The 72,089-nt window shown below is 35.6% G+C and overlaps 1 protein-coding gene and 1 long non-coding RNA gene across 2 annotated transcripts; both read right to left on the bottom strand.

Moving 5' to 3' along the window:
- Positions 1-18,716: 18,716 nt before the first annotated feature.
- Positions 18,717-19,553, bottom strand: LOC143629122 (protein METABOLIC NETWORK MODULATOR 1-like). The gene is made up of 2 exons (XM_077098478.1): positions 18,885-19,553; positions 18,717-18,788 (listed from the first exon to the last, which is right to left on the bottom strand). Exons 1-2 carry the CDS (start codon positions 19,551-19,553, stop codon positions 18,717-18,719), a joined length of 741 nt encoding a protein of 246 aa, XP_076954593.1.
- A 16,284-nt stretch (positions 19,554-35,837) lies between these two features.
- Positions 35,838-40,491, bottom strand: LOC143629133 (uncharacterized). Its single transcript, XR_013152878.1, has 3 exons — positions 39,255-40,491; positions 36,140-36,220; positions 35,838-35,998 (listed from the first exon to the last, which is right to left on the bottom strand). It is a non-coding gene; the product is annotated as an uncharacterized LOC143629133 (long non-coding RNA).
- Positions 40,492-72,089: the final 31,598 nt, after the last annotated feature.

The following is a 72,089-nucleotide window of genomic DNA, read 5'->3' as shown; positions in this document are numbered from 1 at the left end:
TCAGCAAGTTTTCAGTTCGTTTCAGCACGTAACAACTCGTTTTTACAGCAGACATCATGTTAAACAGCTCGTTTCATCGATTTTTCAGTCTGTTTCAACACTTAACAGCTCGTTTCAGCACGTTTTGACCAATTTTGCAGCAATTCAGCAATAAAAATCAACAGTTCAGCTCGTTTTTACCCGTTTCAGCAGGTTACATAACCAATACTTCAAAACGTTTTGTGTTTTTAATCCAGAAAACAAGTATAGGCAAACATTTATTGTTTTCAAAACTAGTATGCAAGTATGTCCGTGTTTTCAATCCAAAACCTGGTGTCACGTGTAACAGAGTTATCTCAAAACCAAATGAATGCATTTGACTCGTTAGTTGTTACCTAGTACAAGTGTTTTAAGTTATGAGAGTATGTTCAACAACACATGACTCTAAGACCCATGTATGAACTCACACACAAACACAAACTTGACCCGATGAATCGTTGGTGATAATAAGTAATGTCAACAGTACCGAAAGTTTTAACATGTATCCACACATCATATCATGGCAAAGCAACCAAATATTCATCATACAACTTAACTTATGATCATTCAGTTCACGAGACAGATTCTGGCATGTACAAACTGATTTTATTCACAAAGAAAAGATTAAGGATAAATTCTACAAAATTTACCACAGTATGATATATAAATCAGGTTTCTCAAACAATTTTTATTATAATTTTCTCAAGCATAGAAAACTCACAATAATTCAACCATTACAGATAGGTATTAACAGTTCAGCAAATTGCGCAACAAAAACTAGTTTAATGGTTCTATCAACTTGTTAAACCAAATTGTGTAAGACCAATTGGTTTATCTTTTAAACTCATAATACTAAGTTCCAGAAGTGGAACCAACTCGTTTGGGTTTGTCATTAGGGAGTTATGGTGTCCGAAAAATGGACCAGAATATAACTCCCCAAATCAGCTTTGACATATGTTTTTGTAAAATCATAAAAGGTATTCAATACTCATCCAAAAATTACAAAATTTACCTTTCTGGAAACTAGACTCAGAATACTATATCCTAAAATCAAAAATCGATCAATAATCATCATTTAATAGCGAGTTACAGACCAATCAATAAATGAGAATGAATCTGTCAGCCAACTGTTCTCAACAAAACTCAAACCCTAACATGTTTATGACATCACTAGGGTTTTAATTAATCATGTTAAAAACCCCGTTAGAAAATATAAATCCAACAATGATAAAAAGTAAAGATTCAAAAATGTCACTTTCAACTTGTATCAAGATTGTTTAAATTAGAACGAATACTAATCGATTGAATCCAAGACCTAATAGCTTACATTCAAACCCCCGAACACCCAAATTTCTCATAATTAAAGTATAAATCACCTACCTAACCAAGATGAGCTTCAATCGATGTTAATGAGTGATGAAAGTATTAGCAGCAGGTGATGGATTAGGGTTCAGATTGGTTACTGAAGGGTGGATGTCTGGTTGGTCACACAAAAGAATTAAAATGTGGCTATTAATTATCAATAGTCACACTTTTGTTTTAATGTAACTGTTAGCTTTTAGCCATACATAAAAATTTATAAGTCGCTATAAAATAATGCTTTATGGTCACATAAACCCCTTAAGTGTGACCACATGTATAAGCTTTTAACCACATATGAAACAATTAAAGTGTGGCCATTAACTACTAACGGTCACACGTTTTGTTTGCTGTCACCGTTAACTTTTAGCCACATATAAAACTTATAAATGGCTAACAAACAATACTCTATGGTCACATATACGCGTAAGTGTGGCCATATGTATTAGTTTTTAACCACATCGTTATCAAACTACTGTGAGCGTAGATCATATTTGGCCATGGTTTACTAAGTGTGGCAAGTAAAAGTCACATTTTTATGAAATTGTGGCTAACGGTTTCGAACAACTGTGTTTTTTGTCACGAAAAAGTGTGGCTAAATGTTTCAGCATGTGTGATTTTTTGCCATAAAAATCTAATTTGTGTGGCTAAAGGTTCTAACAGGTGTGTTTTTTGTCACACGAATTGAAAAAGTGTGGCTAAATGTTCCAGCAGGTGTGACTTTTTTCCACAAAAATCTAATTTATGTGGCTAAAGGTTCTAACAGGTGTGTTTTTTGTCACACGAATTGAAAAAGTGTGGCTAAATGTTCCAGCAGGTGTGATTTTTTGCCACAAAAATCTAATTTATGTGGCTAAAGGTTCTAACAGGTGTGTTTTTAGTCACACCAATAACAAATGTGTAGCGAAAGCGACCTTTAGCCACACATTTAGACCGAGGTGTGGCAAACCGCCCAAAGCATGTGTGGCTAAAAGCCAATATTCAAGTAGTGAAGATTGATGTTATGAATTTGAATAAAAATATTGGTTAGTGATTTTAACGTAAGTATATACACATATTTGAATAAATAGAAATAAAACTTACTTATAGAATACTAGGATTGAACATACACTATGATTGAGAAAAATTATAGAAGCTTCGTGCTGATAACGTATTGTAAAACAAGCCTAATAGCTAAATAATAAGTGATAGACTTGTAAGGAGAAAGGGAGAGATTTCATTAATAAGATATAATACAATGAGATACAATATGATATTTTATAAGGATGAGAAAACTTAGAGAATAAACCAAACCTATTTTTGATGTTGATAACCATAATTATAATTATTCTTAATAGTTCGGTCATTATACATTATTAAGATGCTTGGTATGATCATTTGTCGACAGGAGGTAATTAATTTTTTTTGTACACGTGTCCATTGTCCAATTTGTCATGTTTCAAATTTTAATATTTTAACTCTTGGTTATCGTCTCACTAGATTGGCCCGAGTATTCCAAACAAATGATATCCAAATAATACAATACAATTTAAAGCAATACACCATGCTTTATGTTTAAATATTTCTTTGTTTATTACTTGTAGAAAATTCGTGACGACGAAAAGATCACTAAAGGTGGAAAATAGTTTGCAGGTTAAAGGTTCTGCACCAACGCTTTTTACCACCAGGTATATATTTATACCTCACTTCACATCTAAAACTTACATACAAATACATTTAATGCATAAGAGAAATATTCCAATGAAACGTCTATTTGTAAAATATAATTTTTTTTTCTATTTTTAACTAAAACAAGTCAAATGGATCAAATGAGAAAATTTTTTATGCAAATTAAACCGAGTGTAATCAACATTTACTTACTTCTAGAAGGCCATTGAAAGTTGAATGGTTATTGTTTTAAGTAGTTCACAAAGTTACTAAAGTTAACTGCATAATAAATTAACCGTTAAACCTTCTATCGCGGTTTATTAGACTTCGCTTATTTAATGTTCTGTTTTTGAACTAATGCATTTTATAGAATATATATGTATCTTTCATTTCATATCTAGACTATTTGATGGTTAATATAATGTTTTCTGAATCTGGGTACAACTTTTTTAATACATTAAGTTGATTTTTTTAATCTTTTTTGAGAGGCAATTTGTTAACTTGGGTTATTTAATCCTCTATTTTTAGTTGTCTTTTTTATTATACTGATTTAAATTTGATTTTTGTAAGATACATGATGTCAACTTAGTAGTGTAACTGAGAGACAAAATGGTTATTGTTAATTTGCAGGATAAAGTTAATGCATAGTTGGTTACTGTCTTTTATAAGATGTAGTTAGAATGCATCGCAGCTGATGAGCGTGTCAGGCTGAAGGCTTCTAAGGTTATTGGGTTAGAATAGATGAATCTGCAAGTGTGTGTTTGCTCTACTAATTCAGTGTGTGTGCCTAGAACTATGACTTGGATGTTATTGTTTTACAATTGGTTAATGTCATCAATAAGTTACAACTGATGTTTGTTATTGTTCACAAATTTAGTGTGTTACTAGAGTGGTCATATTTAGCCTCAAATACACTTATTAGACATCTTCTTATACCGCATTATTATAATGTTATTATGTTTTAGATTATTGATTATACACGAAGATGGGCATTTAATCGGACAAATATTTGTGTTCATGTTAGTTCGTTTAAAACATCAACATATTCGTGTACATTTATGTTCGTTCATTTAAAATCTGACAACGAATGCATACGAACATAACTGAACAAAGGTAAACGAACATAAATGAACATATATGAACAATCGTAAACGAACCCAAAAACAAACGAATATGAATGAACACACTTAAATGAACACACACGAACATATATAAAACATTATGTAGACAATTCATTCAATGTTTCAATCTAAAATGAACCACGTAAACGAACATAAAAAAACATAAATTGATCAAAATAGGTTTAACTATATAAATTTTTGAATGAATACGATAAACTTCCTTAAAATAAATTAAATTAAAATCCAAAAATGTATATATATTCAAAGTATTAGAAACGACAAATGTATAAAAAAAACCCCTACATGAGAAATAATATATTCACAGTAATTAAAAGAAATATATATATGAAAGTAACCGCGTAATACGCATGGATAAAACTAGAATATATATATATATATAGGGTGGGGTTAAAATAAGAAGTGGAGTGTGTCTAAAAAGTGTAAGAAGTAATCTGGTGCGTTAGATCTGTTGATATGATGGTGGATATGGAAAGTGTGTTTATTGTGCGGTGTGTTTTATTTTGGTGGTGGTGTGTTTATTATGCGGTGTGTTTTATTAGATCTAATGAAGAAAACACACTTTCTACACATTTTAGGAAAAATCTACTTATTTTAACCTTGCTATATATATATATATATATATATATATATATATATAGGGAGAGGATCATGAGAGAACTCCATTTTAGGGAGAGAACTATAGAACTAATAATGAAGTATTTTTAATTTAATTAAAAAAAATTTTTAAAAATTTTTTTCTTTCATCCTTCTTATTTGTTGTTATTCTTCACCATAAAAAAATATAAAAATGAAAAAAAAATAAAAAAAATTAACGTTGTAATGCATATATGCAATACGTCGACTTTTTTTATATTGCATATGTGCAATAGTGTACATTTTGATATTTGAAATAGTGTTGAATAGCATATATATAGTTGTTTGTATTGTATATTTGCAATAGTGTTATATTATATACAAAAATTAAAAAAAATCGATATAGTGCATATATGCATTAGTGTTGTATTACATATATGCAATAATGTGTTTTGCATACAATTATTTATGTAGTATTTGCATATATTCAATAGTGTGTATTAGATAATGTATTTGTGTTGTATTATATGCAATAAAACACTATTTTATATAAAAAATACACATTAATGCACATACGCATTACATTGACGAACTTTTTTTTATTTTTTTATTTTTTAGGAACAATATCATCTTATTAGAAGGAGGAAAGAAAAAAAAAATCACAAAATATTTTTTTTAAAAATAGTTAAAAATAAATCTTTACTAGTTCTCTAGTTCTCTCTTTAAAAGGAGTTCTCTCTAGATCCCACCCCTATATATATATATATATATATATATATATATATATATATATATATAGGGGTAGTATTATTTGAGAACTCCAAAAAAGTTAACAACTTTTAGAAACTCATTAGAACCAAACATTTTTTTAATTTTTTTCATATATTAACATTATTTTAGACTAGTTTTACCACACTACGTGAATATCGACCTTCGGCCACACATGTGGTCTGGGCGATTTGCCACACTTGAGCTTAAATGTGTGGCTAAAAGGTCTTTGACCATGTTGGAAAACCTTCCAGAATGTTTTGGCCACACATATTATTCTTCACGTGACCATTGTATACCTAGTCAGGTACTTTTCGCCACACTTTGAACTAAACTGTGACAAAAACTAGCCACTTTATAAAAACGTGTGGCGAAATGTGACCTACAGTCATAGTTTGTTTGATCTTTAATACATGTGACCAAAAACACATGCATTAGCCACAAACTGTGACATTTAACTAGCCACATGTTTTAAAAGTGTGGCCAAATTTGACAAACGGCTACTGAATTGATAAGAGAGGTGTCTAAAAGGTAAAAGATATAGCCACTTATATTACGTTGTGTGACCTAATGTCACATTTTCTAGCCACATTTTTAATAAAGTGGCGAAAAATGATGAACAACCATTGTTTTTATTAGTTATGTGGCTAAGACGCTTAAAATATATGGCCATTTACACGAAGTTGTGTGACCAAAGAGTAGTTTACTTTTATTTTTCATAAATTTTTTATTGTCACGGAAACACATACTATGTGTGGCTATAAGTTATAAATTGTCACACTTAAAGGATGTTTTTGTGTGTCCAAATGTAATTAATGGCCACTTATAAGAGGTTGTGTGACCAAAGAGTATCTTAGTTTTGCTTTTTATAAGTTTTTTTATTGTCACGGAGACACTTATTATGTGTGGCTATAAGTTATAAATTGTCACACTTAAAGGATGTTTTAGTGTGTCCAAATGTTATTAATGGCCTCGTATTCCAGGTTGTGTGACTAAAGAGTATCTTAGTTTTGTTTTTTTTATAAGTTTTTTATTGTCACGGATATAGTTATTATGCGTTGCTATAAGTTATAAATTGTCACACTTAAAGGTTGTTTTAGTGTGTCCAAATATAATTAATGGCCACTTATTTGAGGTTGTGTGACCAAAGAATATCTTAGTTTTATTTTTTGTAAGTTTTTTATTGTTACGGATACACTTATTATGTGTGGCTATAAGTTATAAATGGCAACACAATAATATTCTTAAGCGTGTCCAATCGTCATTAATGGCCACACGTTGATTTGACGACTGGCGACGTCATCATTGCCTTTACAGTTTCTTGTGCCGCTAAATTCAAATTGTCAGGGAGATGTACCGGCGGTTTCCGATGGTGATAAATACCAGTCACAGTCACAGTCACAATCACAATCACAATCACTATCACAATCACAATCCACCTTTCTTCCGATTATAATTTCCGATAATGGATCCAGCTAAATGGCTAGAACGTGCACCGGTGCTCAAGTCACCAACTACTACAACAACCCCACATTTTTCACGATACGGTTCCACTTTTATTCCGGCGCCTTCCGGAGGAACCAAAGGGGGAGCTATATTGACAATGTCGACCCTCAAACCTTCTCGTACCAACAACTTAACCGAATGGTTAGGTGGCTTGGGTACACGACTATTGATTATTTTAGCAATCAAATGGTAGTGCCGGGAATCGAGGTGGCGTACATCGACTTGGAAGACTTGCTGCACTTCAGGCTGGTGTCCGTTTATGGGACATTCCATTCTGAGGTGAACCTTCGCCTCCGTAGGCTTAGGGACTCCACCTACACCTCCGATGGCATGTACCAGAGGATCATGCCCTCTCACACTCCATCGGATTCGGATTCGGATTAGGATTCGGATACGGAATCTGATGGCAGGACTCCGGATATGGATAGCGATGTAGATTCCGATTTGGAATCGGATGCTTGGAGTTAATATTATGTAATTTGGTTTTCTATATATTAATGTAAATTTTAATATTGTAAATGTTATTATATATATTTTGTTATGTGAATGTTATATTCTGGTTGCGTTTGTTTAGCGTAGTTGATGTTTATTTTTTATAAATAACGTGTGAGTGAATAACAAAATAGACCTAAAATTTAATTTTTGGTAGTTGAGACAATAATTTGTTGTAGTTCGGTTGATTTGTAGCGTATCTAGTAAGATAAACTAGTTTTTTACTTTTAATTAACTTGAATGTAGGGTATTATTACATAAATATATTTCAAAGATTTTCTGACAGGTATTAAAAGCGTAAAAAGCGTGTGAAATACTAGTTTTTATTATTTTAATTAAATTGAATGTAGGCTATCATTACATAAATATATTTTCAAGATTTTGGACAGGTAGTAGGTATAAATGTAATTAATTATCATGATTAATTAGCTTTATTGCGTTTCCATAGCAATTGAAACCATTTTGATAGGTAGTATGCAGTTATACACTCAACAACCAATTATATAACAACAGAGACTTTAATGACTGCAATAAAACTGGTGACTGAAATTTATTACACTTCTATATATGTTATGTGATTTTCAAACTTGGCCAAGCAGAAAATATCTAAGGTTTCCACAGATCTTAAACTTCCCAAAGATGTTAGATTTTGATAAAATCCTTTCCAAAACTCAATGCCATCACCAAATCTTAAATCTAAGGTTACTGGTGATGGCATTGAGTTTGGAAAGGATTTTTCAAAACTGAATTTTAGTTGTTCAAAGGCTTCTTCAAAGTCTGGAGGGTACAATTTTGGTATGCAGGTTAGTGAAAAGAAGGGCATAATGGTCTTTTTTTATAAAATGAGTTGATAATGTTTTGCAGGAAACCAGCTGTTGAAAAGTATGTTGAAACATAACCAAATAGAGGTTGTGCAAGAAACAAAACCATCAGACGAGAAATGATGCATTTTTAGGCTTTCTTTGTATTAGTGTAACACGAGTCAACTGTGACTTTTATCAATGTAACATGATGTATGTTTGAACTTGACACCAATTGACCAAAATAGCCAGAAGATGAAATGAATTCAACAAACCGGCTTGTACCTATAAGTAGTAATAGTATTAATAATAACCAATATTTCTTTAGTTTGAATTAATAAGTACAAAGTAAAGAAGGAAGATATCATGTATCACAACTATATTTAAACATTATTTACATCTAACTAGCCGAACGAACACAACTGCTGGGTCGACAACCCGACATCGGCGTCAATCTCCATTACGAATAGTTGTAGGCTTTTTCCCGGGCTGCCAGTAATCATCCGGGGACTCATTACGAAGCAGTTGATTTGGTTGTACAAGTGGCAATGTATTACCCTCATGAGGGAAAGTTACCGTACTAAAATCCTCACTCACCTCGTCATACGAATGCTTATAATGCTTGGGTGGAGTCATGAGGACAACATGCTTTTTTCTATCCAGCTGATCTTGAACATAAAACACCTGACGTGCTTGTGAGGCCAATATGAACGGATCATCCTTGTGGTCAAATTTGTTTAGGTCGACCTACGTGTAACCAAGAATATCATGTTTGACATGTTTACGGTCAACCCATTGGCACATGAAGACCGGAATTCTTTTAGTATGATAATCTAGGACCCATATCTCTTGCAAAACCCCAAAATAAAAGTTTTGTCTATACGTCACCACGTCTTTTTGATGTACATGTCATCCGCCTCTACACCAACCCCGCTGGTAAACTCTACCATCATGAGATTTTGCACGTAATTCAAAACCGTTGATGTCGTACGAGTCGTATTTGTAAACGTTGCAGTGTGCTCCGTGTGCAATCCACTTTACGAATTCCGATGCAGAACCTGGGGAGCTCGCTAGCTCTCTTTCAACCTGAATTTCATTACAAGGATTAGATTCTTCACCTACATTGCAGAAACTATAGAAGAATTGCAGAAACTATAAAAGAATTTTAAAAATTATAGAAGACTTAATAAATTGATCTACATTGTCGCGTAACCAGTCACCAAACTTTAAAGTATGCTCCTTCTCCAGCAATGCTTGTCGTTTACCAGGCATTTGGTTTTTCAAAGAGGTCTTGTGTTGTCTGCAAGTAAGAGTATAATATATTGCGAATTAATATATATATATATATATATTAATTTTGGGTGCGTTTGCTTAGCGTTTTAGGTTTTTAGCTTTGTTTTTTGCCTTTGAACGTCTCGCGTAAATACCGTACGTTAAGGCATTAGCGTACAGTAACTGCACCCTATATATGTTTATATATATATAATTTAGAGTATATATATTAGTAATACTTACTCGATATACGGCGCTATTTCAGGCGTATTCTGCAGCACATAGAAATGTGATCTCTTGAAAAGACCAGGAGACACTTCAACTGATTTAACGCATGTCACAGGAATTGTCTCCCAATTATCATCATGCTTATCATGTGGAATACCAACAGTACTCTTGATGTTTTTTTGGTATTCGCTCAGAAACTCGATTGTTTCTTCCGCAATGTTCTCCTCAGCAATGCACCCTTCTGGATAAGTTTTGTTTCGCACATGCCCTTTGATAACCTTCATACACCTTTCAAAGGGATACATCCAACGAAAGCATGGTGGCCCACATAATTTTATCTCTCTAACAAGGTGCACAGTTAAGTGAACCATGACATCAAAAAATGATGGCGGAAAGTACTTCTCCAGCAAGCACAATGTAACTATTTGCTCTTCCTGAATCTTATCAAGCTCTTCTACAATGATTTTTTTGCTACAAATTGACTTGAAAAAAAAAACAAAGCCTGATTATAGCATTTCTCATTGGTTCTGGCATGATGGACCGTATTGCAAGGGGCAGAAACTGTTGCATAAGCATGTGATAATCATGTGATTTAAGGCCTTGTAGCTTCCTTTCTTTAAGATTCACCAAATTAGAGAAGTTAGAACAATACCCTAGTGGAGCCTTCAGTTTATACAGTGTTTCAAGAAACATGTCTTTTTCTTGCGCTGATAATATGAAGCATGCTGCAGGCAGTTCTGTATTGTTGCCTTTTGCTTTCGGTTGCAACTCCTTTTTAATCCCTAAAAACTCCAAATCCTTTCTAGCTGCCAATTCGTCTTTTGTCCTACCGGGAATGTTCAGCAACGTCCCGACAATACTTTCTGCCACATTCTTTTCAACATGCATCAAATCAATACAATGTTGGACAGGTAAATACTTCCAATAGCTGAGCCGTTGGTACCATATGTTGAACTTCTTCCAATATTGGTGCGGCGTTGTGTTATCCCTTTTCCTCTTACTCCCACTTAGGGATTCAGATCCCTTTCCCCATTCATTGTTAATGTTTTTGACCTCGTCATATATCTCTTCCCCTGTCATAGGCTCTTTAGCGGTTCTCATCTCCTCATTTCCGTTGAACGTCTTTTTTTGTTTTCTGAAAGGGTGGTCATGTGATAAATACCTTTTGTGGGAAGCATAACTCTGCTTCTTTGTGTGATAAAGTCTAACACACTGAGTGTCGCCCCGACACACCACACAACCTTTGAATCCACTGTAAGGGTAACCACATAGTGTACCAAGAGCTGGGTAATCATTAATCGTCCATAACACAACTGCACGTAGTGTAAACATTTCTTGTTTATATGCATCATATGTTGGCTCCCCGACCTCAAATAAATATGCCAGATCGTCAATTAAAGGCTCTAAAAACACATCAATATTGTTTCCTGGCACTCCGGATATTAATAAGGAAAGCATGATGAATTTTCTTTTCATACACATCTAAGGTGGAAGGTTGTAAATGACTGCTAAAACAGGCCAGACACTGTGGTTTCTGTTGCCTCTATGTGCGTTGACCCCGTCAATGCAAATCCCTAGACGAAGATTTCTTGGATCGCTTCCGATGGTATCGGAGTACCTGTCATCTATGGCTTTCCATGCTGGTGAATCTGATGGGTGGCGTAAAACACCCGGTTTATTGGTACTCATGGCGTGCCCAGCTGCTGAAATAAAGGTATGTACTGCGCGAAACATTGTTAATTTCCCACCAACATGGGTATGTACTTATATATTGACTTCAACTAAGCCATCTTAATTTCACATGCTGGTTTATAGGTGTATGAGTGTCGTTTGTGTTTGAATGACAAGCGTAACAAGGTGGCAAAGGTAAAGTTTATTGGTCACCGGTTCCACAATAGTTGCATGGAAAAGCAATCCCGGAGGGTTGCTATAAAGTTAGTATTGATGAAGTCATAAAGGAACAAGCAATTATTCCTTGTGAGGCAGGTGATATTGTGACTGTTGGCAACGCACGTGGTTCTTTTGTTGCTTGGCCAGAACACCTAATCTTATGTGACCAGGAGGTTTGTTCCCTTTTAACTTAACCGAACAAATATCTATGTTCTATTTCATTTAGTTTAAAAAATGAACACTTGTGTTCGTTTATGTTCGTTTGTTTATAATCTAAACTAACGTAATTGAACAAAGATAAACGAACATAAACGAACTTCCCGCCGAAAGGTTCACGAACAGTTAAACGAACGTTCGGTATGTATGTATGCATACCGTTTTGTTCTATTTAATTACAAAATACGACATTAATTATACATATTTGTTTTTTATATTCTGTTGTTCCAGCTACCACCACTCCCGTCCTCAAAAGAACCAGCCAGAGCTGGCAAGAAGGCAAAGGCAAAGTACACAACGATAGACCGGGTGACCAAACAGAAGACAAGGAGCAGTGCCAAGAAAACCGACGCCTTAGCTAGTATATAGGTAGTCGTTATTTTTGTATTTTGTAAGATATTTTGCATATACATTTGCTTAAGTGAATATTATTGTTAGTATAATTTGTTTCTAATTTTGTTTTGTCATGCTTGCTTATAGCTGTTTTATATTACTGCACAAAAAATTAAAATAATTATATATTGCCTAATTACACACAATTTGGCCACATAGAACACATTAAATAGGTGTGGCCAAAAGTAAGACAATAGCCACACTTGAAATTACTAAAATTAGAGTCTATAAATGACCATTAGCCACAACATAAACATTTTTGTGTGACAAAAAGTATGATTATAACCACACTTTGTATTACAAAAGCATTATGTGTGACAAACGGTAAAGACAATGGCCACACCACAAACAACAAAAGAAGGTTTGAGTGGCAACTTCACATTTTTAGCCATATTAACAACAACCTTCGATGTCTATATGACATTATTAGCCACACAGTACCTCACTATGTGTGACGAAAAGTCTGACAATAGCCACACTTTATATTAGGAAAAGCATTATGTGTGACAAACGGTAAAGACAATGGCCACACCACAAACAACAATGTTTGACTGGCAACTTCACATATTTAGCCACTTTGACAACAACCTCCAGTGTCTATATGATATTATTAGCCACAGAGTACCTCAATATGTGTGATGAAAAGTTTGATAATAGTCACACACGGTAAGACAATGGCCACACCACAAAAGAGTGTTTGAGTGGCAACTTCACATTTTTAGCCACATTGGCAACAACCTACAGTGTCTATATGATATTATTAGCCACAAAGTCCTCACTATGTGTGACGAACAGTTTGACGATAGCCACACTTTATATTAGGAAAAGCATTATGTGTGACAAACGGTAAGACAATGGCCACACCACAAACTACAAAAGAGTTTTTGACTAGCAAGTTCACATTTTTAGCCACATTTAGAATAACCTCCAGTGTCTATAAGTTATTATTAGCCACACTGAATTTAACTATGTGTGACGAAAAGTTTTACATAACCACTCTTTATATTACGAAAAGCATTACGTGTCACAAACGGTAAGACAATGGCCACACCACAAACTACAAAAGACTTTTTGACTAGCAAGTTCATATTTTTAGCCACATTTAGAATAACCTCCAGTGTCTATAAGTTATTATTAGCCACACTATATTTAATTATGTGTGACGAAAAGTTTTACAATAACCACACTTTATATTAGGAAAAACATTTTGTGTGACACACGGTAAGACAATGGCCACACTATAACCTACAAATCAGTTTCTGAGTGGCAAATAAAAATATTTAGCCACTTTTGATGTAATATCCAGTGTCTATATAATATAATTAGCCACACTGTTATTAAATATATGTGGCCATTGCTTTTTTATATCCACACGGTATAGGTCACAATGCACGCTTAACACAACCCTATTGGCCACATTATTATAAAATCCATGTGGCTGAAACATTAGTATATGTGGCCGAAATATGTGCAATGGTCACTCATAGTAAATAGTCATGTGGCCATTTTTTACCGTTTAGCCACACTTATTGGAGAGGCTTCTTGGTGGCCAGCAACTAATGCCTGTACCCTTTAGCCACACTTATTACAACATAAGGCCACTAAAAACTGTGTGTGGCCATATCATACCCACGGTGTCACGACCTTTGGCCACATATGACCTGAACCAAATGTGTGTGGCTAAAGGCCTACGGCCACACTTTTTTCGTGTGGCTGAAGGTCGATATTCACGTAGTGCCATATTTTATATATAAATTTTTGATTACATATATAAATCACAAATTTGCATATGTGTAAAATTTACGTAATAACAAATTTACATATATGCAAAAAAAATTAGATATGTGTAAAAACCAATTTTCATAATTGTAATCGTAAATATAGATATAAATAGTGATAAAATTACACTCAAATAACACTAACATACAAAAAAAATTTATAAAAAATGTTAGTTTTCAAGAGTTCCTTCAAATTCTTAAATAATTTAAGGGTTCTGTAATGATATTCATCTTTTATATATATATATATATATAATACATGAGTTAGGGACCTCTTAAATTTTAAGAGGTATCTAACTCTAACTCATTGCAATAAGTACAAGTGTTAAGTGTTTGAAGCATCAATTTTTGAATTTTAAGGGCTAAAACTGTCTTTATATCAACACATCCTACATAACAATTGATTTGGTACTATATAATTACATTATTTTGCCTTTATCTTTGCATTTTTTTTATAAATTTAACCAGGATTTACATTTCAATCCCTTCATCTTTCTCCACATATTCCTCAAATTTATTTTATTTACTATTTCTTGTATATCCTTGAATATATTGTAATTTAAAAAAAATTCAAACATACGGTTGCAAAGTTCTTATTTTTATCAACAGTTTGATATAAGTTTTATTCAAAATCGAGGTGCGGGTTATAAAGTACAAGTTATAGTTGCATCAATTTACAAGTATTTAAAGCAGAAAAGTTTTAACTTAAATTTATCTATTTTAGCAGTTCTAATTATAATATAATTACAGTTTTGTCCCTTTAACTTTACTCAACTTTAGTAAATATATTAGTAAATATATGAATTAGTTTCAACTTTGGTCATTTATCCACCCATATAATTGGCAAGTTTATTTATTTATTTTTTTCATTCTAAATGTTTAAATATATTATATATATTATAAAAACAAACTTATCATTGTGACATGTTAATTATTATTGACGTTTCGTTATAAATTTTGTTCAAACTATCATCTCCGCAGCATCGCGCGAGTTAACAACTAGTATATATATATATACACACACACACGGTGATTCAAAAGCAGCACATCTACGAGACCTCTTCAATCCATAACAACATATTGTATAGTTATATGTTTCTACTACAAGTCTTGCATGTTGTAACCTCTTTATAAATTACAAGCGCAAGTTGGTGTTATGAACTCCTTATTATACCCTAATAGGTATAAGATCTATTATTTTCTCATTTGTTGAATAATTGTAAGGCCAATTTAAGTGACTTGCGATATCAAATGACGAAACCCATTATATATTTATGGTAAATATAATAATTATTGCCGACAAGAAAACCTGATACGAACCGAGAGCTTCATGATGCACGCTTAGCTTCAATAGGATAAGGCTTCTAGTTGAATATATGTATTAGGCTATAAATAGAACACTTTGTAGTCTTTTATGTGTGTGTTTTAATGGTGTAAATCATCTACCCAATGGGAGCTCACCTTGGGTGGGTTGGTTCTTTGTTTATGTTATAAATATTTTAACCGTCAACGAGATTGTTCACTTATATTCTATCTTTATATTATCTTTTGTTCGGTCGTTTGATTACCGCATCCGTCTTGAACGTTTATCAAGTGAAAAATTCGTGTGTGGTCATTTGGGACCTAACAAAGAAGGATCAACAATCAACAAGAGTTGATTAATCGAAACTCTTTGCGAAACGATGATCTACATGTTGAGAATGAGATGCTTCGGTCTAACATATCTGGGTTAGAGTCTGGTCTTCCTTCCGCTTCAAACTTTGTGAACAAATTCATAACGGAATTGGACTCTAGACTCGATCGGGTTTGGATACTTTGAGCGACTGACCTCAAGAGTCAGTTTGGTGGAAGGTGGATCCAGTTCCTCAATGGACGTGGATAGATTGATGGGTGAGAGTGTGAAGCTGCGTAAAGTGATAGAGCATCTTGAAGGTGAGATGGAAGAACAACGCGAGATTCAAGGTCGCGTGAATGAGTTATTGGTCAACCGGTACCTTGCACTTATGGAGGTGATGCGGTTGACAGATGATGATGTGAACAATTTAAGGACTCATCTCATGGAGACATTCCGTGGTTTTCTTCGTGTAAATGAGCCAAGGACCGAGCAGAGCAATAGAAGACAAATAGCTCCCTCAAATTTGGTCGCTGATGCCGAAAGAGTCAGAGCTCAAGGAAACTTACATGGTTTTCTATACACTAGTGAAGCTAGGAAAGATGTTGGTGAAGGAGGTTCACTCCAGTGAAGGCAAGCGTCGATAGACTCCATAGGTTGTTGGAACTATAGTTAGTACCGAACTTGTGGTTACTACTGCCGCCACAACTGGGCAGGTCAGTTCCACAAGTTCACCACTTGCTATACCTACTATGGGTGAACAAGTCAGTACTCCTGCTACATCCACGTTAGTTGTATTTGTTCAACAACAACCTCCTGTAGCTCAAGGAGGTGGTGGAGGTGATGGATGTGGTGACGATTATGATGAAACGAATGATGATGACGACGATGATGGTGATAATTAGAATGAGGAGGAGGGGGATGAAGGTAATGAGGACGATGACCACGAGTTTAATTGTTTTAACGATCCTCGTGGTGGGAATGGTGGAGAAACGGAGATGAAAGTGGTGATGGTCATGCCACTGAGGGAAATAAGGCGGTAGATGAAGATCCGCCCCATGAGATTGAGAAAACTCGTGAGACTGACGCTGCAGTTGAGGCTGAAATGTCCTATTTACTTAATGTGTATTCTACTGCAGGTACCAACTCGCCACTCCAAGAAGCCGTGGAAGACAATAAGGATGAAAGCGATGATGGCATAAACTATTCTCCTAATCCAAACACTCCAGAAAAGAGAAATCAAGGAATCTGTTGGCAAAGAACCCGTTGCTACTCTAGCCACCAAGACTGCTCAAAGAAAGTCGAAGAAATGCATAAAGCACTATAGTGTGAGCAGCATGGCAAGTCTGAGATGGAGGTCGAAGCCTTATCATGATGATTCTCCAATCATTTATTCATGTTGGCATAAGGATAGGCAAAGATGGGTTATTCGACGTGCTAATGGGGATCTGACATATCTATCCTATAGATATATAGCACACCATGTCCGTTCTTGACATGAATTACTTTAGAAGGACGATGGTGGTGGAGAAGAGGAAGACACACCGGAAGGATGGTTCAAACGCTTCCTGAAACATGAATGGAGGAAAGGCTCTCTATGAATCCTGGTAGAGCATGCAAGTCAAAGGAAATCAATCCTTTCACCAACAAGGCTGTCAAAGGAAGGAGAGACAAGATGCCAGAAGATCATGGAGAACAAATCCTGCACGGCACGCCCTTTGAAGGCAATCTTCTATACGACTTCATCTCGTGGGAGTTCGATAATGACACGGGTGAAGTGATCATTCATTGCAAAAGCATGCATCACCTCATATTCTTTGATGAGCATGAGCTATTCGGTTTTGCAAAGGAAGATCTGCTGAAGATTCTTGGATCTCCTTTATGCACATTTGACGATTTGCGGCGTGATCGTACTGATGATATCAATGGGAAATTCAACATGTTTGTCTGACTACTTGTTGAGAAACAACCCTTCCACTTTTTTCTGATAACCGGCAGCTTCTTTTTTTTTCTCCTTTTATTGAAATTGAAGTTATATAAATGTTTAGTAATTATTTATAAGAATAGGTGAAGTTTATATTTTTAAAAGCATTTGTAAATTTTATATCCGCTTTAAAAAATTCGTGAACTTCTAAAGCAAACTATAAACTTAGTAAAAAAAGATTTAGTTCTCAATACACCGCAACACATATAATTTCATAATTTACAAAAGTTACAAACAGTCAAATTATTTGTTGTATTATTTCATCATCTAAATCGTACTTAACTATATTTGTTTATTAATAAAATTTGTTCATCCATCACATAATATGGTCTACTACACAACTAACCAACAAATTAATATATATTTCTCATTGTGAAAATTTGGCTTAGGTGTTTTACCCGGCTATTTGACCTTTTAATTCTTAATGTGTTTAAACATGAAATAAAAAAAGAAAAGAAAAGAAAACGAATGGAAACATCTCCCATTACAAACACTAAAAAATCACAACTATGGAGGAAACACAAGTAAGGAATTAAACAACCAAATGCACGTTAATGTACCACCGCAATCATAAAAAACTTCTACCAACAGAATGCACGTTAATATACCGCCGCATCACGGCGGATACAAACCTAGATTATTATATATTTTGATTAATAAAATTTGTTCATCCATCACATAATTAATATGGTCTACTTCAAATAAACTTGACTGGTGTGTTTTACCAGGCCGTTTTGACCCATGTTGCCACCTTTTAATTTTTAATGTGTTTAATCATGAAAAGAAAAACAAAAAGAAAATCACAACTATGGAGGAAACATAAATATGGAACATAAACAAAGCAACTATTGTTTTTATGAAATAATCTAGAACTATGGAGGAAACATAAATATGGAACATAAACAAAGCAACTATTGTTTTAATGAAATAATCTAGAACTATGGAGGAAACATAAATAAGGATTTCAATGATCTCCTTATGTGGGCTTGCACGACCAGAAAGCAGAAACATTGATCATACATCGTCACCGAACTTCCATCAATTTCCCGCCTGATGACCTTTTCTATAACGTTCGTATTGGGCAACCTGGTCAACACCGCGCTGGACAGCCTACAACCAAAATTTTCAATATTCAAAAGTCAAAAACTTGTTAATAATAAATATATAAAAGAAAGTAAATTACTAAGTAATAATAAATATTCATACATTCAAAAGATCTATCATTCTTCCGGTCCCACCATGCGGCACGCCTCCAAACACAGGTGGCGGTTGGAAATGTTGAACCGGGTGTCGGGTTTGCAACGGTTCAACAAAAAGAGGCTCATTCATATCACCAAACTGAGAGCTAGATGGAAAATAAGATGGTTGACTTATAGACCCGTTTGGTGGGTAAACTGCCAATGGCTGAACTGAGTGCACCTGCTTGCTTAGTGAGGCCCGAAAATGAGGTGCAGGTTGGCTCCTGGATATACTGTTTGGTATATTGTTTGATAAGTGCTTCGGTTGAAGAACAACCGGGACCACAGTTCCTCTTGAACCAGCTTGTGGGACAGTGGAGGATAACCCGTTGTTGGGTCTAGGTGGCGTCGGTTGGATGTCCGCTGGAATCGGAATTCCAGGCCGTTTGATCACTTCAACATGCGGTGCCACATCATTTTCAGGTGTTATTGGGGCAACGTGCCCCGGTTTGAAAACCGCACCCGTTAATGGGATGCTTGAGTTACCAATCTTAACTGCGATAAAGTAACCACCGTCAAAAGTTGCCTGAACAACGCCGGTTACAATTTGTCCGACCATGTCTTGAGTTGGATCATTAATCTTGTCAACCCGAGAAGAGTCGTTGTTAGTCAGTGGGTTGTTTCTTGAGGGGTCCATTTTCGGCAGTGAAGAAATCAAACACTTTTATCTGTATAGAAATAAATAAACTCAAAACCAAAAGATTACCAGATCTGTGTATCCAATTTCCATAAACAAATGTCGAAGCAAATGTTAATAGCGATATTTGAGAACAATATATCTAGCAAACGATCCTAAATCATAAGTACAGATATAAACAATGACCGAAGATGTCAATTTAAACGAGGAATGAAGTAATCCAGTTATATCAGTTAAAACTTTTAACATTATTAGTTACAATGAGTCAGACTTCAACGGCTAAGGACTTTACCTCCTATAACAAGAATAAACAGATTCCATACGCGCATAGGAAAATAATATGTAGAAGTTTACGTATGATGTGCCGCAGCGTTGTAAGATTCGAGCAAGATTTTTGCACATTAATGATTATAATCAGCTCCTAGACTTCTATATAGCTGATTTTGTTAATTATATAGACTAAATTTAATAAATTTAACATTGCAATTAACCAAGTATCAGAAGTTAATTCTAAATTCAGCATATGGATGTCATAACTTGTTTTTGAACTCATTTTTCTCATCATTTATTAATAACATTAAAAACCTACTGAATACCATAGTAACTAGATAACCTAAATATCAACACACAATCCAATTAAACATCGAGCGATTATAAACAAACATCAAGCAATTATAAACAAACACAGTATTAGACGAAAAACGAAACATAAAACAGATTAAACATATTCACACAAAACTAATTATTTTTCTCATCATTTACTCATAACATTAAAAACCGGCCTACAGAATACAACAGTAACAAACCTAGATCTCAACACACAATCCTATTTAACATCGAGTGATTACAAACAAACGCGGACAGTTTTAGACTCTCAATGGAACATAAAAAAGATTAAACACATTCACGCAGAAATCCGCAATGCAAAATACCACAAATTAGAGCATAATCACTCACCTAGCCGGAAATGACGATCTATCGAGCTCCAAGATTCCTTCCTTCTATAGATCGTTCAACTGTGAGTCAATGGAAAAATACCACAAACAATTAAACCCGTGAATAATCATCAGAATTCAGAATCCACGACTAGAAAACGACAATTCGCACTCACCTGGCGCCGATTTACGATCTATAGAGCGTCGAGCAACCTATGTTATACAGATCATGAATCTGTGCATCAATTTACAAATTACATGTTAAAATTAGACACGTAAACAAGCGAATGAGAACCAGGTTTGCAAATTACCCGAAAAAATATACATTTGCATGCAGATTTAATTGATATGAACTGGAATTGCAACTGTACCTTGAGAGTTTAATATATCGGATGAGTAATTTGAAACCCTAGTTTTTAGCGTTGAGAGTGAGGAGACTGAAGAAAGTGGTTATGAGATTAATACGGCGTAGTCTTATTATAATTACATGCGATGAATATATAGAATTTGTAGTTTCTAATTTTGGCTAAACAATTTTCAAGGTTCAAATTTCATATAAGTCCTTATTATTAATTGTAGTAAGTATATTTCAGTACTTGTGGTTTATGATTAAATAGATAATGAGGGAACATAGAAAGATGTGTTGAATGGTAGTACTTAATGGCAGATTATAGTACATATCAATTTTTATAGTTAAAAAGTCACCTTATATTTGTAGTTATTAGTCGTTCATAAATTTGAATTGTATCTTACAATATTAGACACTAAAGTTACATACTCCTATAACGACTTAATTCCTAGCAATATTATGTTACGACAATAAGATAATGTTGCAACATTTTGTAACATAACAACCTGATATACATAAGATTGTTAAATGTGGTTGACTGGTTGGGATCGTGGTGTGTAGATTTCACAGATAAATGGGGAATGAGTTTTACTATATGTTCGAGGACATAACTGTTACTTAAACTTCTCAATACTTCTTTTATGGTATTCTATGTATTGGATATATATATATATATATATATATATATATATATATATATCTAACTATCTGTATAATTGTCTACCGTTAAATTCTATGTGTCGCTCTCGCATCGCTTCCCCACGGGGATCTAAAGCCACCATATTGCTTGATTTCAGAATGAAGAATTCTCCTTCAATCCTTAAATTTCGTGGGTATCCATGGGTATATGAATCCAAATATCTCGAAACGGGTTATATCATATACGTACAACAGATCCAAGAGCTCCCCTTAACCCTAATAAAAAGAACTGTGCCCCCTTCCACATCTCCTCTCTCTCTCTCTCTCGTCCTCTTCCCCAATCGACAATATGAAATTGTTTTCGAATCGTTATAGCGTCAGGTTTGGATTCAATTATGTTATGTTGATATGATTAGGGTTTTGGTCCATTACCGTTTATGAATTTACTAATTTCATGTCTATTTCTCTTTTAATCAGCGATTTACGATTGGAACTATATGTTGAATGTTCATCGATCAGGTATGGATTTGATTCTCTTATGTTGATTAACATTTATGCCTTACTATTTTGGTTCATCGCATTAGTATGCTAGAGTGCTTGCTGGATTGTGTTAATTTGATTTAGGATGTTTTGATTTCGTTGTGGTAATCAATTAATAGATTTTTCTATTGAGATCCTTTAGAGTGAATGCTATTGTTCTATTGATTTCAAGATACATGATGTTCTGGTCAGAATTTTTAGAGCCCTAATTTTTAGATTGTTTATGCGTGTTTGAGGTCTTAGTGTGTTACCCAGTTACCCCTGAAAGTGGTGACTTACTTAGGTATATCCATTTTATGTTGTCATACATTTGTATGTATTTGTTGAATGGTTAACTATTTTATGTGATTTAATTCCTAAGGTTATCATAATGATGTCATTATAGTTTAGTAGTAAAAGAGAGCTTTTTTATGAATCCTTCTCATCAATTTCAAAATCATAAAGTATGTTTGACTATTAAGTCAAATGTAACATTTCACAATCAAGAATAATGATTTTGTTACACTGAAATAACAATGGTCTAAATCTGGATCGGACTCGATCAAATCGGCTCAAACTGAAAATATAATTCAATGTCAATTTTGTTGTTTTGTGTCTGTTCCAATCCGGTCTAGAATCGGTATAAACCAGATTAACCAAAAAATAGGTTCCTCTATACCAAAAAGCTTAAAACTAACATTTTTGAAATTGTGTATTGAAAACTGGAGGCGCAATGACCTAGAGTGGGAAAGTGGAGATGCAAAATGAAGTACAAACCATGGAAAAAAATTAAAAAGGAGTTCGTGTTGTAAAACAAGCCTAATAGCTAAATAATAAGAGATTAACTTGTAAGGAGAAAGGGAGAGATTTCATTAATAAGATATAATACAATAAGATACAATATGATATTATATAAGGATGGGAAAACTTAGAGAATAAGCCAAACTTATTTTTGGTGTTGATAACCATAATTATAATTAATCATAATACTCCCCTTGGTTATCAACTTCATACGCTTGGAGATGTTGCCTCAATAAAAACCTTGCTAGGAAAACCCAGTGGGACAAAACCATAGCTAAGGGAAAAAGAGTGCAACGCGTATTATCTCCCCCTGATTTAGATATCCGTTCAAATGATAAATATTGATCTTCTGTGAAAGTTGTCCAAAACTTTTGTAGTAAATCATTTGCATCTTCAGCCATTTACTTGCGAATCCTTAGGTTGAATAACGTTTCATGATCTTCATTTGAAAACTTCTATTGCATCATCTCGTAAACATATACCACTGTATTGATAACCCTGTTGTGTTTTTCTGCATTGACAATACTAGCCAAACTTGTTTTGATGAGTTAGTAAAATATAAGTACATATCTTTCATACCTGAAATATAATTTTAACCCATTCTGATATCTCTAGCAGGACACATGCCGATAAATATACATAAAGAAAATAATAATATATAGCTAACAGTACGACATAATGCATATATGCATTTAATTATGGTATTTCCGAACCAATAATATTCATATTTAGATAGACAATGATATAAAGTCATTGTTAGACATCCTTTAACATGCTAAATATGATTGAACTTGTCTATGGTAAAATGTATCAACATTTTCTAGATGCACTTTAATGGATCTATAAGCATATAATTACACATCTACTCGAACTATAAGTCGAACAATAATCACACTATGTCAAGGTCTTTCAAAAAGAATTTTCTCTTTAAAAGCTTATAAGTTTCTCTTGGTGATATGTACATCATTGTAAACTGTGATTATAAGACCTTTTAAGAGTGAAATTTTGATAAAAGTATGGTTATATCTAACCTATCTCCCTCTTTATGAAAATATCTCTTGATTTGTATCAAGTTCAATCCGAATAATTTAATCCATACTTAATAAGCATAAATCCATGCATTTACCAGTCCATCATGGACTTCTTTTCAACTTGACAAATTATGCATGTGTATTCACTTTTTTAGGATTTTTGTTGCATAAACTTGCTCATTTAACACATCAATTTTTTATCACATATCAAATATCCATATTGTACGATTAATTTGTTTATTGACATATTTTACTCATCACGTACATTCTCTTCTATGTGTATGCTTGTTGATGCACATAATCAATTAATTTTTCAAGTATGCAATTACCTTAGGAAACTCTTCAGGAGTTCCATTTATGTTTAACATATCCAATAATTATAAAGTATTCAAATATGACTCTATACACAACAATCAATATGTTCTCGAGAACTTACTTTATGATTTGATAATTCAAATCCTTCATAGATTTTCTTATAAACTCTTAGTATCAACTGAATAACAATATTTATTGGACGCATATCAATTCTCTCTTTATATTACCAGACTGTTTAGTTATCGGAAAATCATTGCTTCCACATTGGAGAATGTGTCTCCTTATATTTAATCATGGGTCTTTGCAAAATCCTCTTGTCATCAATTTTGCCTTATATCACTTGATGAATTTTCATAACTCATATACAAGACCCATTTGTATCTAACACATTTTACAACATTAGTTGTACGGACTGCTAGTCCAACAAACTTTCCGTAACTTAGAGAATTCAACTCTGCCATGTTTGCGTCTTTCCACTTTGGCCAATCACTTTTCATAGGCAGATTTAGAATCTTGATCCTCATAACCATTTCAAGCGCTAATTATATATTATATATAAAAGTATAATGACATCGACTTTATTTTGATTCCATATATCATTTATAGACATGATACAATATAATTTACTAAGAGCTCTTGTTTATATGTACCTGAGGTTTTTCAAGAACCATCATGTCTAATGTCTTTTAAGAGACCTTTTTATTGTACCTCGACTTGACCATCTTTATTACTTGCTCCAATTTGCGAGGAAATTTTACCTTTGGAATCGATTGGTGTACCATGTTACACACGTGTATTAGACAAATTATCAATATGCTTTTGTCTTTCTTAGACAACTTTAATTAGAGCATTAGCAGTTGGTATACGTGTCTTAGATAGACACTCTATTTTGGTCAGTGAATTGTCTAGTAATTGATTCATTAAGTTGTATACATGAATTATCCTTTGAATTTTCAGCTTATATAATTTAGTTTGAGGATCAATGATAATTCATTTCAACTAAATTTATTTTCCAACTGTCTTATATCTCCCCTGATGTTGGGAACATAGATTCACTAAAGTGAAAACCAATGAGCCATAATATCTCACTAATAGCTCTAAGTATTTAATCATATATGATATTTAATATTGGCATAAATTCCCAACTTCCTTTGTGGCCTCATCGTTGTTTCTTGTGGTGGATTAATTTCAATATATAACACATACGAAATATTAGATGAGAAGTATTTGGTTACTGACAAAAAACCAATTGCAATGGGGAGGAAGTATCATAACTTGTTGGCTTGATGTGAATTAGTTTAAAGACATGTAAAATCATATGTACTCAAATACAAACATGAACCTTTGTTCTTTTGATGATTGCCTTTGCAACCAATTACAGACATTAAGTAATCGTCTTTAACAAAACAATATATGTAAGAACATAATATGTTATGAAGTTCAACACGTATTCCAATAATCATTATTAACTTGGGAATCAAATTCATTATTATAACTGAATGTAAATATACCAATGTAGAATAATATGCTTGCTATCTTATTAGCTAAGCCATAGATCATGCAAACATGAAGTTGCGATCTTGATAACCATTTAGACGATGCATCGATTTTCAAAACACTAAATGGTATCATGTTAGGATATGTGTATCCTTTTCTCAATTCCATAACATCGAGGGATTCACACCCTCCTTCAGTTGGTAAATAAATGATTTCCCTTGAGAGTAATATTACATGTATAATGAAGAATATTTTGGTTCCTCAATAAATTTCACATCATTGACTCGGGAATCAAATTCATTATTATAACTGAATGTAAATATACCAATATGGAATAATATGCTTGCTATCTTATTAGCTAAGCCATAGATCATGCAAACATGAAGTTGCGATCTTGATAACCATTTAGACGATGCATCGATTTTCAAAACACTAAATGGTATCATGTTAGGATATGTGTATCATTTTCTCAATTCCATAACATCGAGGGATTCACACCCTCCTTTAGTTGGTAAATAAATGATTTCCCTTGAGAGTAATATTACATGTATAATGAAGAATATTTTGGTTCCTCAATAAATTTCACATCATTGACTCGGTGTGGTTTAACCGGTCATGCCATTAGATAATCATGATCCATAAACTTCAGGTTTATGATCATATATGTATTAGCTTCTTTAATGCAAGACTATAAATATGAGATACCATTCTATTATCGTTTCAAGCAGTCATGTTATTTCACTTTGGTATTTCCACACTTTGATCTCATATAGGATCAATCACTTTGCCACTTGCAGTGGTCTATCTCATTATTAGTATGATTATCCTTACAATCTTTTCAATTATGCCAATGATCACTACAATCAGTATATAGTCACATTCATTGTAGGGAATGGAGTATAACCAAACAAATTACATGGTTTTTCATTATTCATCAAACATACTTATATAAAATCACTTCAAACGTTTCATACGTTTTAATGATATGCTACTTCAGGAGTATAATTGAAGTTTGACTAATGAAAAGTGCCTTTTTCCAATTTTTCTTCATGAATAATCTTCTCTTAATATAACAAGTATTGAGAAGTAAATACATGAATGAGTCATGTAAGCTTTATCATGCTAATATTTTATAATATTCAATAATGAGATTTAGTGAGTTGGACACACTCCATGTGTCATATCAAAGTATATTTACACTTTGTCATGAGAGTGATATATCTTAAACCACAACTTCGGTTAATGGTTTTGTACATAAATAAATAAAGGAATACATAGTACAAAGTAAACATACTGTAAAATTGTATGATACATGATTATATAATATGCCACCATATAAAATGAGTTATAATAAATTTTATCGAACAGAGCACATATAATCAAATATATATATAGTTTATATATCAACAAATCATGGTATAATTAATTACAATTATACCTTACATATAAATATTTGTTATTCTCTAATGTGAAAAATGAACAAATACTGTTATGAAGATCTCAAGTGATTTTTTCAATAACATTGAATAAATGACCTTTGTTTTTATTTATATAAGAAGATTTCCGTTTCAAAAAAATAAAGAGGATTTAGAGAATCCCAATTTTCAACTTTCTATGTTTCAGATAAAGAAATTGTTCAGTTTTCAAGAAAGTAAAATAAGTAGACAATAAATTTTCTTGATAACCATTTTGACTAAATCAGATTTATTAAAGGATAATACAACATTTTAGTTTTCAAAAAGAATTAGGATAATAATGACATTCAAATGAAACCAATGATCTATATTTGAGAATTTATAATTAGTCAACTAATAAATAGACTTTGATTACCTAGAGTCATGTCCAAAAAAAATAAAGTTAATGTAAAGAAAATTGTTTATGTTGTCTCTTAGCTATTTGTACTTTGTAGGCCATTAAAAGGTTTTGATTTCTATATAAACGCCTCTCGGTAATAAAGAGAATTTAATTACCAAATTACCATGTATTCAAATAAACAATAACTAATCATAGACAAATATTCGTAATTTATATTATTGTCATTGATGGTTAAAAGTATAAAATTATATCAAAAAATAAATACATAACCACATAATTTAATATAATATACATATATAGTCTAATAAAGATATTCCATAAACATTGTTTATATTTATCATTTTTTTTATATATAATTGCAACCATATGAAATCAGCAAAGGCATAGTAAATATATTTATTAGCAAATACCACATAAATATTTTATATAATAACAGAAAAAACGAGATTGAGGTTCATAACATATAGTTCTCACTTCAAAAGACATTAAAATAACACTTAAATATAAGGCATTATAGTAACACTAACAGTTAAGTTAATAGCAATGAACGTACATCAACAAAAGATTTTTGTATTTGTCAAGTAAAAACATATTATTATATGTATTAACCGTAACATTGATAAACTGTAAATTAAATGGAAGATTTTAATTTTAATATTAGGGAGGAAGTGATTTTGGAACGTAAAGATTTTACATGGAGAGTGTAAGTAAAAAAATCAATTAAAAGTTTAGATCTAATATAAAACTGATAAACCAAATTAAAAAAAAATCATAAACTCAATTAAGTACTAAATAAGTATATATCTTGGTTCAATTCAAAAATTGTATAATATGGATCACTTAGAGATAATAATGAACAGTAATATGTTAATAAGACGAACCGACTTACATGATGTTGATGTAGTCCATGTTGATGTTGATGTAGTCCATGTTGATATTGTCCATATAAGATTAAATCAGAAAGCAAAAAGGAAGCGGTTGAAGTCGTTGGCTCGCAAAATTGATATTCCACCGAAAGCACTACGTGAAAATTGACCTTCGGCCACATGAAAAAAGTGTGGCCGTAGGCCTTTAGCCACACACATTTGGTTCAGGTCATATGTGGCCAAAGGTCGCGACACCGTGAGTATGATATGGCCGCACACAGTTTTTAGTGGCCTTATGTGGTAATAAGTGTGGCTAAAGGGTACAGGCATTAGTTGCTGGCCATCAAGAATCCTCTCCATGAGTGTGTTTAAACGGTAGAAAATGGCCACTCTTTCTCTTCCCGTCCCGGGTCATAGGTGCGTCCACAGAAGAGGAAATCGCAATGCATCTTGCTCAGCAGGTGTATCTTGGAGTGCCTCGCTGCTCGGAAAACACCCAGTGCTGACCACACTGAGAGACACGAAAGCGCTCGTTCCTTCACCTCTACAATTCGGTAAAGCGGCTTCGCCTCCTCGCTTTTGTGCATGATTTTTTTCTCGTGCACTACCCCTTACAATACAATCCCTGAAGAAGACATAGCAACTGAATCATGAACAGATGTGAATAGTCGAGACCAGGAGGCAGGGGAGTGAAGGACATGAAGTAGTGACGCAACTTTTGAGCCTGTGCGTGGAGAGGAAGAATAAACTTTGGGAATCTCTAGACCTTGTCACTGCTCTTTTCTCCTCTGCTTCCTATTGGCATTTTCCCAGAATTCAGTCGAGTCAGGAGATCCGCTGCTCAGTCGTAAAAGGGTGTAATCCCGATTTCTCTAAAGCGCTACAGAACTCAGTGAGTGAAATAATACGGCGGCTTGGTAAGCAAGCAAGCAGTTATGCAGGCGCCACTCAACGTCTTCATCTATAAAGAAAGCCCTTTCTCCAGAAGAGAAGAAGGTAAGCTTTCAAGCCGTTCCTAAAGGAAAATGGATCAAACGGGCTCCTCTTCCACCTTGTTGAAGGTCTAGTGGTGCTACCCGAAGACTTAAATGAATAGCCATCGCTGTTAAATATTGAATAGTGTCAAACCCAATCCCAAGCAATAGTCAAGAAGAAAAACTCAGGACTAGGAAAGAAAGGCAGAGACAGGGAAAGCTAAGGTGATAGCTCTATAGATGAGTAATAGGATAGGGCCTCCCTGCTCCGCCAGCGCGACGCTGTAGGATCCCTATTCAAGATCACTGCAGTTCCTGAACGACCAAGTCATAATGAGATTAAAAACCGATGCTTCCTTAGCCGTGTGGAACATGGAGTTTTAAATCTTAATGCGGGCATTCCTCCCTCACATGCTTTACTAATGGTTGTTGACTAAAGGATGCATGGGACTCTTTTTTCTCGTTGCTAGGCTTTCAACCAAGTGCGGCATTTTTGTTAAGGTTCTCGAGATTCTCAATCGCTTTTTTTAGTGGGGAGGAAGTTCACTATTTCAGAGCTCTATCCCTTTCTTTCTCCGGGTCTATCCTCTCACCCGGAAGGTACTTCTAGCGAGGAAGGCCTTCTAGCAAGGAAGTTGCAGCTTTCCGCTTGCCTTAGTTAGGCCCAAGAAAGTACAAGATATATTTGACTAACATACTAAGATGATAGCAACGAGAGCGTAGCTGCTCGACCTCAGACATAGGGATTCTTGGACCGGAACAAGGGCAGTAGCAGCTTGAAATTCGCATACCAAAGACGAAGGAATTCTCCACAATTTGATGGTCTTCCGTAAAGACTTTCATGCGCACCTTCCTTCATAAGGACAGGTAACCTGGTAGGTGAGTCACTCTCCGCTAACCTGGTAGGTGGGACTTGCAAGAATGGATTGGATCGAAACGACTTTCCTGTCGAAGCCCTTTGTGTCTGTATTAACTTCTGCCCGCACGGAATCTCCATAGCCAATTTTCCATTTTTTATTATGAAATCAGAAGGTGCTGCCTTCATGACTATTTACTATGAGTGACCATTGCACGTATACAGCCACATGAATTCATGTTTCAGCCACATGAATTTTATAATAATGTGGCCAATAGGGTTGTGTTAAACTTGCATTGTGACCTATACCGTGTGAATATATCAAAGAAATGGCCACTTAAATTAAAAATAGAGTGGCTAATTATATCATACAGACACTAGAAATCACGTTAAAAGTGGCTAAAAATGTTTGCTTGCCACCCAAACACTCCTTTGTAGATTATAGTGTGGCTATTGTCTTACCGTTTGTCACACATAATGCTTTTTGTAATTTAAAGTGTGGCTATTGTCAAACTTTTCGTCACACATAGTGAGGTATTGTGTGGCTAATCATATCATATAGACACTGGAGGTTATTGTAAATGTGGCTAAAAATGTGAACTTGCCAATCAAACACTCTTTTGTAGTTTGTGGTGTGGCCTTTGTCTTACCTTTTGTCACACATAATGCTTTTGTAATATAAAGTGTGGCTATTATCATACTTTTGATCACACATAGATAAATGTGGCTATTTCATAAGTTTAACAAACACAATAACATAAATTCAAAACAAGTTTACATTAACAAACCTTCACTAATAAGTTATGAATTCAAAATATTTGAAACTACTACTAATTACTACCGACCTCAAACTTTCTCATAAACTAATCAAATTGTTTTTGCCTCCTTTCTTCGTTTTCCTTAAGTTTTTTTCCATTTATTCCATTCGTTACGCTCGTTCTTCCAACTCGTTTCTTGACTTCTTTTCATGTTTTTCCATTTTGGCTCTAACTTTTTGAACCTAAAATTGTCAAAATATTAGCATCATAACTAGTAAAGAGTTAATGTGAGGCGAAACCTCAAAGCACGACGACTATCACGCACAATCACATTAGACATAATGTACGCACTACAAGAAAATGAAGCTATTGCAACTTCGTGAAAAAGTTGCATTAGGCCTTAAAAAGGTTGCATTAGGCCTTATGCAACCTTTTCTCAAGGGCTGCATTAGGTGAAGTTGCATTAGACCTAATGCAACTTTTTTATTAGATAATGCAACTTTTTTTAAAAGTGTTGCAATTATCATTCAAATGCAACCTTTTCAATATGCAACCTTTTTTGCCTGCTAATGCAACATTTTTTACTTTTAGGTGCAACTTTCTAACATACAAATGCAACCTTTATTAGACTAAATTGCAACCATTATTATATTTTTAATAGAAAAATGCAACCTTTTTTTAATCAAATGCAACCGTTTTTAAAGACTTTTGTTATAACAAATGCAACCTTTTAACATTGAAATGCAACTCTATAGCTTATTTTTTAGAGTACTAAAATTTCTATTAATACTCAAAAGTATCTCAATAACACCAACAGTATAATAGCATAAATCCAATAGATGATCATAAATCATAATTTAACATATTTCCAATCTCATAACAACTAATCAGTATAAACTTGTAAATTTTTAAAGGTTGTTTTGTATGAGATGTTTTATATAATTTACTATAAAACGATTACAATAAAGTGGCAGGCAAACGGGCAACAAGTTGCGCCGCAACCCCCTTTTGAACAGCAAAGCCAATCCTGCTAAAAACGAAGCTTTGGGACCTAGAAGCTGAAGAGGTTCCGTGTACGACGCGCTGAACCCTACTCAAAAATTTCACAGCCTCTGGAGCCAGAAAACCAAATGTATCAAAGGCAAATGGTAGAAAGACATGTTGATTATCTAAACAAGCTTTCTCGTGTTTAACAACTTTGCCCGATTCAGCCTTCAACGCAGCGTGACCCACAACAAACCCACGGTCCCTGAGCCCAACAAGAGGAGACACTCCTGTAAGATCCACACAGGCGTGTTTCCCCCCTGCCCATCCGAAAACAAGAATATCAGCTTGTCGTAAAGTAGACCTCCCTTCAATAGGATCCGTGAGAAAGTTAACAGGGGCCTCTTTTTTAGCAGAAATCCCTGCCTGTTTAAGAACATCACACAGAACATCCCTAACCAGATCATGTCTGTATTTAAAGCCAGGCAATTCTTTGCAATGCACCGCATGGTCACCAAAAGAATCCAAACAGACCTTACGACAAATTGGGCAAGGTTCATCCGTCGGGAACATAGGGATCATTAACCGGTACTTAAGGATAGCCCGATACTCCAAACCCGACATACGTTGGCCTAATCCTTCAATGGGGATGGCCGTTAGAAAATCCTGAGCCCGAGGAGCCCGAAGGCATTCAAACACCGCCTTTTGGCGAGGGGATAGATCAAACTTCACTTCTAAACTCTTGACGATTCCACTAAATAAGGCACTCGCCACAACATGTTGGGCTTTAGGGGGGGCGGTGTCCTTATTAGAGAACCCGCTAAGATCAAAATCTGGAAGTGAAGTACGTAAACGATCCATCGCACACCCATAATCAGAGTCCAACCCATAAATATCACAACCCCGAAGAATATGGTCTTGCAAACACCACGACTGTGCTCTCGAAGCCACAAAAGCATATGTAGATACATCCTCGGCCGAACAGAGACCCAACCCCCCATAACGGATCGGAAGTGATGCCAACCTCCATTGGAGATCCCCAAAGAACGGACCTCCACAAACCACGATGTCCTCAATCGCCCTTCGAAGACCATTGTCAAATATAGAAACAGCTTCCCCCACATACATAGGTTGGCATGTTCTCAAACCGAACAAAAGCTTAGCGACTCCCATACATGAGCGAAGCAAAAGAAGCTCGCATTGAGGATCCCGAAGTCTTGGGAGACAGCTCATCAGTTCCACAGCGCTAGATGCCCTTTTCATAGCCAAACTGCTGATAAACCCCGCATCCTGGCTTACAGCACCACCAAGGAGTTTCACGCCAAGCACCGGCCTTCCAATCCCGCAAGGGAACAACCCCTCCTGTGCCTTCACCCCATTGCATGTTGGCCAAAATAACTCTGTTTTCTTAACGTTTAATTCAAGACCCAAACGAGGCCCCTCAGACCTGATAATATCTAATGCTTTGGCTACCTCTCTAGTATCCCCGATAATCGTGTCATCATCCAAGTACCAAGCATGAAAGAGAAGCTTGCACCGATCTCTGATTTGGTGAACAAGTGGGTGCAAAGCTAAGGTAAAAAGGAGAGGCCCAAGAGGGTCCCCCTGTGGTGGATTTAATGAAAGTATCACCCACATATAACCTAGCCGACTGCCCATATAAAAAATCCACCCAAAGAGAAATGGAAGGACATCGACTCCGAACCTCATGTAGAATGGTCGTCCTATCTACTAAGTTGAAGGCATTGAAGAAATCAACAGTAAGCATAGCCAATGACCCATCCGAATGAAACTGATTTAGAAACCTGTTCGCGCTATGAAGCACGGCCTCTGCCCCACTGGGGACTCCCACCCCAAATTGAAAGTCACCGAGGTATTTAACCATCTCCTTCCCGACACCCCTCATAGCCACCTTAGAGACCAACCGCCTCCAAATGGCCCCAACGGCAATAGGTCTAATCCCATTGTCCGGTTTAAGCAACGGCGTAAGTGGGGCAGACGCAACAAACTCTGCCAACACCTTAGGACACCTTCCCCCTAAAAATAAATTAACCACCGCAGAGATAGCCTTGAGCAAACCATCCGCAATCGGAGACCCCTCTCCGCACAACGCATCTAAAATGTGTTGGGCTCGCAAACCGTCCCGCCCACACGAAGTCCCTTTAGGGAAAGACTTAATGCACCCAAGCACACTATCAACGTCCACGACAAGGGGAGACTCAGAAAGCAAGGAAGCAGGCATAATCGGAGGTGCCATGATGGGATGCTTAGACAACAAAGCGTTCAAAGTATCCTTACCGAAAGGTGCAACCCCTGAAGAGCATAATACCTTGACCGCAGCAGTGAAATGCCCGTCCGCAACTTTTCGCAAACATTGTTTAACATTGGCGCCCAACCCGGCGTTGTCAGACTCGGGTACAAACGCATCACCACCCGGGGCATCTCCTAGGGGTTGGTTAAAAAACGATATAAGGAGCTCAAAGAAACCGTCACGGTCACCCCAAGCGGATAGCGACCGTTGAATAATTCGGCATTGCTCAGACTTTCTATTGCCAGACCTGCGTTGCTGACGATTAGAAGGTCTGAAAACTCGTAAGGTGCAACGTGGTAACAACAACAGTTTCACCGACGCCTCAACAGACTCTGGCATAGCCGCCACCTTACCCAGAGCACCCACTAAGGCTTGGGAAAAAGCCATACGACAACTATGAGGAATGTTTTTAACAGTTGTAATAGGAAGAGTGAAGACACGCTCAAGGAGAGCTACATCCACCTCCACCCTTCCCACCGCGACAACTTCCTTCCCAACATGTGGCTTCGCAATCCCCACTATATATTCCTCCACATCTCCCGTGACACACTTGTACCAGACCGACCCGTCATCATGATGGCACCCCCGACGGAGAGCATGTGACTCCATACACGCTCCACACATCCACCTACGCGAGACCTTTAAAGCCTCACCAACCGAAATAAACAAATCCAAATTTGTCGAGATCGCCTCCCGTAAGGTCTCTTTCTTGGCATCCGATGACAAATGAAGCCGCTTAATATGTGCGGCCAATCGAACCCCCTTGGACCCCGGTAATCCATCCGGGCAACAGTGGAAGCCTCTAAACGGACACGGCCAAACAACCTCCTCAATAGCCCCGGTCATACCACCCCCGACCCACAAAACACCCCGGTAGCCAAGTACCACACCAAGAAAAATAATAATAAAACAAAACTCGAGTTGAGTTTGAGGAATGAACACCCGAACCAAAGAGGAAGGAGGAGAGCAACCACCCGTTGCCCTCCCCTCCTCAAAACACCAAAAACAAAGATTATTTCATTGAGGCGTTTTGTCAAACACCTGGCGGGCAAACTATTTTCTTCAAAATTTTAGTTGATGATGATTCCTTTTTAAATGTACAAATTGAAAATGGGATTTGGGTTATTATAGTTGAATAAACTCTTCCTGTTAAAGATTTCAATTAGGGCTAGGGACGGTGGAATTTGTTTGCTCTAAGGTTTAGGTTTAGGTTTAGGTTTAGGTTTAACTTGTAAATTACAACTATAAAAAGTAACGAAAACCTACTACTCATCTATAAGATCCTAAAAATACTCCAGTAGATAGTTTTTGCATAATATTCCCTTGATAGCTTCAAAGGCTGCTCGTTGGTTGTCAAAATATTTTCATGTAGCTTCTAGCTTAACTTTTTTCCTTTGATGGCCCTCTTCAATTTCTTTTAGCATTTCAAGCAATTGTGTGTTTTCAACTTCAAGCCTCACTTTAAATGATTCCATACCAGTTGCTGTAGTTGTAAAACTAATCTAATAAAACAATTATTATTCTTTTTTTCATAAATGATTTGGAAGGTTATTATTGAAAAACAGTATGATATAGGAGGTTGTAACCTGGTTTTGCAGCTCCTTGATGTGTGGTACTATTTTCTAAGTTGTACTCTGCAAAAAATAGAAAAGAAAAAAAGAAAGAATCATTATGTTAACAAATGATGCAGACTTAATTCAAGTTAAACATACTGATTGCTTGGTATTTTACACAGAGCGTATTATGAAAGAACCTTCGCAAGATGCATAGCTCCATCCATCAATTCGTCCCTCATCTGAATAAAATAAAATAAAATAAAAGGCATAAAAATGTGTATATATGTAATTTGGTGTTGTTAATTTGGCAATCTATCGCTGAAGATAGTATACACATGTGAACAAACAATAAAATATCATGAAGATAGAAGATGACTTACATAAATTTGAGTTTAAACCATGTCAACTAAAAGTAGGTGATCTACATTATTGTTGGAAAAAGCTTGTGCAGCTCACTAGCTCTACAATAATTTCACAAGCAAAAAAAGGATTGAATCAATTTTCTTAGAAAGTTGCAATTGTTTGACAAGAAGATTTTTTTAAACTCGTTAACTGCAAAACATTTTGAAGAAAATGTTTTGAGAACGTTTTTATTTATTTTTTATTACTAAAAAACATATTGTTCATTGTTCTAGCATCCACTTCTACAAAACACAATGTTACATCATTAACCCAAATTAATATATAAATATAAATCACAATAGTTCAAGTTTAAAACAAAATTACCGGATCGAATTTGAAAATTAAACCAAATTTGGGCAGCCATGAGGCCTATTGAGTATGCTTTCAAATCAAAATAAAATTGATGGTTAAAAATCATAGAAATTGCTGTAAAAGCCAAACCATACAATATACTCAGGTTAAAATCTAACTACCAGCGTCGATTGCGCTTGGTGAAGCCTCCGCTTTTTTTCTTCGGTTTGTTCACAAAAGCGCAAGTCAATTTAGGGTTCTTTAGTAAGGGGCTGTTTGGCAAGTCCTGAGCCATTAAGTGCTGAATAAATAAGAGGTCTGAATGATTAAGAGACTCTGAACCAGTAAGAGCTAAATGACTAAATGATTGTTTGGTTGGACATCTGAATGACTGTGCAGAATGACTATTTTACCCCTCTGAACTATTTCATGTTGAATGGTATATTCAAGTTGAAAGTTGCGTAAGGTGTATTTTTAATGCTTACAACCAACTAAACCATTTTATTTTTAAAATATAATTTCTTTAAAATATAATTTCTTACTATAGTAATGTAGTTTGTGTAATCATATTTTACTGTACAAATGACATTTAATAAAATTTTAAAAAATGATTAAAAAATGTGTTTGCAGTGGGATTTTTGGGTGTCTTGTGAATGCAGAAGATGAATGCAGACTATAATCTGCATTGTGTTTTTTGGGCACTAGTGAATGCTTAAGTTGTTTTCACATGTCTCTAAATGAACAATTTAAGTTAAGTCGACGAACGATACACTCATACACCATCAAATGTACATAAGATCATTCTTGACAACATTAACCAACCAACAAACTGCTTGAAACAATCTGTCACATTACCTAGATATAAAACAAACTACAACCGAAAAGTAGCAAAATACTAGCGTTTCACTTTCATTGCTGCAGAACCACTTCAATGACTCAGACCAAGATCACAAACGAAAAACATTAACCGTTATTCCAAACCTTCAAGATCACCAGATTCATCGGCCATCAGAAAGGAGCTCAAGGATGTTCTTCGGAGCTGATGCTTAGGTTTAGCTGGTGGGAATCACGGTTTTACCTTCTCCACCTCCTGCAAATACAAATACAGGTGTACCAGTATTATTTATAAAATTAGAGGTCACTAAATCGATGGTCGTGTAACTAGTCTGGCTTAGGTTGGCTAGTGTAACATTTTTTCCAAAAAGTTTAAACCTTTTTTTAAAAGACAATATAATCTTTTAAATCTTTTGAGGTTTAATTGTTAAAACTGCACTTCATACAAGTAATTTCCAACGCATTTTGGCCCATTTCACTTAGCACTAACATGAACATCCAGCAAAAGTGCATAAATTAGAAATCCAATCATCTAATAAACTGCATATTTTAAGTTTTTAACCCACATGTTCACTTGTTTCATATTCTTAAGCAAGTATATTAGCTTCTCAAGAGTAATACAACTAAACCACCAACACCACATCATTTGAATTAGATAATTTCACATTTTAAGTTGTTTGAAAATGAATACATTTTTATGTTATAACAAAACAACTTGGCTCATATATGTATAATAGACTGTCATGGCTGCAATATCGGTTTGCAAGTAGAGACCTCACACTTTCCATCCACCGATTCTGCCACACCATCCAATGCAGTTAGTTATATTTTTATTTTTGAAAGAAAGCATAAACTCTTTTAAGTCATAATCCAAAGAAAATTACATATTAGAAAAACCATGAAACCAACCGGAACCAAACCGTTAATGGTACCATTCAGTTTTGGCTTTTGATAACCAAAAATGATACTAATGATTTGGCTACGGTTTGATCTTAAAACTGTCAAAATCTGACCGCGAACACACCTATCCAGAACTCATTATCAACGTCTTAAAAATATGTGTTTTTAGACAGTCCAGCTTGATTTCACCATTGAATCCCTAATCTCTAGAATTGAGCCCTAATATCCAACAATTATGACAAAATCCTATCAATCTATACGCTATAGTCCATGTTATAAATATAAACACACAAACACCTTAACTAGTAGATGGGAGAACAAATAACGAACAATCAATTTCGGAAATAAAATTCGCATCCATGGCTATTCTAGAAAAAATTACCTGGTAAGGGTTGGGAGGGATTACCGATTACAGATGAGAAAGGCTGGTTGATTGGGAAGCAGCAACGCAGTCAATTGTGAGGTTAAGGGTTGATTGGGAAGCAGCATGCCCGTCGATTGGGAGGGATCCAGATGGGAAAGGAACGTTGCATTATTTAGGGGTTATTTTGGTCATGTTTCTCATTCAGACTCCTTTTTCAACTGAATCATTCAGACCTTCAAAATTCCATTCAGATGTAGGTATTGAAGAAGCCAAACAGTCTTACATCTGAGCAATTCAGATATCAACCTCTGAATGGTACCATTAAGTGGTAAACAAACACCCCCTAAGGCTGAAGTAGGAGTTGTAGAATGATGATTTAGGGCTCGGGCTTGTGCAGTGATACAGTCCTCTTTGGATAAAAAAAATCTGACAACTTTGAACCAAAGGCATCAACTTCATTATGTAATCCAAACTAAGAACCAACACTAACTTACAAACATTGAACTAAAAAAGCATTTAGGAAAACACAAACAGTAATACAAAAGCAGTATAATGTAAAAATTTTTGTATAAAAATAACTGCCAAGAAAACAAATTTTTTATTGATTCAAATCAGAGGGAACTACTTTCAAATATTCTCATCTTTTTTCAACATTATATACTGCGTAGATATCGTGTAATCAAAATTCCACATACCAAGCTTACCTGTTTTAAGTCCAAAAGCTCTGACCCGGCAGCACGAAAATGTATTGGCAAAAGCAGGTGGTTAAGAACGACGGCCAAATGTTAAGTTCCTCTAATGACAGCGCAATAAAAGCTCCTGGGCCATTCTTATAAATATTGATGGTGTCGTTAATGTAGTACAATTTCGCATGTCTTGTATGCTTATGTTTTTGTTAAAGCGACAATCAGTCTTTGATCCCTGCTGGATCAAATGGATAGAGTTAGTTAAGCGGGTTGAATTCCCGATGTGTATGTTTCACACATACAAAGGCGCTTTAGATAAAAAAAATAGAATGTTATTGTAATGATACAGATTTGTAATCATATTCGACAAAATAAGTATCCATTATGAATGACTCGTTATATGCAGGCCAATGGTCTGATCTGCAATTTAATAACGTGTCGTGGTTAACCAAATCCTTGATCCGCAATTAAAATTAGACGTTTTTACCTGAATAGTTTGATCCGATTTTTGAAGTCTTTACCCAACCCAACTAAGCTGCAACTATTACTATGTAGAAAGTAGAACGTTATACATCATGTGATCTGCCACTATCAAAACTTGAAGATGACTAAGCTATTTATAAGCAAAGTTAAAACCATAGACCAAAAGAATAACTCTTTTTGTTTTGTTAAATATAATTCGTTTCCTTTTCAAGTGATTCTTCAAACAAATCATAGATTTTTCAATGGTCTGAACTTTTTGTTGAGCTTGTTTTCACTGCCTCCAGCAAACAAACAGGAAAACAGAGTCTGTTTAACGGTGGTTGACTATTAATCAGTTACTAATTTCTTTCCCTTTAGTGCCACATACGCATTCACAAATTCATGTCTTGCTATACCCTTATAGTAGAAATCACAGAAAAAATTACCGTCGATTGAGGGGATTATGGCGGCGGGGGATGTGTAACATATTATAATAAGACAAAGCAAAGTAGCGAACCTTTTGTCAAAGACATGAACAATCCCAGCAACCTCAGTTGGCATACGTGTACTGATCTATCTCCATACGCCTATATACAACCTATTATAATACCAAAACTTAGAAATTACTCAAGATTTAAATGTAGTATCATATAGCCACATGCAGGTGTGACACTTATCATATATAAAGCTGATCAAATACAATCTTGAGTTAAATTAACAATACTAAGCTGGTTATGTTAATAATATCACACTTAGAGAAACATACAGTAGTGAACATGCATTTATATAGAGAGAGGGAGAGAGAGTTGGATATAATGAAGTTTAACCATACAATATCAAACCTACTTGAATTAAATAAAGAAAACTAAGCTGGCTATACTGCAAATTATCCATACAGAAACAGATAAATACTAACCAATATCATATCTACTTGACAGATCATATTATTGCAATTTGTAGGAGCTATGTGCCTATCATACAGAGATAAATAAATGTAGAAGATACCTACCTCTTTCGAAAAGAAATTGGCAGGGTTAATACTTGATTGAAAATGTGAACTGTATATCAAACAGGTGGTGTGCAATCTCATATGCTAACACAGAAAAACCAAAAGAATTACCTGATTTAGTCTCGTCTCAGTTGCCTAAACCACAAAGAGATCTTCTATTCATCTAACAATCTTCCGGTAGATCTAATTAACTTTCCCCGAAAACTCTCAAAGGCATTGAAGCCAACCAATAAATTGTATCTGTTAAATTAAAACAAACATGAAACCCTAATTTACCAATATAGCGATTAAAATTACTAAGAGACGACGAAATTGTATTGATCGTTAATGATCCAATAAGCTCGAATGTTGCAGTTGTCGTGCATCTGAGGAGGTAGGTACCAGCAGAGCCCAGTTGGACCCGCAAGACTCACCTTAAAGAGGGACGTCTGCGCAGAAACCAACTGGATCCGCAGGACCAACCATGCTCAGAGACGTGACGTCCTTACGCGCAGTACGCAAGCTGGTCCCGCAGGAAATGCCTCCCGATGGCGAAGGACTCCGCCTGTCCCCGCAGCCTCGGATACAAGCCATCAGGGAAGGCCACCCGCGCAGCAAGGCTACACGCACAAGGCACTTAGCTCTCAATCACTCAGTGTCACCTGAAGGAATGAGCGAAGCCGGGAACAATCCCGCACAAGGGCGGGAGGGGGAATACTCCCGCCCAAATAAGCCAGTCCGTACGATACGGGAAGATCTTCTGTACTGTACCTGACGAGGTATGGGAAAAAGATCTGACTAAAGATACGACAGCTTATTGACAACAGTATGGCGAGCAGCATGCTCCTGTACTGTGTCACTATTGGCCGCTGCCTACTCACCAACTACTGCCATACCACGTGCGTAGCCGCCAGTTGGTGGAAAAGGAATAGTACACAGCAGGCCTGGTCACTATCAGCCGCTGCCTACCCACCAACTACCAGCAGGGCACGTGCGTAAGCCACTGTTGGTGGAACAGGAACACTGTTGCAGCCGGCCATACCTCCTTGGAAACCTACCTTCGGCTATAAATACCACAAATGGTATGACCATCTCATCCCATCATATCTTATCACATTATCATCATATTATACCTGATATCTGCTCTAGCAATCTCTTAATATACTTTTATATTTAAAGAGCAATCTAGTCTGATTCTCACGCCGGAGGGTGGTCACAAGGAGGAACCCCCCCCCCTTCTCAGTGACGAGCTCACGGTGTCTGTTTTGCAGGTTATCAGAAGAACCATCTTCCAAGGGTCTAACCCCTCGTGGGAAACATCGATCTAACCCCCAGGTTACCAGTAATCTGTCCGGGGTCCGGTTAGTGTTTCTTCATTGGCGCCATCCGTGCATAAAGCTAGAACTTCATTTTTCTCCAGTTTTTTCAAACTTCTACAAAGATGGTTAGAGAAATTCCGGTAACCACAACCCCAGCTACTGGGGGGAATACCGGTAACACAGTTTTTACAAACACTACCCCGGTTACCCAAGCCGGGGCAAGTGAAGTAAATTTTACGAACACTACCCCAGTTACTCATGCTGGGGCAAGTGCAGTAAATGATCGCCTACTGGGATCCACTGATACCCAGGTTGAGAAACGAAGACTCCCCCGCCAAACTCTCGATGAAGTCAAGGCATGGGCGGAGGCACGACAAAAGGAATTCCAGGCCGAGTTGAACGAACGCTTGCGTTCCGTACAACAGGCCGACGAATTCGAATACTGGGAGGATGACTCGGAGGAATCCGACTCCGACGCGAACCCTCGCCATAGGGCAAAAGGGAAGCGTAAGGAAATGGAATCCCAACCGAAAAGGCATTTTGGACAAGCCTTCAAATCAAAAAGCACAGGTGGAAGTCCACGAGACTTCTCCAAAACATTCAGACCAAACATTGCAAATGCAGGAACGTCCAAGTTTGCAAGGGACATTGCGGAAGCAATCGCCCCAAAGAGTGACAAACAAATGCCTAACATAGGCACATATGACGGTATATCTGATCCAGACGATCATTTGAACAGGTTCATAGCGGGGGCAACCGTCAGCAATTGGACGGAACCCACGTGGTGCTACATGTTCCAAATGACGCTTGTTGGGGCTGCTAGAGCTTGGTTTGATCGTCTACCGGTCAACCACATCTACGACTGGGCAGACTTCCAGCAGAAGTTTAGCCAACACTTCAGCCAGCAACGGAAGTATACCGAGGAGCAATGGACAATCCTCAAATGCATACGAGAAGAAGATGAATCTCTGCCAAACTTCATCACTCGCTTCAACTCAAAGAAGCTAAGTTTGGGCAATATCAGCGAAGATCTTGTTCGCGCTGCCTTCATCCAGGGCGCGCATGACCCGGAGCTCATCCGCACCCTAACGGGTAAAGATGGCATGCCATCCACATGGGATGCCATCATGACAGCAGCAAAACGCTATGCGGAAACGGAGAAGCAACTGGGTAGAGATCTCCCCAGAGCACAAACCTCTACACTCAGAAGACGAGAGAAGACAACGTCCTCACCGCCCGATTAAATAAAAAGCGGAAGCTAGGCATTTGGCAGTCAAGGGTAAACTTTGACACCTCATCCGGCTTGCAACATCGATTGGGCGGAAGGGATAATGTACATCCGCACCGGAACTCCAGATGGACGCCACTCACCAAGAGCGTCACTGAGATATTCGCTACTGAAGAGCTCCCGTGGCCAAAGCCTCCAATAATCCGACATCGTCATGATGCTGATCGGAGCAAATACTGTGACTTTCACAAGACAAAAGGCCACAACACTGAAGAATGCATAGACGTAAAAGACATGGTCGAAGCATTTGTCAGAGATGGGACGCTCGCGCACCTCGTGGCGCAATAAAGGCTGAGCAGGCGGGTGCGTGTAGAACCTCAGCTGGGGAAAACACGAATAAAAGTTCCAGCTTCAATGTCGACACTACATGCTGCGTAAAGAACGAGATCCCGAACCAGGTGCGTATCAGTAAGACGGATGCGGGTACAGTGTAAAGGCAAATACCCCCCTTACCTTGGCAAACAAGTAACAGTAAGACGGATGCGGGTACAGTGTAAAGGCAAAACCCTTCACATACCTAGCACCCGCAGGGAATTGAAGCCAAGAAAACCTTGGCGAACAAGTAACCGTAAGACGGATGCGGGTACAGTGTAAAGGCAAAACCCTTCACATACCTAGCACCCGCAGGGAATTGAAGCCAAGTACCTCGGCAACCAAGTAACTATAAGACGGGTGCGGGTACAGTGTAAAGGTAAAACCCTTCACAAACCTAGCACCCGCAGGGAATTGACGCCAGGAATACCTTGGAAGTAAAATAACCGTAAGACGAGCGCAGGTACAGTGTTAAGGCAAAACCCTTCACATACCTAGCGCTCCGCTGGGAATTGAAACCAAGAAGGATCTTCTGGGCAATGCTTGCGGAAACGGAAATAACATCCCCGCATAGCGGGAACGTCGAGAACTACGTTGTTCGAAGCTCCAGGATGGAATTGGTGGTCTTAACATAATTGATCACTATGTTCAAAACCACCAAAACCTCATGGAGAATCCACACAAGTGGGACTCAACGCTCCTGACGTGCGAAGAGATTACAGCCTACCCGCATCATACCCAAAGACCAAGCAGGAAACTCGGGCATTTCTGCAAGTGACAAGGACTTCCGCGGGAAGAATCCCCATGGAAAACCTTAGAAAAACCCTTTTTCAAAACCCTCTGCTTAAGTCCAAAAGTTCACCTCACTTTATTAAACACGCATGAGAAGAACATTGGACTGGGGGGGACTTGAAGAGGTAGGTCCCAGCAGAGCCCAGTTGGACCCGCAAGACTCACCTTAAAGAGGGACGTCTGCGCAGAAACCAACTGGATCCGCAGGACCAACCATGCTCAGAGACGTGACGTCCTTACGCGCAGTACGCAAGCTGGTCCCGCAGGAAATGCCTCCCGATGGCGAAGGACTCCGCCTGTCCCCGCAGCCTCGGATACAAGCCATCAGGGAAGGCCACCCGCGCAGCAAGGCTACACGCACAAGGCACTTAGCTCTCAATCACTCAGTGTCACCTGAAGGAATGAGCGAAGCCGGGAACAATCCCGCACAAGGGCGGGAGGGGGAATACTCCCGCCCAAATAAGCCAGTCCGTACGATACGGGAAGATCTTCTGTACTGTACCTGACGAGGTATGGGAAAAAGATCTGACTAAAGATACGACAGCTTATTGACAACAGTATGGCGAGCAGCATGCTCCTGTACTGTGTCACTATTGGCCGCTGCCTACTCACCAACTACTGCCATACCACGTGCGTAGCCGCCAGTTGGTGGAAAAGGAATAGTACACAGCAGGCCTGGTCACTATCAGCCGCTGCCTACCCACCAACTACCAGCAGGGCACGTGCGTAAGCCACTGTTGGTGGAACAGGAACACTGTTGCAGCCGGCCATACCTCCTTGGAAACCTACCTTCGGCTATAAATACCACAAATGGTATGACCATCTCATCCCATTATATCTTATCACATTATCATCATATTATACCTGATATCTGCTCTAGCAATCTCTTAATATACTTTTATATTTAAAGAGCAATCTAGTCTGATTCTCACGCCGGAGGGTGGTCACAAGGAGGAACCCCCCCTTCTCAGTGACGAGCTCACGGTGTCTGTTTTGCAGGTTATCAGAAGAACCATCTTCCAAGGGTCTAACCCCTCGTGGGAAACATCGATCTAACCCCCAGGTTACCAGTAATCTGTCCGGGGTCCGGTTAGTGTTTCTTCAGCATCCCTAATTTCTGGTGCTCTTTGAAATGTCAAGACGGTTTTACGGGGCAAATACGGGAAGGAGCGAACTGAAAAAAAAAAAGAAGAGGGAAAATGAGCTGGTGACATTGAAAACAATTTAACTTTTGGAGGTGAATGTAGTATTTTGGTGGAAAGGAAGGAAATGAGCAAAATATTTTATGTATAATGTTAAAATGAATTGAGTATTGTAACTTGTAACCTGAGGTACTAAATGGATTGAGTTGGGTTGGATCGAAACGAGTCATGGGTTGAAACTAGTTTAAGTCAGAATATGTCAATTAAAAATAAAAAAAATGGTTGTTTTGGTTTGGGTCGGAACGGGTTCGGGGATTTTTTTTTATGAGGAACAAGAATAATGACGGAAACGTTTTAGTTTTTCTTTTTGTTTTTGATTTATATTTTGAGCTATGATTTATTTATTTATTTATTTTTGAATTTTTTTCTCATGGGTTTTCTATTAAGATAAAAAATGTTCAAAAATAATAAAAATTATAACTATAAATATAAATCAAAAACAAAAAAAGTACAAACACTAAAATGTTTCTTCCGTTGTTCTCATTTCATAAAAAAACCAGCACCACCAAGAAATCGAACTGAAACCGAAAAAATCGATCAGAATGAAACAAAAAGACAAAACCGAACCAAGTCAATCGAAATCAAAAAATTAATCAAAATGAAATGGAACAAAAACAAAAACGAAACAGATAACCAAAAACGAGTCTGAAATCGACCAAAAGAAACCAAAACCCAACTCGTCCCGTGTGAAAACTCGTGTTGGCTCAAAACCTGTACCGAAACTTGTGTCATACGAAACCCCGTTTCGTACCTAAACTTGTCTCATGCGAGACCCCGTTTCGATACAAAACTTGCCACATTTCCTTGGGACACCAACCCACATCGACCCATTTCTTTGAATTTGTCGACCCATTTTGAGCCAAAAATAACAAGATGGAATTTCAATCGACCCGTTTTGACCCATTTATTAAATATCTCTGACCCAAGCCAACCTCTTTAATTTTTAAAACAACCCAAATTGACCCATTTTGAATTGTTTGGGTCAAGATTGCCACCCACAACACACAAGCCGGCGACAATTCCCCCCCCCCCCCCCCCCGTCGCCCCAATATCGCGCCGGGGGGTGTTCCTCCACAATTTCGCCCAAAATCGCCCTTGAATGCCGCCCACTACATGTAGCCTAATGGATCTCAATAGTCAATGATAGGTTTTCTTAATCATATTCTTCCGGCCGATTATCAGATCAACATTTTTCTCTTACTTGAGCCGAATCATTTTTAAAGCTTTAATGAGTCAAGATTCACTCTTGTTATAATACAGACGAGCTGAAACATTTTAAAGCTATATTTTGCAATCATTTTATAATTACTAAAATAATTAACAATGCCTTTTTGAATTTCTTGAAAAAACTAAGTATGAAATTGTGTTTATTATTATTTTTTTAACTACACAAATCATGGTAAATATACTTTTTTTTAATTATTTTGTAATACCAGTACATTTTCATAATTTGTAGTTTTGATAGGATTTGGTCCCATGTATTATGTATGTTTTGTAAAGGGAAAGGTTGCAACCTTTTTAATAATAAAAGTTGCAAATTTTAATAGTATTTGCAACCTTTTAAGAAAAATGTTGCAATTTTAATAAAATTTTGCAACCTTTTATGAAAAGGGTTACATTAGATCCTTTAAAGCAACCTTTATGTTGATTGAAGTTGCGTTAGGGTCAAATGCAACACAATTGTAAAAGGTTGCAACTAAAATGTTGCATTAGCCTCATTTTCTAGTACTGGTATACACAAACAAAAACTTGAATCGACGACTTGTTGGTGATAATAATCAATGTCAACTGTACTAAAAAGTCTTAACATGTATTCAAACATCGTGTCATGGCAAATCAACCAAACATTAATCATACAACTTAACTTATGATCACTTAGTTCACGAGATAGATTATAACATGTACAAACTGATTTTATTCACATAGAAAATATTAAGGTAAATTTCTACAAAATATACCACAGTAATATGAATCAGGTTTCTCAAAAAAAATTTATTATAGTTTTCTCAAGCATAGAAAACTCACAATAATTCAACCATTACAGATAGGTACTAACAGTTCAGCAGATTGCGCAACAAAAACTTGTTTAATGGTTCTATCAACTCATTAATCTAAATTGTGCAAGACCAATTGGGTTGTCTTCAAAACTCATAATACTAACTTTCAGAACTGGAAACAACCCATTTTGTTTTGTCATTAGGGAGTTATGGTGTCGGAAAGACAGGCCAAAATAAAACTTTCCGAATCAGCTTTGACCAGTTTTTTTTGTAAAATCATAAAAACTATTCAAAACTTGTCCAAAAATTACAAACTTTACCTTTCTGGAAACTAGACTCATAGTGTTATATCCTAGAATCAAAAATCGTTCATTAATCATCGTTTAACATCAAGTTACATACCAATAAATAAACGAAAATGAATCTGTCAGCAAACTGTTGTCATCAAACAAGTGAAATACATACATTTTTAGCGATGAAAGAAGATGTATTAAGTTTCAATTACAAGAAATAACACTTAAAATTGAAAATCCCCAAACTTGGTTCTTAGGGTTCTTCACACTCAACACGAATCCGGCAAAAAAAGAGATAGAATTGATGAAAACCGACACCACAGGTGAATTCCTCTCGCAAAAATAATTAGATTAGAGCCCGGAATCAAAGGATTTGGTTAAGAATTGAGTGAGTTAGAGAATTAATGATTGAGGATTATGGTGGGTGTAAAGAGATAAGAAAAAGAATAATAAGAAGGAATGAAGAGAAAGAAAAAAAGGTAGGTTAAATATGTGGTCAAATTAAATTTAAGAATAAGAGTGTAATTCAAATATTTTTGAAGAAAAGAGGGGGTTGAATTTATTTTGAAATTTTGAGGGAAGTGAAATTAATATGAACTAAATATGAATTTAATTTATTTTTAATAATTAAAATAAAGAGTTGTTAGTGTGTGTGTGTATATATATATATAACAACTAATTAAAACTTATATAATATAAAAAATTGTATTTTAAATATAAAAACATATAAAATAAATACAAGTGATATTTATAGTTGCTCTAAAAGAGTTGTATAAGAGTGTAGTAATCAGTGTTAACGCCCAATAAACCATACTTTCATTAGTGGGTCATACTAGTTCTTGATCGGTGTTAGTGTCTCATTATAACATCTATCATGTCACAATTGCTCTAAAAGAGTTGTATAGGACTGTCATTAGTCATGGTTAGGTGTTAACGCCTGAAACACACCATACTTTCGTCAATAGACCTTATTTGGCCTTGATTTGTGTCAATGGCCCAATATGTTATACATTCATCAATGGGCCTTGATTGGTATTAGTGGTCATTATAGCATCTATCCTGTCCCCGTTGCTATAAGAGGGTTGTATATGAGTGTAGTGAGCCATAGGCATGTGTCAACGCCCGATAACATGTCATACTTTTATTAATGGGCCATATTGGGCCTTGATTGTTGTTAATGGCCAATATCATCTCTATCATGTCATAGTTACGTTAACAGGTTGTATAGGAGTGTAGTGAGTCATAGTTGGTCGTCATACTTTGCATTAATGGGCCGTCTTGGGCCTTGATTGTTGTTAGTGACCCATTGTAGTCTCTATCATATCATAGTTGCTTTAAAAGGGTTGAATATGAGTTTAGTGAGTCATGGTTTGGTTACGCCCGATAATATGTCATACTTTCATCAATGGGCCTTATTGGACCTTGATTGTTGTTAATGGCCAGTATAGGTCTATCATGTCATAGTTACGTTAACATGTTGTATAAGAGTGTAGTGAGTCATGGTTGGTCTTATCAAATGGCATTGATTGGTATTAGTGGCCCATTATATCACCTATCATGTCATAGTCGCTACAAGGAGGTTGTATATGAGTGTAGTGAGCCATAGTCATGTGTCAACGCCCAATAACATGTTATACTTTTATTAATGGAACATATTGGGCCTTGATTGTTGTTAATGGCCCAATATATCTATATCATGTCATAGTTAATTTAACAGGTTGTATAGGAGTGTAGTGACTCATAGTTGGTGTTAACGCCCAGTAGCATGTCATATTTGCATTAATGGGCCGTCTTGGGCCTTGATTGTTGTTAGTGACCCATTGTAGTCTCTATCATATCATAGTTGCTCTAAAAGGGTTGAATATGAGTTTAGTGAGTCATAGTTTGGTTAAAGCCCAATAATATGTCATACTTTCATCAATGAGCCTTATTGGACCTTAACTGGTGTTTGTGGCCCATTATAGCCTTTATCACATCATAGTTGCTCTAAGAAGGTTGTATAGGAATGTCATTAGTCATAGTTAGATGTTAATGGCCGATAACATATGATACTTTCATCAATAGGTCTTATTGGGCCTTGTTAGTGTTAGTGGCCCATTATAGCCTTTTTCATGTCATAGTCGCTTTAATGGGCCGTATTAGTGCTTGTAATCTCTTGGTGGCATATTATGGCATGTGATATGTAACATTAGATATTTATGGGTTATATCGTGTTATAGGGAGTCATATTAGACCATAATAGACAAATACAAGTCATACATGTCCCAATGGGCCATATTGGGTCTTGAAATCTCTAATGGCCCATTTTGCATATAATTTTAAATTGTGTCTTAAGAGGTACAACTCGCCTAACTCGTCGATATACATTAAACATAGGGGTGGCAAATGGGTTGGGTTGGGTCGAAACGGGTTATGGGTCGGAATGGGTTAGGGTCGAAACGTGTCAGTCAACTAAAAAAAGGTTATTATGGTTTGGGTCGGAACGGGTCAGGGTCAAAAGGTTCGGGTCATAACGGGTCCGGCTCAGAATGGGTCAAGGTCGGAACGGGTCAAAACAGGACTCGAGTCTTTTTTTTTGAACAAGGACAACGGAGGAAATGTTTTAGTTTTATCACTAAAATTCATGTTCCAGTCAAGTTCGTTTCAGCACTTAACAACTCATTTTACAGCAAACAACATGCTAAACAGCTCGTTTCAGCGATTTTTCATTCCATTTCAGCACTTAACAGCTCGTTTTAACAGCAAACAACATGTTAAACAGCTTGTTTCAGCAAGTTTTCAGTTCATTTCAGCACGTAACAACTTGTTTTTACAGCAAACATCATGTTAAACAACTCGTTTCATCGATTTTTCAGTCCGTTTCAGCACTTAACAGCTCGTTTCAGCACTTAACAGCTCGTTTTTACAGCAAACAACATGCTAAATAGCTCATTTCAGCGATTTTTCAGTCCGTTTTAGCACGTAACAGCTCGTTTTAACAGCAAACAGCATGTTAAACAGCTCGTTTCAGCAAGTTTTCAGTTCGTTTCAGCACGTAACAACTCGTTTTTACAGCAGACATCATGTTAAACAGCTCGTTTCATTGATTTTTCAGTCTGTTTCAACACTTAACAGCTCGTTTCAGCACGTTTTGACCAATTTTGCAGCAATTCAGCAATAAAAAATCAATAGTTCAGCTCGTTTTTGCCCGTTTCAGCAGGTTACATAACCAATACTTCAAAACGTTTTGTGTTTTTAATCCAAAAAACAAGTATAGGCAAACATTTATTGTTTTCAAAACTAGTATGCAAGTATGTCCGTGTTTTCAATCCAAAACCTGGTGTCACGTGTAACAGAGTTATCTCAAAACCAAATGAATGCATTTGACTCGTTAGTTGTCACCTAGTACAAGTGTTTTAAGTTATGAGAGTATGTTCAACAACACATGACTCTAAGACCCATGTATGAACTCACACACAAACACAAACTTGACCCGATGAATCGTTGGTGATAATAAGTAATGTCAACAGTACCGAAAGTTCTAACATGTATCCACACATCATATCATGGCAAAGCAACCAAATATTCATCATACAACTTAACTTATGATCATTCAGTTCACGAGACAGATTCTGGCATGTACAAACTGATTTTATTCACAAAGAAAAGTTGAAGGATAAATTCTACAAAATTTACCACAGTATGATATATAAATCAGGTTTCTCAAACAATTTTTATTATAATTTTCTCAAGCATAGAAAACTCACAATAATTCAACCATTACAGATAGGTATTAACAGTTCAGCAAATTGCGCAACAAAAACTAGTTTAATGGTTCTATCAACTTGTTAAACCAAATTGTGTAAGACCAATTGGTTTATCTTTTAAACTCATAATACTAAGTTCCAGAAGTGGAACCAACTCGTTTGGGTTTGTCATTAGGGAGTTATGGTATCCGAAAAATGGACCAGAATATAACTCCCCAAATCAGCTTTAACATATGTTTTTGTAAAATCATAAAAGGTATTCAATACTCATCCAAAAATTACAAAATTTACCTTTCTGGAAACTAGACTCAGAATACTATATCCTAAAATCAAAAATCGATCAATAATCATCATTTAATAGCGAGTTACAGACCAATCAATAAATGAGAATGAATCTGTCAGCCAACTGTTCTCAACAAAACTCAAACCCTAACATGTTTATGACATCACTAGGGTTTTAATTAATCATGTTAAAAACCCCCGTTAGAAAATATAAATCCAACAATGATAAAAAGTAAAGATTCAAAAATGTCACTTGCAACTTGTATCAGGATTGTTTAAATTAGAACGAATACTAATCGATTGAATCCAAGACCTAATAGCTTACATTCAAACCCCCGAACACCCAAATTTCTCATAATTAAAGTATAAATCACCTACCTAACCAAGATGAGCTTCAATCGATGTTAATGAGTGATGAAAGTATTAGCAGCAGGTGATGGATTAGGGTTCAGATTGGTTACTGAAGGGTGGATGTCTGGTTGGTCACACAAAAGAATTAAAATGTGGCTATTAATTATCAATAGTCACACTTTTGTTTTAATGTAACTGTTAGCTTTTAGCCATACATAAAAATTTATAAGTCGCTATAAAATAATGCTTTATGGTCACATAAACCCCTTAAGTGTGACCACATGTATAAGCTTTTAACCACATATGAAACAATTAAAGTGTGGCCATTAACTACTAACGGTCACACGTTTTGTTTGCTGTCACCGTTAACTTTTAGCCACATATAAAACTTACAAATGGCTAACAAACAATACTCTATGGTCACATATACGCGTAAGTGTGGCCATATGTATTAGTTTTTAACCACATCGTTATCAAACTACTGTGAGCGTAGATCATATTTGGCCATAGTTTACTAAGTGTGGCAAGTAAAAGTCACATTTTTATGAAATTGTGGCTAACGGTTTCGAACAACTGTGTTTTTTGTCACGAAAAAGTGTGGCTAAATGTTCCAGCATGTGTGATTTTTTGCCATAAAAATCTAATTTATGTGGCTAAAGGTTCTAACAGGTGTGTTTTTTGTCACACGAATTGAAAAAGTGTGGCTAAATGTTCCAGCAGGTGTGATTTTTTTCCACAAAAATCTAATTTATGTGGCTAAAGGTTCTAACAGGTGTGTTTTTTGTCACACGAATTGAAAAAGTGTGGCTAAATGTTCCAGCAGGTGTGATTTTTTGCCACAAAAATCTAATTTATGTGGCTAAAGGTTCTAACAGGTGTGTTTTTAGTCACACCAATAACAAATGTGTGGCGAAAGCGACCTTTAGCCACACATTTAGACCGAGGTGTGGCAAACCGCCCAGAGCATGTGTGTGGCTAAAAGCCAATATTCAAGTAGTGAAGATTGATGTTATGAATTTGAATAAAAATATTGGTTAGTGATTTTAACGTAAGTATATACACATATTTGAATAAATAGAAATAAAACTTACTTGTAGAATACTAGGATTGAACATACACTATGATTGAGAAAAATTATAGAAGCTTCGTGCTGATAACGTATTGTAAAACAAGCCTAATAGCTAAATAATAAGTGATAGACTTGTAAGGAGAAAGGGAGAGATTTCATTAATAAGATATAATACAATGAGATACAATATGATATTATATAAGGATGGGAAAACTTAGAGAATAAACCAAACCTATTTTTGGTGTTGATAACCATAATTATAATTATTCTTAATAGTTCGGTCATTATACATTATTAAGATGCTTGGTATGATCATTTGTCGACCGGAGGTAATTAATTTTTTTTGTACACGTGTCCATTGTCCAATTTGTCATGTTTCAAATTTTAATATTTTAACTCTTGGTTATCGTCTCACTAGATTGGCCAGAGTATTCCAAACAAATGATATCCAAATAATACAATACAATTTAAAGCAATACACCATGCTTTATGTTTAAATATTTCTTTGTTTATTACTTGTAGAAAATTCGTGACGACGAAAAGATCACTAAAGGTGGAAAATAGTTTGCAGGTTAAAGGTTCTGCACCAACGCTTTTTACCACCAGGTATATATTTATACCTCACTTCACATCTAAAACTTACATACAAATACATTTAATGCATAAGAGAAATATTCCAATGAAACGTCTATTTGCAAAATATAATTTTTTTTTCTATTTTTAACTAAAACAAGTCAAATGGATCAAATGAGAAAATTTTTTATGCAAATTAAACCGAGTGTAATCAACATTTACTTACTTCTAGAAGGCCATTGAAAGTTGAATGGTTATTGTTTTAAGTAGTTCACAAAGTTACTAAAGTTAACTGCATAATAAATTAACCGTTAAACCTTCTATCGCGGTTTATTAGACTTCGCTTATTTAATGTTCTGTTTTTGAACTAATGCATTTTATAGAATATATATGTATCTTTCATTTCATATCTAGACTATTTGATGGTTAATATAATGTTTTCTGAATCTGGGTACAACTTTTTTAATACATTAAGTTGATTTTTTTAATCGTTTTTGAGAGGCAATTTGTTAACTTGGGTTATTTAATCCTCTATTTTTAGTTGTCTTTTTTATTATACTGATTTAAATTTGATTTTTGTAAGATACATGATGTCAACTTAGTAGTGTAACTGAGAGAAACAAAATGGTTATTGTTAATTTGCAGGATAAAGTTAATGCATAGTTGGTTACTGTCTTTTATAAGATGTAGTTAGAATGCATCGCAGCTGATGAGCGTGTCAGGCTGAAGGCTTCTAAGGTTATTGGGTTAGAATAGATGAATCTGCAAGTGTGTGTTTGCTCTACTAATTCAGTGTGTGTGCCTAGAACTATGACTTGGATGTTATTGTTTTACAATTGGTTAATGTCATCAATAAGTTACAACTGATGTTTGTTATTGTTCACAAATTTAGTGTGTTACTAGAGTGGTCATATTTAGCCTCAAATACACTTATTAGACATCTTCTTATACCGCATTATTATAATGTTATTATGTTTTAGATTATTGATTATACACGAAGATGGGCATTTAATCGTACAAATATTTGTGTTCATGTTAGTTCGTTTAAAACATCAACATATTCGTGTACATTTATGTTCGTTCATTTAAAATCTGACAACGAATGCATACGAACATAACTGAACAAAGGTAAACGAACATAAATGAACATATATGAACAATCGTAAACGAACCCAAAAACAAACGAATATGAATGAACACACTTAAATGAACACACACGAACATATATAAAACATTATGTAGACAATTCATTCAATGTTTCAATCTAAAATGAACCACGTAAACGAACATAAAAAAACATAAATTGATCAAAATAGGTTCAACTATATAAATTTTTGAATGAATACGATAAACTTCCTTAAAATAAATTAAATTAAAATCCAAAAATGTATATATATTCAAAGTATTAGAAATGACAAATGTATAAAAAAACCCCTACATGAGAAATAATATATTCACAGTAATTAAAAGAAATATATATATGAAAGTAACCGCGTAATACGCATGGATAAAACTAGATATATATATATATATATATATATATATATATATATATATATATATATATATAGGGTGGGGTTAAAATAAGAAGTGGAGTGTGTCTAAAAAGTGTAAGAAGTAATCTGGTGCGTTAGATCTGTTGATATGATGGTGGATATGGAAAGTGTGTTTATTGTGCGGTGTGTTTTATTTTGGTGGTGGTGTGTTTATTATGCGGTGTGTTTTATTAGATCTAATGAAGAAAACACACTTTCTACACTTTTTAGGAAAAATCTACTTATTTTAACCTTGCTATATATATATATATATATATATATATATATATATATATATAGGGAGAGGATCATGAGAGAACTCCATTTTAGGGAGAGAACTAGAGAACTAATAATGAAGTATTTTTAATTTAATTAAAAAAAAAAAATTTTAAAATTTTTTTTCTTTCATCCTTCTTATTTGTTGTTATTCTTCACCACAAAAAAATATAAAAATGAAAAAAAATAAAAAAAATTAACGTTGTAATGCATATATGCAATACGTCGACTTTTTTTATATTGCATATGTGCAATAGTGTACATTTTGATATTTGAAATAGTGTTGAATAGCATATATATAGTTGTTTGTATTGTATATTTGCAATAGTGTTATATTATATACAAAAATTTAAAAAAATCGATATAGTGCATATATGCATTAGTGTTGTATTACATATATGCAATAATGTGTTTTGCATACAATTATTAATGTAGTATTTGCATATATTCAATAGTGTGTATTAGATAATGTATTTGTGTTGTATTATATGCAATAAAACACTATTTTATATAAAAAAATACACATTAATGCACATACGCATTACATTGACGAACTTTTTTTTATTTTTTTTATTTTTTTATTTTTTTAGGAACAATATCATCTTATTAGAAGGAGGAAAGAAAAAAAAAATCACAAAATATTTTTTTTAAAAATAGTTAAAAATAAATCTTTACTAGTTCTCTAGTTCTCTCTTTAAAAGGAGTTCTCTCTAGATCCCACCCCTATATATATATATATATATATATATATATATATATATATATATAGGGGTAGTATCATTTGAGAACTCCAAAAAAGTTAACAACTTTTAGATACTCATTAGAACCAAACATTTTTTTAATTTTTTTTCATATATTAACATTATTTTAGACTAGTTTTACCACACTACGTGAATATCGACCTTCGGCCACACATGTGGTCTGGGCGATTTGCCACACTTGAGCTTAAATGTGTGGCTAAAAGGTCTTTGACCATGTTGGAAAACCTTCCAGAATGTTTTGGCCACACATATTATTCTTCACGTGACCATTGTATACATAGTCAGGCACTTTTCGCCACACTTTGAACTAAACTGTGACAAAAACTAGCCACTTTATAAAAACGTGTGGCGAAATGTGACCTACAGTCATAGTTTGTTTGATCTTTAATACATGTGACCAAAAACACATACATTAGCCACAAACTGTGACATTTAACTAGCCACATGTTTTAAAAGTGTGGCCAAATTTGACAAACGGCTACTGAATTGATAAGAGAGGTGTCTAAAAGGTAAAAGATATAGCCACTTATATTACGTTGTGTGACCTAATGTCACATTTTCTAGCCACATTTTTAATAAAGTGGCGAAAAATGATGAACAACCATTGTTTTTATTAGTTATGTGGCTAAGACGCTTAAAATATATGGCCATTTACACGAAGTTGTGTGACCAAAGAGTAGTTTACTTTTATTTTTCATAAATTTTTTATTGTCACGGAAACACATACTATGTGTGGCTATAAGTTATAAATTGTCACACTTAAAGGATGTTTTTGTGTGTCCAAATGTAATTAATGGCCACTTATAAGAGGTTGTGTGACCAAAGAGTATCTTAGTTTTGCTTTTTATAAGTTTTTTTATTTCACGGATACACTTATTATGTGTGGCTATAAGTTATAAATTGTCACACTTAAAGGATGTTTTAGTGTGTCCAAATGTTATTAATGGCCCCGTATTCCAGGTTGTGTGACTAAAGAGTATCTTAGTTTTGTTTTTTTTATAAGTTTTTTATTGTCACGGATATAGTTATTATGCGTTGCTATAAGTTATAAATTGTCACACTTAAAGGTTGTTTTAGTGTGTCCAAATATAATTAATGGCCACTTATTTGAGGTTGTGTGACCAAAGAATATCTTAGTTTTATTTTTTGTAAGTTTTTTATTGTTACGGATACACTTATTATGTGTGGCTATAAGTTATAAATGGCAACACAATATTATTCTTAAGCGTGTCCAATCGTCATTAATGGCCACACGTTGATTTGACGACTGGCGACGTCATCATTGCCTTTACAGTTTCTTGTGCCGCCAAATTCAAATTGTCAGGGAGATGTACCGGCGGTTTCCGATGGTGATAAATACCAGTCACAATCACAATCACAATCCACAATCACAATCACTATCACAATCACAATCACAATCCACCTTTCTTCCGATTATAATTTCCGATAATGGATCCAGCTAAATGGCTAGAACGTGCACCGGTGCTCAAGTCACCAACTACTACAACAACCCCACATTTTTCACGATACGGTTCCACTTTTATTCCGGCGCCTTCCGGAGGAACCAAAGGGTGAGCTATATTGACAATGTCGACCCTCAAACCTTCTCGTACCAACAACTTAACCGAATGGTTAGGTGGCTTGGGTACACGACTATTGATTATTTTAGCAATCAAATGGTAGTGCCGGGAATCGAGGTGGCGTACATCGACTTGGAAGACTTGCTGCACTTCAGGCTGGTGTCCGTTTATGGGACATTCCATTCTGAGGTGAACCTTCGCCTCCGTAGGCTTAGGGACTCCACCTACACCTCCGATGGCATTACCAGAGGATCATGCCCTCTCACACTCCATCGGATTCGGATTCGGATTAGGATTCGGATACGGAATCTGATGGCAGGACTCCGGATATGGATAGCGATGTAGATTCCGATTTGGAATCGGATGCTTGGAGTTAATATTATGTAATTTGGTTTTCTATATATTAATGTAAATTTTAATATTGTAAATGTTATTATATATATTTTGTTATGTGAATGTTATATTTTGGTTGCGTTTGTTTAGCGTAGTTGATGTTTATTTTTTATAAATAACGTGTGAGTGAATAACAAAATAGACCTAAAATTTAATTTTTGGTAGTTGAGACAATAATTTGTTGTAGTTCAGTTGATTTGTAGCGTATCTAGTAAGATAAACTAGTTTTTTACTTTTAATTAACTTGAATGTAGGGTATTATTACATAAATATATTTCAAAGATTTTCTGACAGGTATTAAAAGCGTAAAAAGCGTGTGAAATACTAGTTTTTATTATTTTAATTAAATTGAATGTAGGCTATCATTACATAAATATATTTTCAAGATTTTGGACAGGTAGTAGGTATAAATGTAATTAATTATCATGATTAATTAGCTTTATTGCGTTTCCATAGCATGTGGAAACCATTTTGATAGGTAGTATGCAGTTATACACTCAACAACCAACTATATAACAACAGAGACTTTAATGACTGCAATAAAACTGGTGACTGAAATTTATTACACTTCTATATATGTTATGTGATTTCCAAACTTGGCCAAGCAGAAAATATCTAAGGTTTCCACAGATCTTAAACTTCCCAAAGATGTTAGATTTTGATAAAATCCTTTCCAAAACTCAATGCCATCACCAAATCTTAAATCTAAGGTTACTGGTGATGGCATTGAGTTTGGAAAGGATTTTTCAAAACTGAATTTTAGTTGTTCAAAGGCTTCTTCAAAGTCTGGAGGGTACAATCTTGGTATGCAGGTTAGTGAAAAGAAGGGCATAATGGTCTTTTTTTATAAAATGAGTTGATAATGTTTTGCAGGAAACCAGCTGTTGAAAAGTATGTTGAAACATAACCAAATAGAGGTTGTGCAAGAAACAAAACCATCAGACGAGAAATGATGCATTTTTAGGCTTTCTTTGTATTAGTGTAACACGAGTCAACTGTGACTTTTATCAATGTAACATGATGTATGTTTGAACTTGACACCAATTGACCAAAATAGCCAGAAGATGAAATGAATTCAACAAACCGGCTTGTACCTATAAGTAGTAATAGTATTAATAATAACCAATATTTCTTTAGTTTGAATTAATAAGTACAAAGTAAAGAAGGAAGATATCATGTATCACAACTATATTTAAACATTATTTACATCTAACTAGCCGAACGAACACAACTGCTGGGTCGACAACCCGACATCGGCGTCAATCTCCATTACGAATAGTTGTAGGCTTTTTCCCGGGCCGCCAGTAATCATCCGGGGACTCATTACGAAGCAGTTGATTTGGTTGTACAAGTGGCAATGTATTACCCTCATGAGGGAAAGTTACCGTACTAAAATCCTCATTCACCTCGTCATACGAATGCTTATAATGCTTGGGTGGAGTCATGAGGACAACATGCTTTATTCTATCCAGCTGATCTTGAACATAAAACACCTGACGTGCTTGTGAGGCCAATATGAACGGATCATCCTTGTGGTCAAATTTGTTTAGGTCGACCTACGTGTAACCAAGAATATCATGTTTGACATGTTTACGGTCAACCCATTGGCACATGAAGACCGGAATTCTTTTAGTATGATAATCTAGGACCCATATCTCTTGCAAAACCCCAAAATAAAAGTTTTGTCCATACGTCACCACGTCTTTTTGATGTGCATGTCATCCGCCTCTACACCAACCCCGCTGTTCTGGTAAACTCTACCATCATGAGATTTTGCACGTAATTCAAAACCGTTGATGTCGTACGAGTCGTATTTGTAAACGTTGCAGTGTGCTCCGTGTGCAATCCACTTTACGGTTTCCGATACAGAACCTGGGGAGCTCGCTAGCTCTCTTTCAACCTGAATTTCATTACAAGGATTAGATTCTTCACCTACATTGCAGAAACTATAGAAGAATTGCAGAAACTATAAAAGAATTTTAAAAATTATAGAAGACTTAATAAATTAATCTACCTTGTCGCGTAACCAGTCACCAAACTTTAAAGTATGCTCCTTCTCCAGCAATGCTTGTCGTTTACCAGGCATTTGGTTTTTCAAAGAGATCTTGTGTTGTCTGCAAGTAAGAGTATAATATATTGCGAATTAATATATATATATATATATATATATTAATTTTGGGTGCGTTTGCTTAGCGTTTTAGGTTTTTAGCTTTGTTTTTTGCCTTTGAACGTCTCGCGTAAATACCATACGTTAAGGCATTAGCGTACAGTAACTGCACCCTATATATGTTTATATATATATATAATTTAGAGTATATATGTTAGTAATACTTACTCGATATACGGCGCTATTTCAGGCGTATTCTGCAGCACATAGAAATGTGCTCTCTTGAAAAGACCAGGAGACACTTCAACTGATTTAACGTCTATCACAGGAATTGTCTCCCAATTATCATCATGCTTATCATGTGGAATACCAACAGTACTCTTGATGGTTTTTTGGTATTCGCTCAGAAACTCGATTGTTTCTTCCGCAATGTTCTCCTCAGCAATGCACCCTTCTGGATAAGTTTTGTTTCGCACATGCCCTTTGATAACCTTCATACACCTTTCAAAGGGATACATCCAACGAAAGCATGGTGGCCCACATAATTTTATCTCTCTAACAAGGTGCACGGTTAAGTGAACCATGACATCAAAAAATGATGGCGGAAAGTACTTCTCCAGCAAGCACAATGTAACTATTTGCTCTTCCTGAATCTTATCAAGCTCTTCTACAATGATTTTTTTGCTACAACTTGACTTGAAAAAAAAAAAAGCCTGATTATAGCATTTCTCATTGGTTCTGGCATGATGGACCGTATTGCAAGGGGCAGAAACTGTTGCATAAGCATGTGATAATCATGTGATTTAAGGTCTTGTAGCTTCCTTTCTTTAAGATTCACCAAATTAGAGAAGTTAGAACAATACCCTAGTGGAGCCTTCAGTTTATACAGTGTTTCAAGAAACATGTCTTTTTCTTGCGCTGATAATATGAAGCATGCTGCAGGCAGTTCTGTATTGTTGCCTTTTGCTTTCGGTTGCAACTCCTTTTTAATCCCTAAAAACTCCAAATCCTTTCTAGCTGCCAATCCGTCTTTTGTCCTACCGGGAATGTTCAGCAACGTCCCGACAATACTTTCTGCCACATTCTTTTCAACATGCATCAAATCAATACAATGTTGGACAGGTAAATACTTCCAATAGCTGAGCCGTTGGTACCATATGTTGAACTTCTTCCAATATTGGTGCGGCGTTGTGTTATCCCTTTTCCTCTTACTCCCACTTAGGGATTCAGATCCCTTTCCCCATTCATTGTTAATGTTTTTGACCTCGTCATATATCTCTTCCCCTGTCATAGGCTCTTTAGCGGTTCTCATCTCCTCATTTCCGTTGAACGTCTTTTTTTGTTTTCTGAAAGGGTGGTCATGTGATAAATACCTTTTGTGGGAAGCATAACTCTGCTTCTTTGTGTGATAAAGTCTAACACACTGAGTGTCACCCCGACACACCACACAACTTTTGAATCCACTGTAAGGGTAACCACATAGTGTACCAAGAGCTGGGTAATCATTAATCGTCCATAACACAATTGCACGTAGTGTAAACATTTCTTGTTTATATGCATCATATGTTGGCTCCCCGACCTCAAATAAATATGCCAGATCGTCAATTAAAGGCTCTAAAAACACATCAATATTGTTTCCTGGCACTCCGGATATTAATAAGGAAAGCATGATGAATTTTCTTTTCATACACATCCAAGGTGGAAGGTTGTAAATGACTGCTAAAACAGGCCAGACACTGTGGTTTCTGTTGCCTCTATGTGCGTTGACCCCGTCAATGCAAATCCCTAGACGAAGATTTCTTGGATCGCTTCCGATGGTATCGGAGTACCTGTCATCTATGGCTTTCCATGCTGGTGAATCTGATGGGTGGCGTAAAACACCCGGTTTATTGGTACTCAAGGCGTGCCCAGCTGCTGAAATAAAGGTATGTACTGTTCGAAACATTGTTAATTTCCCACCAATATGGGTATGTACTTATATATTGACTTCAACTAAGCCATCTTAATTTCACATGCTGGTTTATAGGTGTATGAGTGTCGTTTGTGTTTGAATGACAAGCGTAACAAGGTGGCAAAGGTAAAGTTTATTGGTCACCGGTTCCACAATAGTTGCATGGAAAAGCAATCCCGGAGGGTTGCTATAAAGTTAGTATTGATGAAGTCATAAAGGAACAAGCAATTATTCCTTGTGAGGCAGGTGATATTGTGACTGTTGGCAACGCACGTGGTTCTTTTGTTGCTTGGCCAGAACACCTAATCTTATGTGACCAGGAGGTTTGTTCCCTTTTAACTTAACCGAACAAATATCTATGTTCTATTTCATTTAGTTTAAAAAATGAACACTTGTGTTCGTTTATGTTCGTTTGTTTATAATCTAAACTAACGTAATTGAACAAAGATAAACAAACATAAACGAACTTCCCGCCGAAAGGTTCACGAACAGTTAAACGAACGTTCGGTATGTATGTATGCATACCGTTTTGTTCTATTTAATTACAAAATACGACATTAATTATACATATTTGTTTTTTATATTCTGTTGTTCCAGCTACCACCACTCCCGTCCTCAAAAGAACCAGCCAGAGCTGGCAAGAAGGCAAAGGCAAAGTACACAACGATAGACCGGGTGACCAAACAGAAGACAAGGAGCAGTGCCAAGAAAACCGACGCCTTAGCTAGTATATAGGTAGTCGTTATTTTTGTATTTTGTAAGATATTTTGCATATACATTTGCTTAAGTGAATATTATTGTTAGTATAATTTGTTTCTAATTTTGTTTTGTCATGCTTGCTTATAGCTGTTTTATATTACTGCACAAAAAATAAAAATAATTATATATTGCCTAATTACACACAATTTGGCCACATAGAACACATTAAATAGGTGTGGCCAAAAGTAAGACAATAGCCACACTTGAAATTACAAAAATTAGAGTCTATAAATGACCATTAGCCACAACATAAACATTTTTGTGTGACAAAAAGTATGATAATAACCACACTTTGTATTACAAAAGCATTATGTGTGACAAACGGTAAAGACAATGGCCACACCACAAACAACAAAAGAAGGTTTGAGTGGCAACTTCACATTTTTAGCCATATTAACAACAACCTCCGATGTCTATATAACATTATTAACCACACAGTACCTCACTATGTGTGACGAAAAGTCTGACAATAGCCACACTTTATATTAGGAAAAGCATTATGTGTGACAAACGGTAAAGACAATGGCCACACCACAAACAACAATGTTTGACTGGCAACTTCACATATTTAGCCACTTTGACAACAACCTCCAGTGTCTATATGATATTATTAGCCACAGAGTACCTCAATATGTGTGACGAAAAGTTTGATAATAGTCACACACGGTAAGACAATGGCCACACCACAAAAGAGTGTTTGAGTGGCAACTTCACATTTTTAGCCACATTGGCAACAACCTACAGTGTCTATATGATATTATTAGCCACACAGTCCTCACTATGTGTGACGAACAGTTTGACGATAGCCACACTTTATATTAGGAAAAGCATTATGTGTGACAAACGGTAAGACAATGGCCACACCACAAACTACAAAAGAGTTTTTGACTAGCAAGTTCACATTTTTAGCCACATTTAGAATAACCTCCAGTGTCTATAAGTTATTATTAGCCACACTGAATTTAACTACGTGTGACGAAAAGTTTTACATAACCACTCTTTATATTAGGAAAAGCATTATGTGTCACAAACGGTAAGACAATGGCCACACCACAAACTACAAAAGACTTTTTGACTAGCAAGTTCATATTTTTAGCCACATTTAGAATAACCTCCAGTGTCTATAAGTTATTATTAGCCACACTATATTTAATTATGTGTGACGAAAAGTTTTACAATAACCACACTTTATATTAGGAAAAACATTTTGTGTGACACACGGTAAGACAATGGCCACACTATAACCTACAAATCAGTTTCTGAGTGGCAAATAAAAATATTTAGCCACTTTTAATGTAATATCCAGTGTCTATATAATATAATTAGCCACACTGTTATTAAATATATGTGGCCATTGCTTTGTTATATCCACACGGTATAGGTCACAATGCACGCTTAACACAACCCTATTGGCCACATTATTATAAAATCCATGTGGCTGAAACATTAATATATGTGGCCGAAATATGTGCAATGGTCACTCATAGTAAATAGTCATGTGGCCATTTTTTACCGTTTAGCCACACTTATTGGAGAGGCTTCTTGGTGGCCAGCAACTAATGCCTGTACCCTTTAGCCACACTTATTACAACATAAGGCCACTAAAAACTGTGTGTGGCCATATCATACCCACGGTGTCACGACCTTTGGCCACATATGACCTGAACCAAATGTGTGTGGTTAAAGGCCTACGGCCACACTTTTTTCGTGTGGCTGAAGGTCGATATTCACGTAGTGCCATATTTTATATATAAATTTTTGATTACATATATAAATCACAAATTTGCATATGTGTAAAATTTACGTAATAACAAATTTACATATATGCAAAAAAATTAGATATGTGTAAAAACCAATTTTCATAATTGTAATCGTAAATATAGATATAAATAGTGATAAAATTACACTCAAACAACACTAACATACAAAAAAATTTATAAAAAATGTTAGTTTTCAAAAGTTCCTTCAAATTCTTAAATAATTTAAGGGTTCTGTAATGATACTCATCTTATATATATATATATATATATATATATATATATATATATATATAATAAATGAGTTAGGGACCTCTTAAATTTTAAGAGGTATCTAACTCTAACTCATTGCAATAAGTACAAGTGTTAAGTGTTTGAAGCATCAATTTTTGAATTTTAAGGGCTAAAACTGTCTTTATATCAACACATCATACATAACAATTGATTTGGTACTATATAATTACATTATTTTGCTTTTATCTTTGCATTTTTTTTTATAAATTTAACCAGGATTTACATTTCAATCCCTTCATCTTTCTCCACATATTCCTCAAATTTATTTTATTTACTATTTCTTGTATATCCTTGAATATATTGTAATTTAAAAAAAATTCAAACATACGGTTGCAAAGTTCTTATTTTTATCAACAGGTTGATATAAGTTTTATTCAAAATCGAGGTGCGGGTTATAAAGTACAAGTCATAGTTGCATCAATTTACAAGTATTTAAAGCAGGAAAGTTTTAACTTAAATTTATCTATTTTAGCAGTTCTAATTTTAATATAATTACAGTTTTGTCCCTTTAACTTTACTCAACTTTAGTAAATATATTAGTAAATATATGAATTAGTTTCAACTTTGGTCATTTATCCACCCATATAATTGGCAAGTTTATTTATTTATTTTTTTCATTCTAAATGTTTAAATATATTATATATATTATAAAAACAAACTTATCATTGTGACATGTTAATTATTATTGACGTTTCGTTATAAATTTTGTTCAAACTATCATCTCCGCAGCATCGCGCGAGTTAACAACTAGTATATATATATACACACACACACGGTGATTCAAAAGCAGCACATCTACGAGACCTCTTCAATCCATAACAACATATTGTATAGTTATATGTTTCTACTACAAGTCTTGCATGTTGTAACCTCTTTATAAATTACAAGCGCAAGTTGGTGTTATGAACTCCTTATTATACCCTAATAGGTATAAGATCTATTATTTTCTCATTTGTTGAATAATTGTAAGGCCAATTTAAGTGACTTGCGATATCAAATGACGAAACCCATTATATATTTATGGTAAATATAATAATTATTGCCGACAAGAAAACCTGATACGAACCGAGAGCTTCATGATGCACGCTTAGCTTCAACAGGATAAGGCTTCTAGTTGAATATATGTATTAGGCTATAAATAGAACACTTTGTAGTCTTTTATGTGTGTGTTTTAATGGTGTAAATCATCTACCCAATGGGAGCTCACCTTGGGTGGGTTGGTTCTTTGTTTATGTTATAAATATTTTAACCGTCAACGAGATTGTTCACTTATATTCTATCTTTATATTATCTTTTGTTCGGTCGTTTGATTACCGCATCCGTCTTGAACGTTTATCAAGTGAAAAATTCGTGTGTGGTCATTTGGGACCTAACAAAGAAGGATCAACAATCAACAAGAGTTGATTAATCGAAACTCTTTGTGAAACGATGATCTACATGTTGAGAATGAGATGCTTCGGTCTAACATATCTGGGTTAGAGTCTGGTCTTCCTTCCGCTTCAAACTTTGTGAACAAATTCATAACGGAATTGGACTCTAGACTCGATCGGGTTTGGATACTTTGAGCGACTGACCTCAAGAGTCAGTTTGGTGGAAGGTGGATCCAGTTCCTCAATGGACGTGGATAGATTGATGGGTGAGAGTGTGAAGCTGCGTAAAGTGATAGAGCATCTTGAAGGTGAGATGGAAGAACAACGCGAGATTCAAGGTCGCGTGAATGAGTTATTGGTCAACCGGTACCTTGCACTTATGGAGGTGATGCGGTTGACAGATGATGATGTGAACAATTTAAGGACTCATCTCATGGAGACATTCCGAGGTTTTCTTCGTGTAAATGAGCCAAGGACCGAGCAGAGCAATAGAAGACAAATAGCTCCCTCAAATTTGGTCGCTGATGCCGAAAGAGTCAGAGCTCAAGGAAACTTACATGGTTTTCTATACACTAGTGAAGCTAGGAAAGATGTTGGTGAAGGAGGTTCACTCCAGTGAAGGCAAGCGTCGATAGACTCCATAGGTTGTTGGAACTATAGTTAGTACCGAACTTGTGGTTACTACTGCCGCCACAACTAGGCAGGTCAGTTCCACAAGTTCACCACTTGCTATACCTACTATGGGTGAACAAGTCAGTACTCCTGCTACATCCACGTTAGTTGTATTTGTTCAACAACAACCTCCTGTAGCTCAAGGAGGTGGTGGAGGTGATGGATGTGGTGACGATTATGATGAAACGAATGATGATGACGACGATGATGGTGATAATTAGAATGAGGAGGAGGGGGATGAAGGTAATGAGGACGATGACCACGAGTATAATTGTTTTGATGATCCTCGTGGTGGGAATGGTGGAGAAACGGAGATGAAAGTGGTGATGGTCATGCCACTGAGGGAAATAAGGCGGTAGATGAAGATCCGCCCCATGAGATTGAGAAAACTCGTGAGACTGACGCTGCAGTTGAGGCTGAAATGTCCTATTTACTTAATGTGTATTCTACTGCAGGTACCAACTCGCCAGTCCAAGAAGCCGTGGAAGACAATAAGGATGAAAGCGATGATGGCATAAACTATTCTCCTAATCCAAACACTCCAGAAAGAGAAATCAAGGAATCTGTTGGCAAAGAACCCGTTGCTACTCTAGCCACCAAGACTGCTCAAAGAAAGTCGAAGAAATGCGTAAAGCACTATAGTGTGAGCAGCATGGCAAGTCTGAGATGGAGGTCGAAGCCTTATCATGATGATTCTCCAATCCTTTATTCATGTTGGCATAAGGATAGGCAAAGATGGGTTATTCGACGTGCTAATGGGGATCTGACATATCTATCCTATAGATATATAGCACACCATGTCCGTTCTTGACATGAATTACTTTAGAAGGACGATGGTGGTGGAGAAGAGGAAGACACACCGAAAGGATGGTTCAAACGCTTCCTGAAACATGAATGGAGGAAAGGCTCTCTATGAATCCTGGTAGAGCATGCAAGTCAAAGGAAATCAATCTTTTCACCAACAAGGCTGTCAAAGGATAGAGAGACAAGATGCCAGAAGATCATGGAGAACAAATCCTGCACGGCACGCCCTTTGAAGGCAATCTTCTATACGACTTCATCTCGTGGGAGTTCGATAATGACACGGGTGAAGTGATCATTCATTGCAAAAGCATGCATCACCTCATATTCTTTGATGAGCATGAGCTATTCGGTTTTGCAAAGGAAGATCTGCTGAAGATTCTTGGATCTCCTTTATGCACATTTGACGATTTGCGGCGTGATCGTACTGATGATATCAATGGGAAATTCAACATGTTTGTCTGACTACTTGTTGAGAAACAACCCTTCCACTTTTTTCTGATAACCGGTAGCTTCTTTTTTTTCTCCTTTTATTGAAATTGAAGTTATATAAATGTTTAGTAATTATTTATAAGAATAGGTGAAGTTTATATTTTTAAAAGCATTTGTAAATTTTATATCCGCTCTAAAAAATTCGTGAACTTCTAAAGCAAACTATAAACTTTGTAAAAAAAGATTTAGTTCTCAATACACCGCAACACATATAATTTCATAATTTACAAAAGTTACAAACAGTCAAATTATTTGTTGTATTATTTCATCATCTAAATCGTACTTAACTATATTTGTTTACTAATAAAATTTGTTCATCCATCACATACTATGGTCTACTACACAACTAACCAACAAATTAATATATATTTCTCATTGTGAAAATTTGGCTTAGGTGTTTTACCCGGCTATTTGACCTTTTAATTCTTAATGTGTTTAAACATGAAAGAAAAAAAGAAAAGAAAAGAAAACGAATGGAAACATCTCCCATTACAAACACTAAAAAATCACAACTATGGAGGAAACACAAGTAAGGAATTAAACAACCAAATGCACGTTAATGTACCACCGCAATCATAAAAAACTTCTACCAACAGAATGCACGTTAATATTCCGCCGCATCACGGCGGATACAAACCTAGATTATTATATATTTTGTTTAATAAAATTTGTTCATCCATCACATAATTAATATGGTCTACTTCAAATAAACTTGGCTGGTGTGTTTTACCAGGCCGTTTTGACCCATGTTGCCACCTTTTAATTTTTAATGTGTTTAATCATGAAAAGAAAAACAAAAAGAAAATCACAACTATGGAGGAAACATAAATATGGAACATAAACAAAGCAACTATTGTTTTAATGAAATAATCTAGAACTATGGAGGAAACATAAATAAGGATTTCAATGATCTCCTTATGTGGGCTTGCACGACCAGAAAGTAGAAACATTGATCATACATCGTCACCGAACTTCCATCAATTTCCCGCCTGATGACCTTTTCTATAACGTTCGTATTGGGCAACCTGGTCAACACCGCGCTGGACAGCCTACAACCAAAATTTTCAATATTCAAAAGTCAAAAACTTGTTAATAATAAATATATAAAAGAAAGTAAATTACTAAGTAATAATAAATATTCATACATTCAAAAGATCTATCATTCTTCCGGTCCCACCATGCGGCACGCCTCCAAACACAGGTGACGGTTGGAAATGTTGAACCGGGTGTCGGGTTTGCAACGGTTCAACAAAAAGAGGCTCATTCATATCACCAAACTGAGAGATAGATGGAAAATAAGATGGTTGACTTATAGACCCGTTTGGTGGTAAACTGCCGATGGCTGAACTGAGTGCACCTGCTTGCTTAGTGAGGCCCGCAAATGAGGTGCGGGTTGGTTCCTGGATATACTGTTTGGTATATTGTTTGATAAGTGCTTCGGTTGAAGAACAACCGGGACCACAGTTCCTCTTGAACCAGCTTGTGGGACAGTGGAGGATAACCCGTAGTTGGGTCTAGGTGGCGTCGGTTGGATGTCCGCTGGAATCGGATCATTGATCAGGTCAACTCGAGGATTGTTATTAGTCAGCGGCGCAAAACCAGGTGGCAGGGGAACAGTCGTATGTGAACGGACACTTTGGGCCCTTTTCTCACTTGGGTTGTTTCTTGAGGGTCCTCGTTTCGCCTGTACGATATCCCCTGCATCGGGCCTTACTTATTTGTTCACCTGGTCCATTTTCTGCATTTATAATGTTAAGAAATCAAACACTCTTATCTGTACAAAAATAAATAAACTCAAACCTAAAGATTACCAAATCTGAGTATCCAATTTCCGTAAACAAAATGTCGAAGCAAACATTAATAGCGATTTTTTATTAACAATATAACTAGCAAACGATTATAAATAATAAATACAGATATAAACGATGATTGAAGATGCTACTCTAAACAATGATTGAAGTAATCCTGTTATATCAGTTAATACATTTAACATGATCGATTAACAATGAGTCCGAATATAATCGATTTAACACTATTGCATACGCGCATACAAAAATAATACATAAAACTTAACTTGGACGTGCATTTTTAAGATTCGAGCAAGATTTTACACATTTACGATTATCACCTTCTAGTTGTCGATAAGCCATATATGGAGTACAATATAACTGATTTTGTTAACAATATACATTGGAACTTGAATTAATACTGCAATAACGGAGTATCAATCATTCAATGTTAATATATATTCTACTTATGCATAACCGTATTCAGAATTCAAAATTGCATGTTTACATCACTTATATTGTTCTAGGAAAATAATTAGAGCTCTAAAGTGGTGACGTAATTCAACATGTCTAACAGTATGATTCATAACGGTAAAGGTTAATATTACGTGAATTCACCGCATGCTTGTTATACTGCTATGAACAATCAACATGTTATACTTGACTGATATATCCGATCTCCATTTCCCTACATGTTGAAACCGAATAGAAGTAAGAATGCCCATTCATAACGAAAATGGAAGTTACTATAAAATGGAATTGGAATTCGCACTTACGAAATAACTCAAAACAAGAAAGAATAAAATATAAGTAACGGATATATATAGAATTCTAACCCTCAGATATGATGTTGTTTTCCTCAAACAATGGCAAGCAAGAGTTTATCAGTTAGGGTTATTGATGGCGGTATGCGGCGCTTCTCGCCACTTAATAGATGTCTCTTATGAGATAACTATAGGAGAATTAGGTTGTATGAAAGAGGGCGTAATATTTTTGGATTTATATTATTGGACCACTAAAGAAAATTAGATGTATTGGGCCTAGGAAAGAAAAGGAGGGCGGCCCATACTAATAAATTATATGTGGATGGTTTTCTTAAACGAACTTTTTTCTAAATAATCTAAATAATAGGAAAATTCTTCTTAAAAAATTTTGGTGACAATTTCTCTGGCTGACTATAGGTCTCATAAAACCGGATCTAACATAAAGAACAGATTTGTTCATGATAATCGATCGAGACGGGTGCGGTGATATCAAAGGATCGAACGAATAATATAAAGATAACATGGAGGATAGTGAATGATTCCGTAATCGGTTTAAAAGAATAATAATATTAAGCGAACCGATCCCACCCAAAGTGAGCTCCCTTTGGGTGGTTGGTTACACCTTACAAAACACACACATAAAACTAACAACTAAAGTCCTATGTAAAGCCAAATAGCAAACATTCCATAAGATCTCCTTTCCGTTGAAGTTAAACTTATGCACCGAAGCTCTCGTCTCATATCCAGATTTCTCGCACACTTTAATTATTAGCTTGCGATAATATATTTAACGAGTTTAGTTCTTTTGATATCATAAGTCAAAATTTTTTTCTTCCTTACAATCACCCCCTTGACTTGTGATATTAACTTTTTTTATTTG

The sequence above is a fragment of the Bidens hawaiensis genome, unplaced genomic scaffold (assembly GCF_021521415.1).
Source record: "Bidens hawaiensis isolate Kalapana, Puna unplaced genomic scaffold, B.hawaiensis_p1.1 tig00005162_1, whole genome shotgun sequence".
Classification (NCBI taxonomy): Eukaryota; Viridiplantae; Streptophyta; class Magnoliopsida; order Asterales; family Asteraceae; genus Bidens; species Bidens hawaiensis.
Note: the sequence above shows the minus strand (reverse complement) of the source record. Positions and strands in the feature narration are given on the sequence as shown.

Bases quoted from the DNA above. Each gene is read 5' to 3' on its own strand.
- LOC143629122 (XM_077098478.1), bottom strand. From the start codon at position 19,553: ATGGACCCCTCAAGAAACAACCCACTGACTAACAACGACTCTTCTCGG. The intron at 18,789-18,884 runs GTATGAATATTT...TTTTGGTTGTAG, and splicing joins GAATGATAGATCTTTTGAAT to GCTGTCCAGCGCGGTGTTGA.